At 37.3% G+C, this 72,089-nt stretch overlaps 2 protein-coding genes across 4 annotated transcripts; both read right to left on the minus strand.

The window, feature by feature from the left end:
* Positions 1-7,117: 7,117 nt before the first annotated feature.
* LOC140889169 (uncharacterized) lies at positions 7,118-14,594 on the minus strand. The gene is made up of 2 exons (XM_073296876.1): positions 13,604-14,594; positions 7,118-7,417 (listed from the first exon to the last, which is right to left on the minus strand). Exon 1 carries the CDS (start codon positions 14,592-14,594, stop codon positions 13,887-13,889), a length of 708 nt encoding a protein of 235 aa, XP_073152977.1. The 3' UTR covers positions 7,118-7,417; positions 13,604-13,886.
* Positions 14,595-22,397: 7,803 nt separating this feature from the next.
* LOC140891288 (ubiquitin C-terminal hydrolase 12-like) lies at positions 22,398-43,123 on the minus strand. Of its 3 annotated transcripts, none has more exons than XM_073299710.1 (32): positions 42,984-43,123; positions 42,499-42,583; positions 42,139-42,286; positions 41,812-41,969; positions 39,491-39,756; positions 39,163-39,381; positions 38,959-39,067; positions 38,765-38,880; positions 38,049-38,147; positions 37,025-37,134; positions 36,133-36,207; positions 30,931-31,009; positions 30,707-30,853; positions 30,535-30,615; positions 30,331-30,450; positions 28,833-28,955; positions 28,338-28,415; positions 28,136-28,224; positions 27,945-28,056; positions 27,745-27,813; positions 27,548-27,658; positions 26,128-26,183; positions 25,857-26,034; positions 25,631-25,732; positions 25,468-25,539; positions 25,102-25,167; positions 24,345-24,410; positions 23,902-23,988; positions 23,627-23,743; positions 23,421-23,495; positions 23,217-23,303; positions 22,398-22,968 (listed from the first exon to the last, which is right to left on the minus strand). In XM_073299710.1, the coding sequence occupies exons 1-32, from the start codon at positions 43,011-43,013 to the stop codon at positions 22,927-22,929; spliced, it is 3,372 nt and encodes a 1,123-aa protein (XP_073155811.1). In that variant the 5' UTR covers positions 43,014-43,123; the 3' UTR covers positions 22,398-22,926. The 3 variants fall into 3 exon arrangements, with proteins under 3 accessions (XP_073155811.1, XP_073155812.1, XP_073155810.1); XM_073299711.1 differs by having other exon boundaries at positions 30,707-30,844; positions 42,499-42,586; XM_073299709.1 differs by having other exon boundaries at positions 42,499-42,586.
* Between the last annotated feature and the right edge of the window lie 28,966 nt (positions 43,124-72,089).

Consider the following 72,089-nt stretch of genomic DNA (forward strand, 5'->3'; position numbering starts at 1 on the left):
AAAGTTCAAAGAAAAAATTTAATGACGGAGAAAGTAAGGTGAGGGGAGACCTTAAAAAAAAAGTGGATTGAAATTATAATCCAAATACAAGGATAAAGATGGAGAATGTATGGAGTAGAAGGAAGCCAAGATCAATATTTGGCAGTGCAAATAATAATATTTTTAGCTACTCATTCTACCCAATGTGATAAAATCCAATCCCTTTGCTTGAATCCTGAGTTTTTGATTGACATTGCTATATTATTAGATACATATATATACTTGAAAATCAAGAAGGATGAATAATCATCAATAATTTTCTGCAAACTTGCTTTCTAAGTTCTCGACCATTCGAACAGATTAATATAAAAAATTTCAAACTTCAAGCACTCCCATACTGAGATACCAAAATAAATTTGTGATCAAACAGTGCTAAACTTAAAACGTTCAAAGCTCTATCATCTTAAGTCTTATTTGTTGTTGTAACTCCATCAGAAAGGGTTCTGATTAGAAAAAGTTTCTTTAGGCTAAGTTTCTAAGATTTTTAATTTATAGTCGATTGAATCGGGTTTGTACAAGGAGTTGTATAAATCAAAGTTTTCTAGTGAAAATCTTTTTTGAAATAGAAAAGGGGGAGTGTTGGGGTGCAATAATTGTCTCTGATGGGTAGTGAGATCGAATCATGGCGCTTGGGTTGCTTTGCGGTTTATAAGATTTAAGTTGCATCATTATCATTAGTTATAGCTTTTGGTAAAGCGGTCAGCGCTCAGTCTTACAATTGGTATCAGAGCCAAGGTCATGGGTTCGATTCCCATTGATTGAAAGGATTTCAATTATTAGGAGAAAGATTTTGGGGTGTAATAATTGTCTCTGCTGGATAGAGCGATCGAACCATGGCGCTTGGGTTGCTGTGTGGTTTAAAATATTTAAGTTGTGCTATTACCACTAGTTGTAGTTTTTAGAAAGCGACAAGCTCTCGGCCTATGGAGAGGCGTAACCTTCAAACTTCCATAAAAATCTCAATGCTTTTTATTTTATTACATTTTCTGTCTTCTCATAAAAATCATCTCAAATTTTAATTGCATGAGTTCTCGTGTGTGTGTGTGTGTATGTGTGTGTGTGTGTGTGTGTGTGTTCTGCCAATCTCATCTAACCAGCCCAACACTCATATTGAATTATGCAACTAGTGATTTTCAAATATTCATTAATTTTGCACTCAATTTTCAAACCACAATCTACCACGTTCGAGTTCTACTCACACAGATTAAAAGGACTTTTTCGGTTATCAAAGGGTTCAAAATATACAAGAAATCAAGTCACCCAAGAATAAACCAATGCAATGAGACGTGTACGTGAAAATTGATCAGATTATAATAATTAATAGTGTTTCTCGAGTATCCATAAGCTTAAATCTCGTAACCCTTCCCCATTAGTATATTAGACAAATATGACCTGGTCAATAGGACTTCTAAGCTTATGACATAAGGTCTGGCTCATGCCTACAAGCGAAGGGTAAGGATTCAAGGAAGGGAGTAAGTCGGTGGTTGATTTTTTGCACACTCCCTTTTGATTTTCATCTCCTCTTCACCCAAATCATCATTTTCTATTTTCTCTTTTCTTTTTTTATATTTCCTTCTTATATATATATATATATATATATATATATATATATATATATATGTGTGTGTGTGTGTGTGTGTGTGTGTGTCTAGGGAGGATTTATACAATTTAACACTTGAATTCTTACTCCCTTAAAGGTAGAAAATAGTCTATAAGCCAAATATTAGGTGGTCGGTATGGGATTTCAAAAAAATATCGAATTGTTCAATCACACTTTATCAGGTGTTCCATTCATTTTTATTTAGATCAAAGGAGGTGACTAGAGATAAAATGATGTTATTTGGTGGCTCGGAAGACTCAAACGGATCAAAAATCGCCTACATCATTCCTAAGTCACATATTGTCCGTATTTTACCTCGAATGGTGGTAAATAAAGTTCTAGATTACTTCTCAATTCACAAGTAAATCCTACATACTAATCATGGTGCTCAATTATGTCTCATGCATATATAAAAAAAATTTGTAAGGTCTAGATTACTTCTCAATTCACAATTAAATTCTACATACTAATCACGGTGCTCAATTATGTCTCATGCATATATAAAAAAAAATTGTGAATGGATATCAATAAATTTCAAGAATATCCATTTTTTTGAAATAAGCTCAAAGGGCAGCAATTGATTATAATAATAAATGAAAATAAGCCCAAAAAATTTCAATAAATGCCTAAATTATATCCGTGCTCACAAAAATCTACCTCGGTATCAAGTGAAAATCACAAGAGTTTGAAATTTATTCATCTAATCCACATCACATGGTATACATAATTATTCTCTAGGTATCAGAGGTATCGATGTCTTTAACAGTGCATGCGTGAATTTTAGTGAGAACTCAAGATAAGACATGGCGACTATCAATTCTATTCTCAATGGAGATTCTAGTTCCAGGCAATCATTCTAAAAAATTATCATCACATGCCAACACTTTTACAACTACATGATAAATGCATATTGTTAATTTTTTATTATATTTTTTTTGTTTCAAATTACTTGACTAAAATGTAGGAGAAACAGAAGAGCTAACCGACTAAAACAAGCAGGGCATAAACAAACCCACCCCCCACCCACCCAAAAAAAGTATATGTTCATTGTCTCCAATGCACCGTAATAAAGAAATAAAAAAATCGGTACACGTACCTCGGGCATCGAGTTTCAGGACTTGGTGCCATCATCATCCGTCATTGCATCCTCTTCATTGTAGTAACCCACTATTTCTAGTAATTATAAGGACTAAGAATGTTTAGAATGGTTAAAACATGATTAAGAAAATCTCAGATAAGATTATTAAGTAGAAAATCGAATTCAGGACATTCGAAAATGGTCTGGAGGATTCCAAGTGTTCAAGGAGTTCGGAAGGTCCGAACTTGAGCTAGGAATAGTTTGGTGGTTCCGATATCGTTGGAAGCAAGATTTGAGTTCGGTAGCTCCGAGCAGTTCAGAAGCTCTAATCCTGAATTTGAAAGATCCGAACATTTCCCAGACGGATATGGGCTTTCTGATTGGTGACTTGACTTGATTTGACAAGGTTGAGTTCGGAAACTCTGAACCCCTAGTTTGTCAGGTCCGAACGTTGTCGGCAACCGCGTTATCCAATCAAAGGACACTCGTTCGGTTGAGGAAGTTTAGAAGGAAGATAGGAAGTTCTTAAGTGCATTCAGAAGGTCCTAACAGGAGATCGGATGTTCCGATTGTGGCCTATATATAGGGGCCGAGATCTCATTCTTCCTTGCTCATTTCCCTCTTCTCTCTCCGATTGCGCCTATGTTTTGAGACCATCGCCATCAAAGGTCTAACGAAGAATAAAGGTAGATTTCTAGACTCTTATTAGGTTCGAGTAGCTATTAGTCTAGTTAAAGCTTTTAGTAAGCAATAAGTGATATAGTGATTATCTGCTTATAGGCTTAGACTTGAGTACCAAGTGGCTAGGTTGCTTGAGTTTCTTGATTTAAGATACGGACATACTATCCGAGATACTCTGGTTGACTATGCATGTTCTATATTTGCATGACTATATAACATTGTTATATGTGCATTGAATTATTCCATGGATATTACTGCTACATGCATTATCACGTTGAGCTTATACCTTGATATTACCAGTAGAGAGTTCGCTCATCCCCCATGATATTTTGTGGATGTATTCCATGGTTTTGGGTCCTGTTATGTCCATGGTTTATGGTATGGGAGCCACCTCTTGATGCGATGACCCAGCGTACTACATATCATGGCGTCTTTAGACTGAGAGGTGATTCTAACAGTGATAGGTTTCTGGTACTCATTCATTTTCATTTGCATTCATAGAATGTGTGTACTCGCACCTTCGTGTTGAGTTTTGTATCGCTCAATTCCATGTATTTCTCCTTGGACACCCCATTCGAGGGGACAATTGCAGGTTTCCCAGGTTCCGGACCAGTGTCTAGTTGGCGACCATGGAGTTTTGGACTCAGTTGGTGCCAGCAGAGCTAGTTAGGATTGACCCTCTTGTGCTTTGGGTTTTTTATTGAGTTGTATATTATATCTGGTTCCAGTTGTTTTCCGGTTGTATTCTGCTGAGTTAGTTTTTTATTTAAGTTTCCGAAATTATCTTTGATTTTTTTTAAGTTTTAATTGCATGCTTAATTTTCTTTTAGTAGGTGGTAATTCCGGATTGGGTCACTACACTCACCCTCTTCCTCTTTATCTTCCTGTATCGGCTGATGTGACCAAGCTCGTGGTATGGGGAAAGGCATATCTTAGGAGCTGGAGCTAGGAAATCTCTAGACGAGCGCAGTCATGAAACCATGCATGTAAGTCATTTGCTCCCTAATCATTCTCCACTGGGTCATCATGCACCTCTTCAAGTCATCCAATCTCTCATGAGTTGTTTTACCCCTCCAAGCTCAGATATATGGCACCACTGGTTGTTGAGGCTACTGTTACCCACTTCTCGAGGCATTTCCACCTCTAATAGTACTCTGTCTTTGCTACTCTTCCATGGGTAATGGCAGGAGTAACTTAATTGGAGTCTTTGTGGGTATAATCTGTTCACTATCGTCGTTCCAAGTTACCCCGCATGATGGCATAAATCTGTAATCAATGAAGAATGGAGCATGCTTATGGTTGAACCTTTCCGTCAACCATTAAGATTGATTCTTGGATCACACGGCCTTCATCGATAATTTTCTTCATGATAATGCAATACACAAGGCCTCCCCTTGCCTTTGTCACATCCGATGTGTGTCCAACAGCAACATCCTCGAATCTAAAAACATGCTAGTTATTTGCCTGTCTTTTAAGAAACCTTGCCAAGAATGTCACTAGTGCCCCTCGATTATTGAGTTTTCATTGTGTCCCAGGCCGCAGAGGTATTGATAATGACATCATAGGGGTATGGCTCGCCCTTGAACGCATTGTACTCATCATGATCAAAATATGGCATGTCATATATTTCATTGATAGTATTGCTATCGAATGTGACCATCTGTCCCCTAACCATGATACATACCCTTCATGCTTAACCTTGAGGTTAGCATAGAATTCCCGGACTAAAGACACCATGACATCCGGAGGTGGTTTCACAAATATCCATCCCACCCCTCAACCCAAACCTCTATCGTTGGCATGGATCAATGTTAGCGCATCAGGGTCGGTCATGTCCATGACACGCTCCCTATGCATATTATTTTCAAGCAAGATGGTGTAATTTTCAGTGGCTTGGGAGTCCCAAAAACGCCTTCTATCAAAGTTTGAAGATGAAGACGCAACATCATACTTCATTTTATTTTTAAGATACACCCCTAACTCAACACAATAACAATGCCAACCAAGACTTCCAATACACAAAATCACCAACTCAACGCAAAAAAAATTATCAAACGCTTGATAGGCACCAATCTCAACACCACAATTTCCAACTCATATGCTAAGATCAAAGCTTTTCAAGCCAAACTTGTAACCTTGTAGTGTAACTACAAAGATATTCCCCAAATCTCAATCTAATCCATGGTTGTGACTCCTTCACTTCGAAGTCCCAAAGAGAAAACCCAATTCTTTTGTGATTTAGGGTTTGATTTCAAAGGGGAGATGTTAATGGGTTATGGGTGAAGATTTGAAAATTTTTTGGGGTGGTTTCCCTGGTAGAGAAGTATAGGGAGCGCAAATATATGGTGTGTTTCCAAAAAAATGAGAGGGAGCCATGGTGCTAGGGTCAAGAAGTGAATGTATTTGGGATTTTTTTTATACACGTAGACTTAGCACTGCGGTGCTGAAAATTGGCCTTGCAGCGCTAAGCCTTTGGCTCTTGATTTTTAATTTAGTGTTGTGGCTCTGGTTCTAGCGATATGGTGCTATGGCTTCGTGATTTATGTAGGTGCTGAGCCGCTAGTTTCTAGCACTGCAGCGCTACTTCATAGGCTTTTAGTATTTGGTAGCACTGAAGCGCTGGATTTTAGTGTTGCGGCGCTAAAACTTCAAAATTTTGTGATCAATTGAGCCCGAGCTAGCCTCTAATAAACACTTTATTGCCTTTTTCCTTAAGTTCTTATGCAACATATTTTCACCTATAAAATCATAACCATAATCAATGTCTAATCTCCACATGTCCAATTAAATAAATTTTAATCAAGAACTAAAATAATATAAATTTAATCAATTGAATCAATAAACCAATAAAGGATATTGTTTTGGGGTGCCTCTCAAAAAGTGTTTAGTTTAAAGGCATCAGCCTGACTAGCACCAATTCTTAGTTCGGCTTGCTTAGTGGAATGTTATCTACATTCCTTACTTCATTACCATAGTAGTGCTTGACTGGTTGCCCATTCAACTTGAATGTCTGTCCATCACTGCATTTCAGCTCTATTTCCCCATGAGGATACACTGTCTCTACTTTGAAAATGGTCTTGACCAACACGACTTCAACTTACACGGGAACAATTTTTAAACGATAATTGAATAATTAACTTGATGTCCCGATTCGAATTCCTTCGCAAGATTACTTTGTAATGCCACTTCTTTGTTAATTCCTTGTAGATCTTGGCATTATCATATGCATCGTTCCGAAATTCTTCCATCTCATTTAGCTGGAGCAATCTCTGTGTTCCAGCTTCCTTCATGTAAAAATTTAGCTTTTTGATAGCCCAAAAAGCTCGATGCTCTAGTTCAAGTGGCAAGTGACAAGCTTTCCCATAGAACAACCTATAGGGCGACATCCCTATAGGTGTCTTGAATGCAGTCAGGTACAATCACAATGCATCGTCTAGCTTGATCGCCCAATCCTTCTAGTTAGTTTTCACTGTCTTCTCAAGATTTGTTTGTTCTCCCAATTAGATATTTCAGCTTGTCCATTTGATTGTTAATGATAGGCTAGTGTCACTGAAATGACCCTAACTACTAGACTAAAAATAATTTAAATGAAAATTTACGGATTTTTAAAAAATTTTGCCATGAATTGTTTGCAAAGCAAACAAGCCATCTTAACCCAGTCAACAATTCAAATAAGGAAAGAAAAACTGACTTAAAAACTCAAGTGCGCTAATCATAAACATGCAATCCTAGTAACCACCTCCCGGTTACAGCATAAAGTAAACTAAGGCATTTAAAAGTTCGCAATAATCATAAACATGCATAGGTGTAGACATACTACAAATTCATCAACTGTAGCACAGGGAATGCACATCCTGGCTATAAATACTGAAAGTACTCAAATAACTCTTCATTATTACATAACAGAGTAATGTGCGGAAAAACGTAAACATAAAGAAGCAACGGTCACTGGGCCTTGCACCGCCGATGGCCTCATCCCAGTAGATCATGCCCCTCCATCTCAACAACAGTCTCCTCACCTGCAAACATTCAAGCATAGTGAGTCGAAAGACTCAACAAGTATAAACAGTGTAATAACAAGGGTTTAAAATACGTGATGCAATAGCTCAACTTTAACTGTAATATGCATGAAACTAGAAGGTATAGAAAGCATGCACTGATGAACTCACGCTATAAAAGGCTTTCAACTTTCTTAACATCAACCTCATACTTTACTTAACCTCATGCATGACTGACTGACATCAACGTAAGACGAGTCAACTGAAATAATGAAACTTTAACTTTTAAACTTTTCTTTTTCTTTTCTTTTTCCTCATAGAAATCAGTTCCTTGATTTGTGACCCTCTGTTTCGATCATGATCATGGCTGCAGTGCACTATGCCGGCAAGACGACGAGATTTCTTCCGACGAACTTAACCCCTCTGTGGCAAAGAGACCGAGATAACTCCCGATCCCTCATTGCCCCTCTGTGGCAAGGAGACCGAGATTACTCCCGATCCCACATTGCTCTCTGTGGCAAGGATAAACAAGATGTCTCTTGCTCCCTACCTAAACCTCTATAACCTCTTGGTGAGTAGACCGAGGCATCCCCCGGCCTAGCAACACCCCTCTTTGTCACAAACAAATCACTTCATTCAAAAACATTTACTTTCTTTTCCTTTTCATTCATTAAGACTCGACTCACACCTCTTTATAGCATGCAAAACAAGAAAACTTCCTTTCACTTTATGAAACTCAAGAACATGTCATATGCACACGAATCGGCAACCTTTAAGACATGAGACTCAACTCAAAAATGTGGGTGTAAGGTGGATAAGTGGCTGCCCCTAAGACAAAAGAAACACTTCACTCAACAATTTCCCTCAAACTTGACTTAGCCCGAGCAAGAGAACCGTAAGACCCTAAACTTTGTCATGCCTTAACCAAAACCCGTCCCGCTTGAACCGACACTTAACAAACACTTCAAATTACCCCTAGGAATAGGTGGTAACATCAAATGATCAAACGAGCTAATTGACAAGACAAGAAAATTGGACAGCCCCTTTTTACAAAGAAAAATCTGCACCTACACCTCCAACTTAAAAGACTCATAACTTGGTCCAAACTTATCCGAAATAAACCCATTTTATACCGACACGACCACAACATCATGAAATTTACTATGGTACAGCCCTAACACTGCCCATACCTCAGCCAAGACCTGCCCTGCCCCGTGAACAGTACTGCTTTGCACACTCAACAACACCCAACTTACCTCTAACTCAAAAATTCAACCCCATAACCCTCTTTCCTCAACTTTTCTCCATACCAAACATCAATACACCTCAAATAACATCACTTAGGACTTTTTCCAAGCACTTGGACAACACCCAACCACACTTTCACCTCACATTTCGAAAACTTCAAATTTTAAGCATCAAAAGCCTCAAAATATTGGGTAATCAATCAAGACTCATGCAAATCAATTAAATGTCTCAACATAATTTCAATTCCAGCCCTTACACATGCAAAACTTCAAAATTTAGGGCACCTCACTTCTGAATTTTCGAAATTATGCAAACCCAATCATAAAAATCCATGCCATAGCTTCTAAATTCATCATTTAATCACATAAACACAACTCAAATGCAATACTTAAAAAAAAACAGCCATACCTCCACTAAATCATGCAAAAACCAAACCCTACATACATATACATCATGCATTTTGAAATTTTGCAAAAGAAACTTAAGGGTGGGGATAGATATTGCTTGAATGAAAGCCCAAGAACAATTTATACTTGCCTCTACCAAATATCAACCAAAAACCGAAATAAAAGAGGGAAGGGGAGCTGAAACTTCAAGCTAAGCTCCTTGGGAAGCTTCTCCCGCGAGGTAGGCGGCGGTGGACGGTGGCGTCGGCGGCTAGAGGTGGAAGAGAGGGGCGGCCATGAGAGAAATCCAACAAGGGGAAGGGGGCGGCTCTTGTGTTTAAAATGGGGGCTAGGGTTTCTATTGTGTTGTGTACAAGATATATATATATATATATAAGAGTGTAGTGTTTTGTGTGTGTGTGTATGTATCTTGTACTATAAAGGTGCTAAAAGACTTGTAAAAGTACTTTTGTACTATCACAACTTTTTACCTCAAAACTTTTGCACCTTTAAAAACTTCTAAGTTGAAAACTTTAACTCTAAACATTTTAATTGAAATTACACTAGCCCGGATTTAATAAAATCCTATTCTATGAAAAGTTTAGGAAATAATCCAAGAAAATGATAAAATTGCTTTTTGACCCCTTAAAAGTTCAAAATTCACATTTTTGGCCAAAATCCCCTTTTTCCTCTAACTTAAAATCTTAAAAAAATGAAAGTCTTGAAAATATACCACCGAAGCCCACCAGCGTCACCTTCCGGGATAGAAACTCACTAACTAAATAATTCAAGGCATTTAATTCAAATAAGTCAAGCAATGCTATCTTTAACTGAAACTTAAACAATTAACTTCAAGAAATTAAAAATATAAATACTGAAAATAATTTTTAGGCATGATATTCAAATTTTAAAAGTTATTGGTGTTACAATTCCTCCCTCCCTAATAAGGAATTTTGTCCTCGAAATTAAAACTCACCAAAAAGCTCCGGATAGCGATCTCTGAAATCTGCTTCTGCTTCCCAAGTGGCCTCTTCATCCGAATGGTTCTGCCATCTTACCTTGATCATTGGAATTGACTTGTTACGGAGTCTTCTCTCCTGTCTATCCAAAATCCGGATGGGCGTCTCCTCATAGGACAGGTGAGGAGATAGTTGAAGCGGTTCCGAACTGAGCACATGGGATGGGTTCGAGATGTACTTCCTCAACATCGACACATGGAAGACACTATGGATCTTATCAAGGTTAGGCGGCAGGGCCACTCTATAAGCCAGTGCCCCTACCCTATCCAAAATCTCGAAGGGTCCTATAAACCTCGGTGCCAACTTTCCTTTCTTCCCAAACCTCAAAACTCCCTTCAGCGGCGCTACACGGATGAATACATGATCACCCACAGAAAACTCCAAATCTCTCCTCCTGTGATCTGCGTAGCTCTTCTGCCTACTCTGGGCAGTCCTCATCCTATCACGGATCTTAGCTACTACCTCGGTGGTCAACTGAACAATCTCCGGACCAAAGTCTGATCTCTCACCTATCTCATCCCACAACACTGGAGATCTACACTTCCTCCCATAAAGTGCCTCGTAGGGAGCCATGCCAATAGTGGACTGAAAACTGTTATTATACGCGAATTCCACTAGTGGTAGTCTCGACTCCCAACTACCTTGAAAATCAATAGCACATGCCCTCAAAAGATCCTCCAAAATCTGAATCACCCTCTCTAACTGGCCATCAGTCTGCGGGTGGAAGGCGGTGCTAAAAAGTAGCTTCGTACCCAATGCGGAATGAAGACTCTTCCAAAAAGACGAAGTAAACCGTGGATCTCTATCAGACACTATGGAGACTGGAATACCATGTAGTCTGACTATCTCCCGGATATACAACTCCGCAAACTGAGTCATCGTGAAAGTCATCTTCACCGGTAAAAAGTGCGCCGACTTAGTGAGACGGTCTACAATAACCCAAATAGCATTCGAACCTCTCACTGTCCTCGGCAATCCCACAACGAAGTCCATGGTGATATTCTTCCATTTCCACTCCGGAATAGGGAGAGGCTTAAGCAATCCGGCAGGTCTCTGATGCTCCGCCTTGACCTGCTGGCATGTCAGACACTCGGACACAAAATGAGCAATGTCACACTTCATGCCTGGCCACCAATAAAGCTGCTAAAGATCCCGATACATCTTTGTACTACCGGGGTGGATTGAGTACGACGATGTATGTGCCTCTGCCATGATAGTAACTCGCAGAGAATCACCTGCGGGAACCCAAAATCTACCTCTGTACCTCACAATCCCATCTACCACAACATACAAACCGCTGCCTTTCTCCTCATCTCTCTGTCTCCACTTCCTGATCTGCTCATCAACTGACTGCGCTGCATGGATACGATCAAAAAGTGTAGTCTGCACACTTAGTGAAGACAATCTGGGAGCTCTACCACTTGCATAAAACTCTAGACCATACCTCTGAATCTCAACCTGCAACGGTCTAGACACTGACAAGGAGGTAATCACTGCAGTCTTCCTGCTCAAAGCATCTGCAACCACATTAGCTTTACCAGGGTGGTAGCTAATATTGCAGTCATAGTCCTTCACCAACTCTAACCACCTACGCTGCCTCATATTCAACTCCTTCTGGGTGAAGAAGTACTTGAGGCTTTTGTGGTCTGTGAAGATCTGACTCTTCTCTCCGTAAAGATAGTGTCTCCAAATCTTAAGAGCAAACACTACCGCTGCCAACTCTAAGTCATGAGTAGGGTAGTTCTTCTCATGCTCCTTCAATTGCCTAGAAGCATAGGCAATAACTCTGTCTCGCTGCATCAGAACTGCTCCCAATCCCAACTTGGAAGCATCAGTATACACCACAAAATCACCTTGCCCGGATGGCATGGTCAACACTGGCGCTGTCGTAAGAGCTTCCTTCAAAGTATCAAAGCTCTTTTGAAACTCGGCACTCCAAACAAACTTGGCGTTCTTATTAGTCAACGCTGTCATAGGCACAGCAATGGAGGAAAAACCCTTGATAAATTTTCGGTAATATCCGGCTAATCCAAGAAAATTGCGAATCTCAGACACGCTCCTCGGTATAGACCACTCCTTCACTGCTTGAACCTTTGAAGGGTCTACTTCCACACCGCTCTTAGAAATAATATGACCCAAGAAAGCAACTTTCTCCAACCAGAATTCACACTTATCAAACTTGGCCAACAACTTGTGCTCTCGAAGCACCTCAAGAACGGTCCTCAAATGATGTTCATGCTCCACTCTATCCTTCGAATAAATGAGGATGTCATCGATGAAAACAATGACAAAGCGGTCCAAGTAAGGCTGAAACACGCGGTTCATAAGATCCATGAAAACCGCGGGCGCGTTCGTCATCCCAAACGGCATCACAAGGAACTCGTAATGATAGTAACGAGTCCTAAAAGCTGTCTTCGACACATCTGACTCCTTCACCTTCAACTGGTGATAACCTGAACGAAGATCAATCTTCGAAAAGACGGATGCACCTTGCAATTGATCGAAGAGGTCCTCGATCCTAGGTAATGGGTACTTGTTCTTCACAGTCACTCCATTCAAACCTCGGTAGTCTATGCACAATCTTAGACTACCGTCCTTCTTCTTAACGAAGAGAACTGGTGCGCCCCATGGGGAGAAACTAGGGCGTATGAATCCCTTGTCAAGCAACTCTTGAATCTGCTCTTTTAACTCCTTCATTTCGGTAGGAGCCAATCTGTACGGTGCCTTGGAGATAGGCACAGTACCGGGAATCAAATCTATAGAGAACTCCACTTCTCTATCGGGCGGAATTCCCACAACATCGCTAGGGAACACATCCTCAAACTCCCTGACGACAGCCACATCAGAAATAACTGGTCGCTCTGGCAGCTCTGTCAAAGATAAACTGGCTAGAAATGACTCGCACCCACTAAGTACAAGCCTCTGAGCTTGCATGGTAGAAATGACTCGAGTCTTACTCAAGCTCTTAGCAGCCTCGAACCAAAACGGTTCCTCGCCCTCAGGCCTGACTAGCACTGATCTCTGCTGGAAGTCTATCATCACCGCATTCTTCGTCATCCAATCCATCCCAAGAATCAGGTCAAACTCTGGCAAAGGTAGCACTATGAGGTCTGCTACCACTGACTGACCCTGCAAAAGCAATACAAGATCTCTCACCAAGATCCTGGTGGATAGCTCTTCCCCTGAGGGGATAGTAACTGAGAATCCAACCTCCAATTCCTCGCTCTGAATGCCCCTCTCAAGGGCAAAAGACTCCGATATAAAGGAATGGGTAGCCCCTGAGTCTAATAAGGCTCTCGTGGCTACTCCTGCCACAACAATCCTACCTGCATAGCAGCAGTTACAACGACAAAAAGGTTGAAGTTAAAACCATGAGTTCTACTTAGGCTCATTCTAATTCAACAATTCCCAAACAAGATACTATTCATTCTAAACAGTCAAAGGTCCTAAGACATGCAACAAGTTACTAGAGTAAAACCTCAAACAAGCAAAGACTTAGAGTCGCATGCATCAACAAATCTTTAACTGCTCTAACCCAAAAGTTAAGATATTACCTGTGAGAAGAGTAGTGTTTGGGTCGGCCTGCTCGGCCTCCATCACGAACACTCTGCCCTGCACGGGCCTCCTCAGATTTGGACAATGGGTAGAAATATGGTCTGGCTTCTTGCACTTGAAGCAAACTCCAGCGTCCTTCAAACATCTCCCAAAGTGCGGGCGGTGGCAAACCTGGCAAATGGGCTTCTCCCCAGCCTTGGGAGGATCCTGCCTATGGGCCTGACGCCCCTGCTGTCCCTGCTGTCTCGGTGGTCCATGATACGGCTTCTTGCCGTGCTGCTGCTACTGAGAGTGGCCCTGATGACGGAAGGGTCTCTTGCCATGCGCCTCCGCGCTAATATCTCTCAGTGTCTGCTCGGACCTCAAGGCACGCCTCAGCGCTGAAGCATAATCAGCTGGCTCCGCCATAAGTACATCCCTACGGATGGCGGGTCGAAGCCCCACAAGAAAGTGCTCCAGCTTCTCCTTCTCGTCATCTCCAATCAAAGGCACAAAATGGCATCCCCTCTCGAACTTCACCACAAACTGTGCCACCGACAAATCTCCCTGTCTCAAGCTCATAAACTCCGTCTTCAAACGGGTTCTCACATCAGCAGTAAAATACTTTTCAAAGAACAGCTTCTTGAACTCAGTCCAAGGTAGAGTAGCTGGGTTCACAATCTTCTCCATTCCCTCCCACCAGAGGGCGGCATCATCCTGGAGGAGAAACACAGCACACCTCACTCTATCTGGATCTCCCAGCTGCATATAGCGAAAGATCACCTCCAGAGAATGGATCCAACCCTCCGCTATCAACGGATCAGTGGTGCCAGCGAAGTCCTTCGGATTCATCTTCCGGAACTGCTCGTAAATAGTCCCCACTCCAGCCCTAGGAGCATCCACATGACGCTCGAGGATGCGGGCCAATCCTGCTAGCACCTGTCCTCCTACATCCTCCTGAGGCGGCGGTGGTGGAGGAGTAACTGCACGCTGATCACGACGACGAGCCATCTAAACGCAACGAGAAAATCCAACATTCAAATTTCATGCCTTAGAAAAATATTTTTACTTCAAATCTAAATTTCTCAATAACTCAAGAAACTCATGCATCAAAACTTAAATAGATAGAGACATTAAACTTAAATCTTACAGACTTTGAGGCGAGATCCCCTGAGTTTCAGCAACCGGCAGTAGGCTCAGCCCAAACCAAGACCGTGCTCTGATACCAATTGAAACGACCCTAACTACTAGACTAAAAATAATTTAAATGAAAATTTGCGGATTTTTAAAAAATTTTGCCATGACTTGTTTGCAAAGCAAACAAGCCATCTTAACCCAGTCAACAATTCAAATAAGGAAAGAAAAACTGACTTAAAAACTCAAGTGCGCTAATCATAAACATGCAATCCTAGTAACCACCTCCCGGTTACAGCATAAAGTAAACTAAGGCATTTAAAAGTTCGCAATAATCATAAACATGCATAGGTGTAGACATACTACAAATTCATCAACTGTAGCACAGGGAATGCACATCCTGGCTATAAATACTGAAAGTACTCAAATAACTCTTCATTATTACATAACAAAGTAATGTGCGGAAAAACGTAAACATAAAGAAGCAACGGTCACTGGGCCTTGCACCGCCGATGGCCTCATCCCAGTAGATCATGCCCCTCCATCTCAACAACAGTCTCCTCACCTGCAAACATTCAAGCATAGTGAGTCGAAAGACTCAACAAGTATAAACAGTGTAATAACAAGGGTTTAAAATACGTGATGCAATAGCTCAACTTTAACTGTAATATGCATGAAACTAGAAGGTATAGAAAACATGCACTGATGAACTCACGCTATAAAAGGCTTTCAACTTTCTTAACATCAACCTCATACTTTACTTAACCTCATGCATGACTGACTGACATCAACGTAAGACGAGTCAACTGAAATAATGAAACTTTAACTTTTAAACTTTTCTTTTCCTTTTCTTTTTCCTCATAGAAATCAGTTCCTTGATTTGTGACCCTCTGTTTCGATCATGATCATGGCTGCAGTGCACTATGCCGGCAAGACGACGAGATTTCTCCCGACGAACTTAACCCCTCTGTGGCAAGGAGACCGGATAACTCCCGATCCCACATTGCCCCTCTGTGGCAAGGAGACCGAGATTACTCCCGATCCCACATTGCCCTCTGTGGCAAGGATAAACAAGATGTCTCTTGCTCCCTACCTAAACCTCTATAACCTCTTGGTGAGTAGACCGAGGCATCCCCCGGCCTAGCAACACCACTCTTTGTCACAAACAAATCACTTCATTCAAAAACATTTACTTTCTTTTCCTTTTCATTCATTAAGACTCGACTCACACCTCTTTATAGCATGCAAAACAAGAAAACTTCCTTTCACTTTATGAAACTCAAGAACATGTCATATGCACACGAATCGGCAACCTTTAAGACATGAGACTCAACTCAAAAATGTGGGTGTAAGGTGGATAAGTGGCTGCCCCTAAGACAAAAGAAACACTTCACTCAACAATTTCCCTCAAACTTGACTTAGCCAGAGCAAGAGAACCGTAAGACCCTAAACTTTGTCATGCCTTAACCAAAACCCGTCCCGCTTGAACTGACACTTAACAAACACTTCAAATTACCCCTAGGAATAGGTGGTAACATCAAATGATCAAACGAGCTAATTGACAAGACAAGAAAATTGGACAGCCCCTTTTTACAAAGAAAAATCTGCACCTACACCTCAAACTTAAAAGACTCATAACTTGGTCCAAACTTATCCGAAATAAGCCCATTTTATACCGACACGACCACAACATCATGAACTTTACTATGGTACAGCCCTAACACTGCCCATACCTCAGCCAAGACCTGCCCTGCCCCGTGAACAGTACTGCCCTGCACACTCAACAACACCCAACTTACCTCTAACTCAAAAATTCAACCCCATAACCCTCTTTCCTCAACTTTTCTCCATACCAAACATCAATACACCTCAAATAACATCACTTAGGACTTTTCCCAAGCACTTGGACAACACCCAACCACACTTTCACCTCACATTTCGAAAACTTTAAATTTTAAGCATCAAAAGCCTTAAAATATTGGGTAATCAATCAAGACTCATGCAAATCAATTAAATGCCTCAACATCATTTCAATTCCAGCCCTTACACATGCAAAACTTCAAAATTTAGGGCACCTCACTTCTGAATTTTCGAAATTATGCAAACCCAATCATAAAAATCCATGCCATAGCTTCTAAATTCATCATTTAATCACATAAACACAACTCAAATGCAATACTTAAAAAAAAACAGCCCTACCTCCACTAAATCATGCAAAAACCGAACCCTACATACATATACATCATGCATTTCGAAATTTTGCAAAAGAAACTTAAGGGTGGGGATAGATATTGCTTGAATGAAAGCCCAAGAACAATTTATACTTGCCTCTACCAAATATCAACCAAAAACCGAAATAAAAGAGGGAAGGGGAGCTGAAACTTCAAGCTAAGCTCCTTGGGAAGCTTCTCCCGCGAGGTAGGCGGCGGTGGACGGCGGCGTCGGCGGCTAGAAGTGGAAGAGAGGGGCGGCCATGAGAGAAATCCAACAAGGGGAAGGGGGCGGCTCTTGTGTTTAAAATGGGGGCTAGGGTTTCTATTGTGTTGTGTACAAGATATATATATATATAAGAGTGTAGTGTTTTGTGTGTGTGTGTATGTATCTTGTACTATAAAGGTGCTAAAGGACTTGTAAAAGTGCTTTTGTACTATCACAACTTTTTACCTCAAAACTTTTGCACCTTTAAAAACTTCTAAGTTGAAAACTTTAACTCTAAACATTTTAATTGAAATTACACTAGCCCGGATTTAATAAAATCCTATTCTATGAAAAGTTTAGGAAATAATCCAAGAAAATGATAAAATTGCTTTTTGACCCCTTAAAAGTTCAAAATTCACATTTTTGCCAAAATCCCCTTTTTCCTCTAACTTAAAATCTTAAAAAAATGAAAGTCTTGAAAATATACCACCGAAGCCCACCATCGTCACCTGCCGGGAGAGAAACTCACTAACTAAACAATTCAAGGCATTTAATTCAAATAAGTCAAGCAATGCTATCTTTAACTGAAACTTAAACAATTAACTTCAAGAAATTAAAAATATAAATACTGAAAATAATTTTTAGGCATGATATTCAAATTTTAAAAGTTCTTGGTGTTACAGTCACCTTATGCTTCACACTGCCAAATGTGAATGGAAGATTTTATTGAAAAAATGCGTACCTTCGTCACTTAAAATGGCCCTTGGTGTTCCAAACCTTGTGAAAATATTTTTATGCAGAAATTTGGCTACAACACGAGCATCATTAGTACTGATGGCAATTGCTTTCACCTATTTTGAAACATAATCCACAGCCAATAAGATATATGCTTGACCAAAATACATTGGGAAGGTTCCCATAAAATCAATCCCCCAAACATAAAAAAGCTTCACCTCTAAAATATTTGAAGTAGTAGTTCATGATGTCGAGAAACATTTTCAACTCTTTGGCATCTATCACATGATTTTACCAGGGCATGACTATCCTTGATCAAATTTGGCCAATAAAATCAAGATTGTAATACCTTGACAGTTGTTTGGGATTGTCCAAAATGCCCTCCATATGGTGTGGAATGACATTTTTCTAGTATTTCTTGTGCCTTTTCACCAACCACACATCGTATAATTTCCTGGTCAGCACATTCTTGAACACATATGGATCATCCCACAAAAAGAACTTTATGTCGTGAAAGAACTTCTTCTTTTGACGGTGGTTCAATTTATAGGTAAAACACCACAAGAAAGAAAATTAGTGATGTCAGTAGACCATGGGAGTTTAGAACTTACCTCGAAGATTTTTTCAAATGGAAAAACTTCTTTTATTGCTTCCTTTCTTTTTTTTATCCTCTATTCAAGCCAGGACAAGTGATCAGCCACTTGATTTTCATTCTCTCTTGATGATAAGTATTCGGAACAAGGTTACCTCGATATCCTTCATAGCCTCTATTGTTGATACATTGGGCCTCATCAGAAGTGTGTGATTCTTCAATGGTTATAGTCACACCTTCAGAATTTAACGTACTCACTTTATTCAATGCAGCTATTTGTGTAGTCAATGCGAAGACGAGTGGAGAGAGATGTGATAGAATCCAAAACATATAATCCAGTCGATTTCCTTTACTCCAGATCTTTCACTTGGCCATTGAAAACTATTTATCGTCATTTGTTTCAAATTTCATAAGCATGAGCAGGATACTTTTCAAATATAGTGCCTCCAGCATCGGAGTACACATACATCCTCGTGGGTGCATTCAATCTATTATAAAACAATTCGATTTGCACCAAGTTTTCGTAATTTGGTTCGGTCACTTTCTAAGAAAGTCCTTGTGAGGTTCCTAAGCCTCATATAACTATTCAGACTCATGTTTCCTGAACGTAGTAATCTCAATCTTCAATTGGGTAGACATAGCAAGCAAAACATATTTTTCCAGAACTTCACTATCATGTCCTACCAAGTAGTTATGCTCCTACCCAAGGGTAACGATTAAAGCTAACACCTTTCCTGATCACTGAGAGAAAACAGAAAAAACTTTATCTTATAATATCTTCAAAAACACCATTGATTTTTATTGTATCTGTAATCTCCAAAAACATCTTCAGATGCGGATGAAGATATGCAGTAGTTGCTCCCCCGAACTGGTTCTGTTGTACCATGTTTATCAATGATGGCTTTAGCTCAAAATTGTTGGCATTGATAGTTCCACGAGCTATGCTAGAGTAGTGGGTGTTGATCACTAGTCTAAAGTGATTTCTGATAAGCACCATGGGGGCGGTGGATCTGTGTCCTCTTTATCACAGCCATTGCTTTCATTTCCTCTCTTCTTGCTTTTCTTAAGGTTCTTGCGGTTCTTTTGATCTCAGGATCAAAAAGAAATTAATCAAAGCTATTAATTTTTCGCATAAACTGCAAAATAGAAGAAAAACAAGACTTAATGAATAAGAAAAATTAAAAGAACATCTAAATTAAAATCAAGACTAATTGGTAATAATATTGATGCAAATTGAAATAAAACACTCCCCGGCAACAGCGCCAAAAACTTGTTGCATAAATTCTTACTCGCAAGCGCACGATGTTAAGTTTTACATAAGATGAGTAATGTATCGTTCCACAAGGAGTGTGTAGTAAAAAATCTATATCAATGCTTGCAATTAAAAAATAGCCGAGACTTTATTTAGAAATTCAAGAATGTTGTTCTTTATATTACGAATAATTAACTAAAATACTTATTAAGCAAATGCACATAATTGAGATATATCAATGAGAATATTATCTAGAGGTTTGATTTCATCTAATTTCCACGATAACTATTCCCTATCGAATTTACAGTCATAAATTCCACCTATTTAATAGCTAAGAACGCTTAATTTTTTTCTGTTTCATTTCCCAAGTGACAAGTAGAGTATATCATCAAGTTCTGATTTTTATATTCCTATTAAAAATCTAGTCTTGAATGTCATGTGAAAACGATTGTTCTTACTTATACTTCGTTGAAGTTCTACGCCTTCCGAATGATAAAAATTTTCAACGATGTATTTTTTGTGATCTTAATTCAAATTCCCTCTCCCGAATGACAGAATTATGATTATATCATTCAATTTATGGCCATTAAAATGAAAGAATTAAAATCTAAAAAACACAATTAAACTCAAAGGAATTCAATCATGTAAACCAACAAGTCCAACTAGGTTATGTCATCCCTCTAGAAGTTGAGAATTAGTTCATAATGTAAAATAAACAAAAACAGTGCACGTTTAGGAATCTAGACATTAAACCACAAAATTCCTAAGAGAAAGAGAATAAATAACGAATCCAAGATCCTATCTCTGTCCCTAGATTCCGCGTTCTTCGTCTTCAATCCTTTGCTCCAAAACTCTCGTTGTGTGTGTGCGTGTTTGTGTTTTTCTCTCGCCCGTCGTGTTCCCTAGGTATTTATTTTTCTTTTCTTTTTATACTCCCTTAAAGCCCAATGAATGAAGCTCGCATAATATCGTTTTCAGTTGATAGGACTAATATTCTTTTTTCGCGCAGGTCTAGTGTTGCGACTTTGAAATTGGTGCTGCAGCGCTGCCTTTTTTTTTTTAGAATGCGAAGGACATGCGTTGGAGCGGTGAGGCGCTTTTTTTTTGTTAGGTGCAGGATTCTAGCGCTGCAGCGCTGATGCTTTGGAATTTTTCCTCATTTAGGCGCTGAGGACCCTCGTTTTGGTGCTGCGGATCTTCATCTCATACTCAAAGACTTCATATCTTCTTGAACTCTTCCTCAATTGCCCTTTTGTGTTTAAAATCTCTTCTTTTCATTCATATTCAACAAAAATCTTTCACCTCCTGCTTAACACAAAAACAACACCCAACTACGCATAATACTGCTCGATAGAGAATGGAAGTCAAGTTAAATCAACTAAAATACAAGTGAGAAAATTGCACTTATCAGTAATCTATCCAGACCAAATCAACTTAATCAACAAGATCAACTTACTCGAGGGCAAAGCGGAATGGTTTTTATAATTTAAAAAGTGTTCCAAGTAGATGGATATAAGAGAAAGCTTGAAAATACCATTGGATTCTATATTTGGCTACCATTCAAAAGAGCCCGTGCAACCGTACTATTTTCGAAAGAAGACAAAGACACGTGGCAAGCTCCGCTTCATTGTCAGTTATTTTTGGAACAAAGCAGCACCGACTTTTGTTTTTTTTGAGACGTTGGAATTCTTTGTCTATATATACTTGAAAATCAATATGGAAGAATAATCGTCAAGAACTTTCTGCAAACTTTCTTCCTAACCTCAAACATTTGATAGAATTCACATAAAAATTTTCAGGCTACAAGCACTCCCATACTGAGATACCAGATCAATTTGTGATCAAACATTGATAAATTTACAGCGTTCAAAGCTCTATCAACTTACGTGTTATTTGTTGTTGCAACTCTATCATAAATTGTTCTGAGTAGAAAAAGTGTGTTTAGACTAAGTTGCTAGGAGTTCTAATCGATAGTCAATTGAATCGGATTTGTACAAAGGGTTGTATAAATCAAAATCTTCTAGAAAAAAATCCTTTTGAAAATAGAAGAATGGGAGTGTTGGGGTGCAATAATTATCCCTGTTGGGTAGAACGATCGAACCTTGGCACTTGGGTTGCTTTGCGGTTTAAAATATTTGACTTTCACAATTACCACTAGCTATAACTTTTAGTAAAGCTACAAACGTTCAGTCTTACAGAGAAATGAAGAAACTTAACGTTCGAATTTCCATAAAAAATCTCTATACTCTTTATTTTATTACATTTTCTATCTGGTCATTGCAATTAGTTCAACTTTGCATTGCAAGATATATTCTGCACCGCTCGATTATTGCATCAACTTGTTTGTTAAGCAAAATTAAATAATTGAGCTGAAAACTCTTAATTATCACAAAGTTCAAAATAGTTTAAAGTGTGCATTAATCAACCTCTCTTCTACACACATTTTTTACCCTAACAATATCTCAAATCTATGTATTTCAAATGAATCTTTGTTATTTAGAGAAAGAAGTAAAACCATAAAATTCAAATTATCACTCAAATTCATGTTAAATAAAATGAATTTCAAGTTTACCAAAAACAATGTCATCCTAAATCGGTTCTATTTGGTATTTATTAATGAGTAAATACGTACGACATGGATTTAAAATTTGATTTTATTATTTTATCTTTTAAAAAATAAAACTATAATCGAAATCTATAAATTTCAAGCCAATCTTCCCGGAACATCCTTACAAAAGTATCAAAAATATATTCATCTCCAATTTCACATAGAAAATATTTCTCAACGAGAAATTTAGCGAGCACAATGGCAAAAGAGTAGGGTAGAAGACAATATGGAAGGGTAACTATAACCACTTTACAACCCCGTCAATCGAAAACCTCATATTATGTATCTCATATAAAATTACAAGAGAATAAAAAATGTAAAAAATTTCAAACTACTTAAAGCAGGAAACTATGGGAGACTGAGAGGCACTATATCTACCCACCACAAAAAGAAAATTACATCTAAGAGTGTAGGCCATCCCATCCCATCCCATCCCATCCCATTAGAGCCAAAAAAAACATAAGCAATAGCCAAAAAAAACCACCAAAGCATCATGCGCTTCACCTTTCGTCCATGTTTTCTACTTAGAATATCCACTAAGATCTTTGCCTCTTCTAGCTTTGGCACCAATGTGGGCGGGCGTTTTCAGACGAGAAATTCCAAGTTAATTGTATATTTTCACTGGTTTCTCAAACGTGTGGCGGTTCTGCAACATGATCAGAAAGGAGCCAAGTTTACGATCATGATGAAGGTGACTGTTAACAGTCTTTCCAGAATGAGGCTAAGTGTAACGGACAAAAAAACAGGAAATATGTGACACTGAGTCAAATATATCATAGATACCTTGGTAATAATCGTTTTAAGGATTCTCAATGTGCACATAGCATTGGATCATTATCAAACATTTTATTTGGCAATATTGATTCATGAAATATAGCAATTTGGAGATATTACCTGGTTCGCAGCATAAGCTCTTTTGGGAGTTGTGTCTGAATGCTCTAGCCCCAGGTATTGCTCCCAAGCACCATAAACCTCTCTCCTCTGGAAAAGAGAAGTAGAAGTCTCCCTCAGTCGTTGATAATCCAGGGAAAACTAATAATTTAATAATTAATAATTATGATAGATATATATGAAGCGACTCAGAAAGAAAACTGTGACCTGGAAACGACTAGAGATAATGTCAGAATCCTCAAGATACTCCGGACGTCCCAATGATAGAAACGCAAACTTCCACTGAATTTTTAAGCAGATTGCCCAAAGATAAGAATATAATATAAGAAATCAAACAAATCAGTGGAAATGCCCGTAGCAGTATAATAGTTTAACAAGAATATCTACAGCTCTAACTAAAGAATGGAACATACCTTGGAAAATTCCTCATCCGGAACTTGCAATCTTCTTTGAATGCGCAATTTAACATCTTCTAATCTTTCACCTTCGTGGATCCCCAGAAAAAAGGGATCCCCAAAATTTTGAACTTGCTGTTTAAGAAATAAATGGTACGATTAAATACCTGATTACAGCAAAGAACACTGCATGTATATCTTTCAAGCTCTTCATCGTCAAGAAACAGTAACTTTGCCAACAACCAAAGAGTATCAAATGGAATTTATCATTTTATCAAGCATGCGATACGTACCACTTGATTCTGGGCGCTCTCCTTTGTGAAATGGTAAACATGGATCAAACTATCGTTAGGCCCAATGTTCTTTTCTTCTTCTGGAATCTATAAGAGAACAAATCTTGGATATAACTTGCAGGGATAAACTGATATATTAACTCGTGCTTCTCTCAATGAATGAAAATTTTACATGGCAGACGAAAATGAAAAAAGAAAATTATAAATTTAAACACCATGAAAGGTTTTCCTAAAACAGCCAAGGTTGTTTCTTGTTAACTTTGTCATTCTGAAGGCCAAGGATGTTTTTTGTTAACTTTGTCAGTCACTGTTCAGAATTCATGCCGTAAATCATATTATTCAGTTTTGAGAGTAGTACAACAAGGTTCAATGATATGGACAACTAAAAACATAAAAATTAATACCCAAGAGCATAAGAAAAGACTTTTAACAAAAGAATTCACCTCCTCAGCTCGTAAAGTCCAGTACTGATCATTTATATTCTCAATCTTCTCGTTAATTGGAAAAATCTGAAAAATTAAGAGAGGGGAATTTGGCTTGAATATATGCAAGAGATAAATTCGTAGCAAATAAAATATTACAAATAAATCCTTAAAAGTAATGAATGAATAATCAATTATATGCTCTCCAAGTCGAGGGTAATTCCCCCGATACTATTTCCGAAGCGAAACAAAGATTTGACAGGTCAGAAATATTATTATTGACATCTGAAAAAAATAGATATATGATAAAGGAAAATATGCGAAATCAGGAGTCTTGGGAATTAGACTCAGTTTGAACAAGTACTTATAAGATAAAGTGTTTTTTTAAAAAAAAATTTATAAAATGTTTTAAAAGTTGTTTTAAGAATAAATGTGTTTGAACAACTATTCTATAAAAACATTTTTACAATTAAAAAAAAGTAAGTTGTTTTTATTTTTATCATTACCTTCAACTCTAAAAAGGTAAAAAATCACATCTCATTTGTTCTTCAAAAATTATACTTGAAGAACACTTTTTTTAAAATATTTTTCAAAAACATTTTACAAAAATTGTCCAAACACATATTTTAAGTTTTCTTCACTTATAAAACACTAAAAACATTTTTAAAGTACTTATCCAAACCAAACCATAATGATTCTAGGAAGAAAGAAAATCATATGACCACCTAAACTTTTATGAAAATCTAAAGAACAAAACAATGTCAGTAGAATATGTTACCTTGTAAATCTTGTGATAGAAAACTTCAAGCAATCTAAGTTCAGCACTTGGATGAGACAATTCCACCTATCAATTTATGCCAAAGATATGAGACATCAAAAATTTTATGATGCTAATTTCCAATTATTTATCTGAGAAGAAACCATCACTGAGTAAAAATTGTATAAAAGGTTAATAAGAAAAAAAAAACCCTCGGCAGGAGAGGAGTTACAGGATAATGGGGGAAGGAATCAGTTAAAAGCACATGTCAAGTTACGTTTTCCACAAACAATTTCGGCCAGACAACTACTACTGAAATAAGCAGTTTACATTTTTAAACTCGACAACTTACAACACAAATAGCTCACAGAACAGGACTGAGCTAACCTTTGTTTTAATCTCATTAAGAACATCTCCTACAGTGCTTTGTTTTGGCAACCTAATATTGAGAATTAGGGCCTGCAATGGAAAATGTACAAAATAGAACAATAATTTTACACAACTCAAGTTAACAAAAAAAGTTCACGGAGGAGCGTAAGAATGGCGTCACCTCATCCTTTGTGGCATGATGGAAGGCAACTTTCAGCGTTTTCAGACATTGCAGTTCTGGAAGAGGAATGTCCAGTACTTCATAGTACAATATATCTGATATCTACAACAAGATAACAAATTAAGATTATTACTTCAGTAATGTCGGCACTCCACTCCTCTTACACCGGTCTCTACAACCCATCAATAAAAAGAGAAAATGCCATAAACCTGTCTGTCAAAGCTACCTGATTGTAGTGGACTAGCATGTCTAATAAATGGTCAACTGCTCTATATTTGATAGGATTGGGTTTCGGTTGCTGGGAATAGCAATTGTGAGGCGTAAGCCGAATTTTTGATGGATCATCCAAGCCAAGACGTTGCGCAACTCTTTCCACAACGTCATCATAAGTGTGATTCTTTGACCTATAGATGTATTATCAACTTGATTACAAACAAGTTTTTCTTAGCAACTTTTGACAGAGAAGTTGTAACAAGTTGCATACAATAAATACTCACAACTCCAGGAAAAATTCATCTTCCTTGGGCCTTTCCAGTGCTCGAAAATGCACGACCTGCAAGGAGTAAATATATACTGAAGTCTGAAAAGCTAGGAAAAATATTGAACAAGAATAAAATCCCATCAAAAGGGGCACATAGAAGGGGGAGAAAGGAGAAGCTTTTCAGTTAGACCAACATAGGGATTTTACAAAGAAAGAAAAGATAGAAGCCACACAAATGTATAAAACAATTAAACAGAAAGAAGATGAGCAAAGTGTACATCGACAAAATTATACACAAGTTCAAGTTGCTGAAAAGATGTTTCTAAATGTAAACAAAGGCATTAAATATAATTTGAAAGGGGAGCGTTATTTACACTACAAATTTTGTTAATCACACTTCAACCTACTTTTTGAATTCATTAAGAGACCAATATACCCCTTACTACTCTTATTAATTTTTGTAGCATATGCATTCAATAAAACCTCTATTAAATGTTCTTGTATTTTATTCATAAAATTTCATAACATGATTTTTATTTCTTTCATTTCTTTTTTCCCCAATTTACTATAATTAAAAATATTTTCTACAACATGTTATTTTCATATAATGCGTATAATTATTAAATGCTAATACATTCAATATTTATTCTAGTAAAATATTTTAAAAAATGAAGGAATGTTATTTATATTCTAATTTTAATCTTTTTTATTTTTTTATTAGTTTTTGTGCCATACTTTCTATAGATTTTAATATAAATAGAATAATACCTTTAAAATTATAAAAGTTAAATTCAATTCATGAATAATAAAAATTTCAAATAAATCTAAAATTCATTAAGATGCAGCTTTTTCAGAATAATTATATATAAATTAATAGAATTTCAATTCAATATTTTTTCTTTTAAATTAAAAAATTTTGGAATCAATAAAAAATTAATTTAATTAATTGAAAACGCTTTTGAAAATATTATTTGGTTTCCATTAAAATTTCGAAAAGTTATAACACATGACTTTATTCTCTTGTAACTCAAGATTTAAGTTTTTAATATTAGTGTTATTTTCAAAAACAAAAACAAACAAATTAAGAGTTAAATAAATTCTGGGACACAAATGACATTATTTTATATTAAAAACTAAAGTAAATATTGAATATGTTATCATGTAACATAATAATTACTTATTTGCAAATCCAAAATTTTGAAAAACTTTTAGTAAATTGAGAAAAAAAAGGAACTCAAATAGAAACGAAAATTCATATTATGGAAATGTAATTGATAAAATGGATATTATTTACTACCATTTCTTATTGGCTTTATTTATGTCAAAAACTTGATTAGAGAGAGAAAAAGGTAGTGAATTAAAATGGCAAGTTGGAGGGAGATTAACAAAATTTGGAGTGTAAATAACACTCCCTAATTTGAAATAACAAGATTGACCTGGCGATTCTTCACATATTCCAGAAACAATGGAACATCAGGAAATCTAAATCTCTCTTCACTTTCAGGCTGAGGCCGTTTCTGGAAGCAAATAATGTCCCCATCTTCAATCTAGCAGAAAGAGAGGAAATAAGATTTTAAAAAAAACAAACAAACGTAAAGACATTCTGCCGATAAATTTATAACACAATACATACCTGACTAAAACGAAATGAAGCTCTTTTATCAAGGCGTTCACACATAACAGATGGCTCATATTTAATTTCCTAAAGAAATGGCAAACAAGAGAATTGAAAAAGAATATTAGCTACGCTCGAGATAGAAGATATCATGCATATGGTTTTGTTACAAGACCATTTCATCAAACTGCAAATTGTAGCTTGAAGATCGGACAGACCTCAAAGAGTTCAATATCTTCATCAGGAGCATATCCACCAGCCAGTTCATTTAGCTTTGTTAAAATCTCAATAGGCTTGCCAGAGCTTTTCACAAAAAGCCTCCCAACATATCTGTAATTGACAATTATCACAAGTAAAATAGCGTGCACTTTGAGAAAGTGGAAAAAGGCACGCTACAGAAGAGAATTACCGAAGCTCTTCTTTCTCAGGATCATAGAGTTTAAAAAACAGCAAAATATCTTCCTTTATTTTTTCTGGTAGAAGGATAGGATGTAAATCCTATACATTAATTGCAACATAAACAATTAGAATAGGAGCACCAAAAATTCCTCAATGTGTTCACCTTTAAAATTATCAAAGTCAGAATTATCTCAAATGTGGTTAAAACATACTGGCCCATATTCTACTTCCAAAAACAACTTCAATTCTGCGTTATGCGCTTTGTTGGAAACTTCCCTCAATGCTCCAACCTGCAAAACATTATGTTAAAAGCTAATTAAAATTTCAAATAATTAGCAAAGAAAAGTTGAATGAAGTAGATGACAACACATAGCTTCCCAGAAATAGACATTATACAGTAACCAAAGCAGAAGGAAATTAGGCAAGGCGAAATCAACTAAGTCAATCATCGAAATATGAAACAAGAGTGGTGACACCCAGATGCATGCGAGAGATAGTTGAACAATTAGCAAACAAAAAACAGAATATAAGAAGCTGACATGTGTCCTTAATACTAACATATATCCAACATTCAACCAAATAAATTATTTCTCTCAACAAAATAGAACAGAAACAGGAAACTACATATTTGCATGCTTTGGTAAAAAGATTTATATTAACGGCTGTCTATAAATAGAAAATTAAAGGCACAAGTTAAAAATATTTACAGTTTGTGCTTCCTCTTGTGGAGTCAACGGCCTGTTTGGCCGATAAGTATGGTTCTGCCTCTTTGCCCAGATCCAAAAACGCTGAAATTGAACCGGTACACCAAGTTCTTTGGCAACTTCCTCCTGCAATCATAAATCACAAATTTAAGTAGCATAAAACAAGAATATGGAAAAAGGAATAGAAATGCCTTAGTTTGTTATGATAAATAAAGTAAATAAGGACACTACAGTAGTAAATCCAAAATACATGCGATAAAAGAAGGAAAAAATTTTAAAAACAAACTAATATTTTTTCAACCCACTGTGCAGTGTCACAAAATTTTGACGCACTATAAGATACATATGATAGCTATTTATGTAAAGTATGCAACATTAGAATTTAGAACAAAAGTGTGTGAAGGCTCGGAGAGAAATAATTGTCCCTGCTACACTATGTAGTTGCCTATATAACAGATCAATTAAAATTTTATAAAACTTAGAAGATGGGATTTGCGACATCACATGTGTAAGACAATTTTCTTATTCAGGTCACGATTCAGTGAGACGTGCACATGAAACGTCACTAGATATCAATCAAATCAAAAATAACAAAAGAACAAATAAAGATCCAATGAAATAGCAGATTATATTCAAACGGAAAACAATATATAGCAGATCCCTGAGAAAATATCACAAACGATTATCTAGACCACTGAAAACGTGATAATAAATATTACTATTTGGTTAGGTCTGCGGCATAGATGCGTGTGAAATCTCATTTTTCCAGCTAGATCTTTCTTGTACCCAGCATGTCGGTTGCTACTATATCATTAATCTATATTTACCAAGAAATTTATTTGATTTTATTCTAATAGCTTATTCTGGAAAGGATAATAAATATTGTCGTCCACATATTTATCACCACTGATGTTTAGGTCAGTTCTTCAAGAAATTACAAACTTAATCTTCTGGACTAGTTGGGATTCCAGATAGGCCAAAATTGCCTTAGCTAGTTGTGATTCTAGATCAGGTTTGCTGAAGAGCCCCAGCATAAAGATGTTGACTTGTGGTTTTCAATCATATTTTAACTCCACATCTGCCTAAAATGACGCTTTATCATTGGTCCACGAGCTGAATATCTGCATCCCAAAGCACTCTCTTCGAGGTGTTACTGCAATTTCAGCACTTGTGGCCCTGTTTCCCAAATACAGAAACCATCCTTCATACAGTCACAGAACTCCCTTGGCTTCCTTTTTCGATCCCAGCCTGTCAAAGTCCATATCCAAATCGAAACCGTGAAGGTAAAAATCCTAATAAATGACCTCAATTATGTGATGTTAACTTTTCCTTTCCCTCTAGGTACACCAAGAGTAAAATTTAAGTGACTTTCGCTAGCCAGTCAATCTAGCAAGCATTTATTGAACTGGCTAACCTTCCCCCAAAAAAAAATTTCAGTTATTGAAGAACCCATTTCACATTGATTCTTTAACCAAAATAAATAAATGGGAAAAGACAGTACCTTGAAAAGGTTAAAAGGCATCTGTTTCTGAATTCGAAAGTTACGAACTTTATCATGATCAACAAGATCAAAATATATATCCTTTCCAATCTGTTCCCTCAAGTCCTCATCTCGAGCAACCTGCAAACATTAATGTATACTCCTTTGGTGACCAATTTCAAGAAATATGGGGATTGATTTTGCACAAGGATGAGAAACAATAACCTTGATAATAGTATAAAGGTGAGCCTGAGCTTTATATCTTCTCTTGTCTTCTTTTTCTTCTTGTTCCTTTTTCAGTCTTATCTGAAATGAGCAGGTGCATGATATTTAATGTCAAAATTATGTAAAAAGCAAAATGCTTAGAGAGATTTGTAAGTACAACTGCAAACATTACCCGAAGATGTTCTGCAATGTCCTTTTCATCCACATTGCAAATTATCTTATCCTTGTCACTCACACGTATGTACACAAGCATGTATGCATTTGAATACTTGGTAAATTTAAACGGAGTGTTATTGTAGCCTGGATTCGTCTGTGGCAACTACAGGATAATGTGAAGGTAAGAAAACAAGCAAAATGAGGAAAGCAGGGATAAAAATCAAAAGGCAAGAACATCACCTCTTCCTCGCCACCATATTGCTCCTCTAATGCCCTTTTCACATCTTCTTTAGTGACCCTCTCATCATCAAATTTATACCTGTAAAGAAAATCACAAAAGACAAAATAACCCTCGATCAGGTTTGTCGAGATTCTAACTAAATACAAAAGCACAATCTCATGATACAGTATCTTGGAAAATATATGAAGAGAAAAAATACTCTTATTTCTGTGAACGAGTAAACAGGGGCTCTTATAGAAGAGCAAATACAATATAAAAGGTAACAAATTAGGGTTGAATATTTAACAGATTTCTACTACCCTATTTACAGTATTTACTGTCTAAAAATACAAGGAAAAAATCCTATAATATTTTCAGAATAGGAACTAGGTTGGAAAACCGTTGATTGATGAATTTCCAACACTCCCCCTCAAGCTGGTTTGAAGATATCTTCCAAAGACAGCTTGCTTGTCAGTTTATCAAATTGCTTCTTAGGTAGACCCTTTGTTAACACATCAGCCAGTTGTTCACCTGTTGGAAGATATGACTGACTTATTATTCCAGCATTGAGTTTCTCCTTCATGAAATGCTTATCCACTTCTATATGCTTTGTCCGATCATGTAGTACTGGATTGTGAGCTATAGAAATAGCAGCTTTATTGTCACAATAGACTTTCATAGGAGCTGAATGAGAAATCTTCAATTCTTCAAGAATTCTTTTTATCCACATTGCCTCGTAGATTCCATGTGCAACAGCTCTGAATTCAGCTTCAGCACTACTTCTAGCTACCACATTTTGTTTTTTACTCCGCCACGTGACAATGTTTCCACCAACAAATGAGCAGTAACCAGATGTAGATCTTCTGTCTATAACACTTCCTGCCCAATCTGCATCTGTGTAAGTTTCAACTTGAAGATGTCCATGTTTTTTTAAAAGCAGCCCTTTTCCCGGAGTCCCTTTCAAATATTTTAAAATCTTGTAGACAGCATCAAAGTGTTCTCTTCCTGGCGAGTGCATGAATTGACTCACCATACTAACAGCAAAGGTAATATCGGGACGTGTGTGAGTTAAATAAATTAACTTCCCCACAAGTCTTTAATATCTTTCCTTATTATTAAGGTTTTCGGCCTTGGCATCTTGTAACTTCAGATTAGGATCAATTGGGGTGTCAACCATCTTACAGCCTAGTAAACCTGTTTCTCCAAGAAGATCAAGAACATATTTTCTTTGATTAACAAATATACCTTCTTTGGATCTTGCAAACTCCATTCCAAGGAAATATTTAAGAACTCCCAGATCCTTTATTTGGAACTCGTTGGCAAGTCTCTTCTTGAGATCTACTAATTCTGTTTTATCATCACCGGTTAAGATTATGTCATCAACATAAACTATCAAGATTGCAACTTTACCGTGTCTTGAATGTTTATAAAATATAGTATGATCTGCTTGACTCGGCACAAAGCCATAGCTAATAACTGTCTTTCCAAAGCGTTCCATGCTCTCGGCGACTGTTTGAGTCCATACAAGGACTTATTTAATCTGCATACTTTATCGCTGCCAAGTCCTTCTTCAAATCCTTGTGGTAGGTTCATAAATACCTCCTCCTCAAGATCGCCATTGAGAAACGCATTTTTGACATCAAGTTGATGCAAAGGCCAGTCTAAATTCACTGCAAGGCTTAACAAAACTCTAATAGAATTTATTTTAGCAACAGGGGCAAATGTCTCCTGGTAGTCAATCCCATAAGTCTGAGTGAACCCTTTAGCCACCAGTCTAGCCTTGTACCTCTCAATACTCCCATCAGCCTTGCATTTTATCGTAAAGACCCATTTACATCCGACTACTTTCTTGCCTCTTGGTCGATCAACTATCTTCCAGGTACCACTTTTCCTTAGAGCATTCATCTCCTCCATGACTGCTAATCTCCAATTCGGATCATCCAGTGCTTCATGTACATTCCTCGGGACAAACAAGTGTGAAATTCTAGATGTAAACGCTTTATGGCTTTTTGAGAGTCTATGATATGAGAGAGAGTTAGAAATAGGGTGTTCGGTGCAACTTCGAACACCTTTTCTAACAGCTATAGGAACATCCAGATCAGAAATAATTGGTAAAGTAGAGGAAGTCAAATCTGGAATTTGAGTGGGAGTAGGATTACCTGAATTTTCAGTGCCAGAACTCGGATTTTGTGATTGGTGTTGTGCAGGATTGATAGTCAAGTCTTTATTTCTTGAATGAAATTTCTTTCTGGTATAAACCTGAAGCTCAGAATCAAGTTGAAGTACTTTTCCTCCCCTGCATGAGAGACCTCTTTACTGAGCACCACAGATTCTGGTTTTCCTAAAGGAACAGTACCAGAAACATTTGGTTCTTGTGTAAGACCAACAACATTGGGAAGTGGGTTCGAAACATCCCAAAAATTTTCGCCAACTTCATTCCTCTCCCCTGAAGGGAATTTTTGGTGAAGTAAGGTTCTGTTTCTACAAAAGAAACATCCATACCCACATGGAATACCCTTTTTTGAGGGTCAAAACATTTGTATCCCTTTTTATTCGAAGAATAACCCAAGAAAATACATTTCACAGCACGTGGATCTAGTTTTGAACGAAATTGACTTGGGATATGAACATAAATAGTACATCCAAAAACTTTGATAAGTAAGTCAAAATATAACCTTGTTTCTGGAAAGAAATCTTTCAAGCAATCAAGAGGTGATTTATACTGTAACACTTTAGTAGGCATCCTGTTTATCAAATAAGCAGCTGTGAGAACTGGCTGATGTGTTTAAACAAGAAAGGTGGTTTCTGTTTTAAGTAAGGCCGTTAAGAGGAGGATAGAGATATTCCCGTTTCAAGCCAATAAGGCAGCATGGTGGCCCAGCAAGGCAGAAGAGGCGTCATATTTTGTGGGGTTGAAGAAAGGCTATTTCGACAAAGGGGTGACGTTGTTCTTTGAAGGATGGAGAACGGAGGTCAATAGGGAAATAGAGATGTTTGCTTGTTGCAATAGCTGGGTGAGGATCTTCGGACTGCCTTGGGACTTATGGTTGAGTGAACTGTTCAGGAGCGTGGAGGAGCAGTGCGGGGGCTTACTGGATATTAGCCAAGACACTATCTTGCTTCGAGATTTGTCGGCCGCTAAAATTAAGGTGGTCGGGCCACAAGGAGGATTCATCAACGGTTTTGTGCAAATATCGACACCTCGAGGCCTTATGATGTTGCGACTTGAAGTGGTATCGGTCAACCCAGCAGCTTATGATTACTATGAAAAGCGCTCTTACGCTCAAGTAGTGACGAACGGATCTAAAGGGACACTAGGACGAGGAGCAGGGAAGGAAGCAGTGGAAAAAGGAAAGGACTTCTTTTCGGGATTTGGTGGTGAGAGAGGATCGAAAAAGATACCAGTGCTTCTGATGAGTTTAAACAAGAAGGGGCTTTAGGCTTTCTACCTGTTTGTGCCAAAGAAACACTAGGAATACCGGATGAGGAGTTGGATTTTATCAGTTGTAAAAGATGATCAATCTGCTCTCTGCTGAATAGACTTGAGTTGGCTTCATTGGCAGTAGGAGGTCCACGCTTATTCTGGTCTCCTTGCTTGCGACTTTTCCAATTGGCAGGTTTTCCATGGATTTTCCAACACGTCTCACGTGTGTGGTAGGGCTTGTTGCAAGCATCGCAATAAACTCGTGGCTTTTCGTCTGTCTGGCGTTGATAATTTTTAGCCTTGTAGGCTGCACCATATCACCAACAAATCCAGAAATTTCAACTGTTTCATCCGTGTTCTTTTTTCCAAGCATGACATTCCTTCGACTTTCTTCTCTTCTCACTTCTGAAAAAACTTCACTAATGGATGGGAGAGGAGATCTCCCAATAATTCTTCCTCGAACTTCATCAAACTCAACATTGAGGCCCGCAAGAAACTTGTAGACGCGGCTGTCCTCCACCAACTTTTTGTGGTGGTTGCAATCATCAATAGATTTCCACTCATATGTGTTGAAAAGGTCGAGATCTTGCCACAATCTCTTCAATGAATTGAAGTATTTTGTTACTGGATCAGTTCCCTGACGGATCTCACCCAATTTCTGGGTCAATTCAAAAACTTGAGATTGGTTGCCCAAATCAGAATACATCAGATTCAGATTGTCCCACAATTCTTTTGCGGTGGGATAACACATGTAATTGGAGCTTATATCTTCTTCCATTGAATTGACCAACCATGTCATAACCATAGAATTTTCAGCATCCCAAGTAGTATATAATGGATCATCATCAGCAGGAATCTTCTTGTCACCAGTGATATACCCGATTTTTCCTTGCCCGCGGAGATACATCCGGACAGATTGGGACCAACGGAGGAAGTTGTCGCCATTTAATCGGATGGTCGTGATTCTGACAGATTGTGGCTCAGAAATTTTAATTGGAATCGTAGCCGCAGGAGTGGACTTCGTATCAGAAGGAACTTCGGACATAGCTGCAGAAAAAAATTGGCCGTAAAGGACCAAAACTTGCGATGAAAGCGGTATGGAATGGAGGCTGGCCCAAATACCCAATGAATAGATTGGGCTGGTCAGAAAAGGGCCCAAACCACTCACTGCCCAGTAGACCAAATAACTCTGCGCAAGTGCAAAGTTGAAAGGGATGCCGATGGATTTGTTGGAGAAAAAAACACGGCTGTGTTTAGCGCAGCAATGAAACTGCAGGCGGCAAAGTGAACGGAGGGTTGTTAGAGGATCAAACCCTCTCTGATACCATCTTGGAAAATATATGAAGAGAAAAAATACTCTTATTTCTGTGAACGAGTAAACAGGGGCTCTTATAGAAGAGCAAATACAATATAAAAGGTAACAAATTAGGGTTGAATATTTAACAGATTTCTACTACCCTATTTACAGTATTTACAGTCTAAAAATACAAGGAAAAGATCCTATAATATTTTCAGAATAGGAACTAGGTTGGAAAACCGTTGATTGATGAATTTCCAACACAGTATATAAAGGTTGGCAGTTATATAGAACAGTTAAAAGGTGATTGGTTGCTAAGGAAACAAACCAAGTGAACTGCTGGAGGAATTTCAGAAATAACATATCTATCACCTCTACAATGACTAAAATGGAAAATTCAACTAGATCAAGCCACACTCTGACAAGCAAAAGCATGCACAAGCCAGTGCTTCTGCGGGGGATTAGGGGGGAGAGAGATTCTCCAGAAGTATTGACACATACCACTGATCAGAGAGCGTCGGCCTGATAAAAGCATAATAATGTCCACCATGCACACCGCCACTATGAACCAAAACACTGTTGGGAAGGTAATATGTAAGAATGAAAGGCACGAAGGTTAAGTAAATTGTAAAAGAATCATGAAAGAGAATAATTCACAAACTAAAACTCCTGCAGAAAATACCAAGAAAAGGTATACAAATTTCCTAGTTTAAAAAGTCAATAAGCAGAAAACGTTCTGGCATATCTATCTTGCTACTGGGATAGTGATATTTTCACTCCAAACAATCTATCATGATATACCAGGATCACAACTCAATTCTCATTGCAACTCGTACCATAACGTTAATCATCAACATCAAGAAAACAACTGACCAGGTACTCCTTGATAAATAAATCACAAGCCGGAAAAAAATGGTTTTAAGCATAAATAAATATTTTCACGAACCAAAATGGCTTATTAGTTGATGATGATATAATCAAGAAGTTCCTCAATTGTCTTAGACTCCACAGTTATTTAAGATAAAAAACATGTCAGGCCACTTAAAGAAGGAATAGGCTTTTGTCAAAAAGAAAAAAAGAAAGAAAGTATAATATAAATTATCGTGTTTTCATGACCAGTAGGAAACTGAGCATTGTACAACTACAAACAAAGAGACTGCGGACTTTGATAAGGTGTCAAAGCTCATTCTGATTGATGATATGTGAGAATCCTGAGACATACTTTCTTATTCATGCAACTCTCACTGATAACTTTTTAAGTCGATAATCTTTTACCGTAATGCTAAAAGTAATAAAATCCCACTATATGTGTGAGAGAGAGAGAGAGAGAGAGAGAGAGAGAGAGAGAGAGAGAGAGAGAGATGTATGGGCATGGGCCAGGAGGTAAAATAACCTGTGAAGCATGTAAAGGTTTCGCACTCTCTTGTCTGCTTCTGGCGACAAATACTTGCCATTGTCTCTATCAAGATCAAGTTCCAACGGGAATTCATATCGGTCATTAATCTGCAACCATGACCATTTTGTCAAATGATGCACCAATGTTAGACAACAAAATTTTTTATATCTAATCAAGCTCCCAAGCTTCACAAGATCGACAATAAAACCACGAAAAAAAAATAAACATATCACATCAGTACCGACAATATATATGGAATTCTAAGAAGCTTTTTCTTGAGGAAATCCGATTCAAAAGAAGGTACAAAATGAAAATAACATGAGCACAGGCTAAATCAACTTTCAAGTGATAATTGGAGAAACATGAAATTGGCCAGAACAAGAATTTAGACAGAATCATCAACATCCGATGTCAAAATGTTGGAAAAACATATTGTTACTATAAATTACTTTTGAGGAGCTACAGTAAATATGAGCAACCAGCACAATAAAAAAACCGAAGGTAGAATGGAAATCAATTGCTCTATTCAAATACAGTGAGCACATATTCAGGGTTGATCCTCCTGATATGACCACTACACTAATTGCCGAAGCAGAATGCGGGAATTTAATGAAATACTACTAGATCAAAAGTCCCTCCAACAAAATCGCATAAGCAAAACCTAAACATACCTAGAAAGTTATCTGCAAGTGTAACAGAAAAAATTAGAATAAGTGAAACTTGAAGAACTAAAATCTGATGTGTTCTGGAGTTCAATGATAGTGATGAGCAAATTAACAAGTGAAAAAATTGCTACAAAACAGAAATTGACTTAAGATTGTCTGCAGCACTACTGATGTTGCTGCAAATATCAAAAAGAGGCAAAGAGAATGGTAATTTAAGAAGAAAAAAGATACCAGTATATGTTACCACTACAAACAACAAAAAAGGAAATCTAACATCAACCAAAATCAAGTAATAGCTACTAACTACGAAAAAATCGACCGGGAGAGGTGAATAAAATGCATGCTAGTCATCTAACCTTAACCATCGTATCTCTCATAAAGTCATACTCAAACCGCTTTAACTGCAGCTGGAGAACTGGAGGAAAGTCAATGAACAAGACACCCTTCTTGGCATCCTAAGATTCACATAGTAATTTTTAGCAAAATGTCCAACAAAAGAAAAGATCATTCAGCATTGAGACAACATAAAATGTAAATCTAATCATTAATCAAGACAAGAGTAAGTATGAAACCCAAAAAAAAAAAACAAGAAAAAGATCGATATAATTTCATAAGTAACCAACTATCACCTTCCCCCACTTCCCAAATAATTAACCATGTCGCACCTGGAAAACCATGAAACTAGAAACAGAGTTTCAACAGCATAACAAAAACCTTTTCTCTAACGAACATATTATGGTGTCACTCTGATTAATCAAATTATCAATAGTGTTTTTCAAAAGGCGACAGTCATCTTCAGGTTGTTAAAAAACTATGCATGGATCCCATCACTGGGAATCTACTCCTAAAATATAAACAAAGTTTGATATATTTTATTAGTGTATAATGTATAATTAATTCACAAGCCAGTTTGTTTCTGTTGCTTTAGGCTTTAGGGTTTCAGTTCTCAAATACTAACTTTGGACTTTCAGTTTCCCGCATTTTAATCATCATTAATCTACAGAGTACAGAAAACATAAGCATCTGGAAACACTGGTGAATTACACAGTAATCAATACAAGGAGCAATATACCTGCAAACCATGGTCTTCAGCATGGTATTTGTTGTCTCCTTCAAGACGTTCAACTTCCACGTACTTGTCAAAGGAAGCATAAACATCCTTACAGCCTTTCACATCAAGCTGAAGATCTGCCAAATGGACACTTGTAAAAGATAAATTTGTCTTCCAGTGCAGAGAATTTACCTAGACTGTGAAACAGAAAATACCGTAAAATGATTCTTTTCGTGTTGATTTAAAATCTACATTGATGCATTCAATGTAATTCATATGGTGCCCCTCAAACAGCTGTTGTATAGTCCCTTCAACAACAGTTCCCTGACCAATAACACAGCTGTCACTATGTTTGCAATAATTTGCATAACTACATCAGAAAACAAGAACATCAAAAGAAGGCAAGTCAGCCATCTTACCTTCATCTTGTCTTCTAGCTTTTCACATAAAACTCTGTTAAGTTCTTGCACATCGTGTTGCATGAAGGAATCATATGTGTCCCATCCAAATGATTTCGTCAATTCTTTTGTAGCTACGCTGGTGTCATTATATTGGAGCTTATAAAATAAACTTTGTAGAGCTAAAGGTATGCTCCCTGTCGGGTTATCGTTCTCAGTTGTTGGCATATGATATACAGCCTGATTAAAAAATTTTCAAGTGAAGCTTCTTAGTTCCCCCTTCTACAATAGCATATATTAAAGAAACTTGACAATTGGTGCAACTTATATCATGAAAACCTACTGCTACCTTTCTGAAGTAAGGAATATGATACAAAGTTTGAAGAAGAGAATTCATGTAACAAGTTGCTCCCTGGTTCTTAAGTCCAACATAGCCTGTCTCCTTCTTTGAGTCATAAGCCCAATAATCAACAACCTTACGTACAGCAACATCAGCTTCCACGATACAAGTATCGTTCACAAGGTATCCCTTGTTGGGGTCATAAAGCTCACTAAGAGGCATGAACGATGTGAAACCCCAATCACTCTCCCTTTGATTGAACTGGTGCTGCGTATCTGTGAAACCCACAAACAGGATTAACATCATGACAACCATGCTATACATCGCAAAGTCATGCAACTGATGGTTCATTCAAAAGGAGAAACAAAATAAATTTGCTTTCCAGTAACTAACTACCTAGTTTATGGTACAAAGTGAAAATTCAACCAACTTGTTAGTCCAAGTTTCAACTTGAGAAAATTACTCTACATCCATCACAATCATTGTTCTAAAAAGCGGCGCCTAGAACCGTCTAGGTGGCGCCTAGGCGCTATGCGGTTGCACACGGCCCCGATTTTTAGACAGTTGATGTCTTTGGGTGTTATTACATTAATAAGCATCCTAGGCCGCCTAATTGCCGCTAAGGTGACACCATAGTTATTTAGGGCGCAAGGCGCACAAAAGCGCTAGCGTGCTCTGGAGCCTGAGGCGCAAGGCGCAAGGCGAAGCGCACGCTTTATCGAAGTAAAGCGTATTAGCCATAAATTTTATAATTCCTCATATATAAAGTGATGTATGCTATAATTTTACATAAATTAGATATAATTCGCAAAAATATCAAACAATAGAAATAAAACATTAAGTAATATATAACCTGGCTTAAATCATAAGTGCATGACTAAAGAAAAACTTGAATAGTACAAACTTCAATCATCTAAAACGCAATAGTAAGTCATAAGTGCATAGCATAAATATAATAAGGTTGCATAATTCCATGCCGGATCTTTTCGAATGTTTGCTGTTTCAAAATTCGGCATTTTTCGGCAAGAATAAGCTTTAGAAGAGATAAAAGGTGAAGGAGAAGGAGAATGTTAATGACATGATATGAATTGAAAAACTGGAAGCAGTAACCAAGAGGAATAGGAAAAACGAAAAAGAGAAAGGCTGCTGGCTGCCTTCTAAGGTTACCTGATTTTAATCAATAGAAATCAGAAAACAAAAGTTGTTTTGGGCAGTCTTCTTTCCTTTCTAATATTCAAAAAATTGTGAAACTATAATTGAAAGCAGAAAGATTGAGGGAGATGTAGAGACTATTGCGCCGTTAACATGCATGGAGGCTTTTTTATTATTAAATAAAAGTGGGCTTTAGTTATTGGGCTTAAAACTTGGTTGGACTAGGGTTTTTTTCTAATTAAAAATCTAAATTGCGTGCAGCAGGAGTGAAGCGCTCGCTTGTGCGCTTCTCTCCTGCTGTGCGACTCTGCACAGGCGCGCGCCTAAGGCGCGCCTGTTGCAATACATGCGCCTGGGTCAGTACCCAGGCGCAATGGGTGCGCCTGGCTGCGCCTGTCGCCTAGGCGCAGCCAGGCGAGCGCTTTTAATAACTATGGGTGACACAAAATCTGCCTAAGTGGCCATTTAGATTGATATATAATATTTTTTTATTTTTAATTTTAAATTTTTAAAAAAGATTATTTGACGTATTTGTCCATCAATTTGTATCGAATGAAGATGATGAATATACCATTAGTTTTGAGTTTGAATTCGATAAGAAAAAATTATTGGAGAAATATTAAGATGGACAAGAAGACTCAGATATTTAAGCTAAAATGAAAAAAACCTCTTGACGAAGATATTTAATTTAAACTGAAAAACATCTAGGCCAATTAGATATTTAGGGTAAAGAAAAAACCGTCTAGTACCCACCTAGACGGCCGAGTAAGCGTCTAGGCGGTAGCTGTCCGCCCACCTACCGCCTGACGCTTTTTAGAACATTGATCACAATGAGAGGAAGTCCAACCTGGATAAAGGAGTCAAACTGGTTTTTTTGAAAAACCAAATGAATGAATCTAATAAAACGATAGACATTCAGCAGAAAGAAACCTTTGGGAAGTTCAATTTGTTTTGCATTTTCATTTTTCCTTTTAGGAGGGGATTTCACATAGTCAAACAGAACATCCAAGTACATCACTAAAGAGTAAGCCTCGTTGAATCAGTTAATAATCACAAACCATCAACAACCTTTCCACAAACAGGTACAGACACATTTAAAGGCACCTGTCTGTGCGTGTAATCATAAACAGGGGCATACATGAGAGAAAACACACACACAGGTTAGCACTAAGAGATACCTTTTTTAACTGTATACTTGTTATGCACATGATTAACTATAGCCAGGCTAAACTGTGCATATCTATTCCACCCATATTGCAAGTTTGCTGAATCAGCGACATCTAAATACATCGACAAATAATCCACATTATTTCCCTTAGGGAAAATAAGTACCCGCCTGCAAAGATCAATAAAAGCCAATTGGGAGTCAGGTCGAATTTTAAGCACATGGTGTAATAAAAATTAATCTAATTTTCTGATTAAATTCATTTAACAGGATAATTTCCTCCAAACGAAACACCAATCTAAATGAAAGGCATAAAGACACAGTTAGAACTCTCAATTACCATTTATAGCCCCCGACAACGAAGATGTCAGAATAAATCTTCTTCATATTCAATCGGGAAAAGTTCTCTATTGCCCATGTGAAGCGTGATGCCTGAGGCTCGTCACTCACCTGGTTTTCCAAAGTTCCCGCATTGTCTGCTGTTGCCACTAGGAAATTGAAACCACCAAAGAAACTCAATAAGGAAAGACTTCATAAAATCAGTTATTTTCATCAAAACTATATTGCGCCAAATCGGAAAAACCTAAATATCGAATGCCAAATGTAATGAATTGACATGAAGAGCTATAGTAGTTACAAAACACTATCTTCCAAGGGGAAAAAATAACAAAAACTCAAGCAATAGTGTACACAGGAAAACCTTCCATTGTCTGAGGTCCTTCAACCAAAGGTTGAGGACCTTCTACTACATCCGAGTGCGGCACCAGCATCTCTTCATCTTCTTGCTGCTACAATTTCATGAGCCAAAAAAAAAAAGACATTCCAATTAAAAAACTGATCTTGATCCAATAACCATACCCAATCTCAAACCCCAAACTTCAACAAGCACATTAAACATGCACAATTGCACTTAATAAAATGGAATTCAGCTACTTAAACCTCCCCCGCACTCGCTCAAAAACCCTAGTCGATCGCAGACCGATCAGCTCAAACACACAGATACACAACCCACCAAGACACAAATCATTCCCAGAATGAATTACAGAAACCAGCGAAATTTACGGCATATCTCAGATTGAAATTCGCAAAGTATAGACACGGATACACACGGCACAATAGTGAAAAGGTGACAATGGGAGCAAAAGGAGGGAAAGTGGTGAAGAGGAACAGAGAGAGAGGAGTTACATCCAACGGCTGAGGAGTCATCATCGTCATCGGTGGAGATATTACTACCGTCCGATCAATAAATCAGAGAAGAATTTATGGTATTTGAGAGAGAGGGAGGGGAGGAGAACAGAGGGAGGGGAGTGAAGTAGAGAGAGGAATCCGGGCTTTTCAGTAGGATTCATTGGGAAATTAAAATGGCTTTAGGGGTAAAATCGGGATTCAATAAATAGAAAGAAAGTGTACAACTAATTAACTAACTAGGTGCTTACACGTATTCTTAAATCGCTAAGTAGCTGTACAAAATCATTATATTTAAATATTTTCAGACGAGATTGATAAATGAAATCATTATATTAATAACTTAATTTTTATTTTTTTAAAAATAATACAATTTTTTGGAAAAATAAAAAATTCGATATCACTTTCTAATATATATTGTTTTAAGTTTTATCATTACAAGTCACGAAGCATACGCTATATAAAAAATTTTATTTTTTTTAATTTAAAATATATATTATTTTTAAAATCTTAATGATAAAAAAATTTTAGGCAATCATGCAATTTTTTTACATAAAATAATATTTTGAAAATGAGATAGATAATTTCAAGATGTTGAAGAAACAAAAACTATTAATTATAAAAAAAAAATAGAAAAGCATGGGTTTGTGGTATGAACGTGTGTGTTTGATATTAAAAAAATGGACATGTATATTTTTAGGACTAATTTGGATATGTGTATCAAATTTTTTTACTTTTTTTTTATTTAGCAATGTATGTAATTATAATTTTGGAAGAAGAATGTTAGGATCGATAAATGTGCGTAGAAAGAAGGTGAATACATGCTCAAAAATATTTTTCAAAAACTTGTTTTTCAACTGAGCTAAGCTACCAGCTCGATTGCCAAATTTTGCTTCACAAAAATTTGCTTGTGAGAACTGATATGGTCAGGCGGAAAAAAAAAAAAAGCTATCGCACTAAATTGAACTAGTAGCTTAGGTAGACAGAAAATAAGTATAGTAAGGAGAACAAGATATTTTTTATGGAAGTTCAAAGTCAAAGCTTCTACATATATTTTGTTTCCACAAATATTTTCATTAGAAAATTTTGATTTATACAACAATTTGCACAATCTCAATCCAAATCGACTCTTGAATGGAACTCCTAGCAACACTATCTCAAATCAAAACAATTTCAGATAGAGATACAAACAAACAATAATGCTCAAGTATGATCTTCGAAGCTTGAGTGAGTATCACAAATTGATCACTGATTTTGATATGATAGGACAATAAGTGTGTCATTGCAGCTCAAATTGTTTGATTTGGCTTGCTTGAATAAAAAATATGAAAGCTTTGAGAATTCTTGTGCGCTTGATAGATGATTCAAAAATTCAAGAGCAAGAGCATATTATTTCAAGTATTTATAGGAGAAAAAGCCCAATGTTATAAAATTTAGCCGATGTAAATATGTTCCAAAAATAGTCGACAACTAAGCAAAAAGTGTCATGTGTCTTTGTCTTCTTTTCAAATATAATACTACATGTACGGGGCATTGGAATGTAGCTACATGGAATAACGACTTTTATTCTCTTTGTCCTTTCTCCAACAACCTAGATTGATCTTAAATTAATAGTGAAAGTTGTTCGGATGACAACCTTGATCTGGTCTAGATGTTTGAACTGGTCTGACATTTGAACTGGTTTTGTAATGAAGATTGATCCGAGAAGGCCATACTAGTTTCTCTTTTAGCCAAACTTGGTCGATCCAATAAAAATACTAATATGATAAGGGATCTTTATCATATTAGTTTTATTTAGATCAAATATTTAAGACCGATTATGAAATATGTTGAATACGTCCTCGATTTTTGTTTATCGTTCTTAACTGATCTGCTTAAAGAATATTGATCGCATTCGAGTAAATTGCTTTATATAATTGTCATCACCAAAATTAATATATTACTTTTTCAAAATGCAATTTCGTCTGAACAGTTAAATTACCAAAACATATTTTCTAAAGAGTGGAATCATTATAATATAGTAAAGATTATTAAATTCAATTTTATTTATAAGATTGTCTTATTGATTATAATTGTAAAATAAATTAAGATTAATAAATAAATAAATATTATATTTTTGTATAAAAATATTAGAATTATTAACTAAAAATTATATATTGAATAATAATATATATTTATAAATATTTTTAAAGAAAAGTATTTTTCAATCTATATTATATATTATAATCATATATCAATAAATTAAACTCAATAAGTAAATCATATACGCAATTACATATGTTTGAAAATTTTACGTTCAATCTCTGTCAGAAAATAAATATGTTTGTACTCTCTGGTCCATAATAAAATGTTTTTGCACTCCTTTAACCCACACGTTTTTTCTCAGATGAAAGTCGATACAATACATTAAAAATACAGTACTGATACATTATATTTAAGAATTTTTTTTTTATATTTGGTATTAATATATAATTTTCGAGTACTCACATATGTATGTAAGTATTTATATTAATTACATATTTGTCTTTTTTTGAATAAACAATGATATATAAAACATTGAAAATATAGTACTAATATATGATATTGAAGTACCAATTATTTTAGATCTCAAACTAATATATTATTATTGAGTATCCAAACATGTGTTGCAAGTCTTGATATAAATAAATTTTCTCAAATTTTGTGCTCAATGTTTTCTAAAGCAGTTAGTTCTCAAATATCATATATTTGTAGCATATTTTTAATATTTTGTACCGATTTTCACCCGTAAAAAAACATATGGGTCCAAGGAGTGCAGAAACATTTCTGTGTAGATCAGGGAGTGCAATTACATTTTCTTCCTGATTGGGACGGAATACAAATTTGAGTTTAGGTATTTAAAAGAAATTTGCCCATATCTAAATCCAAAGAAATTTTCGACAGTTGGAATCACAAAAATCGAGATAATAAACGATATTCATGTGTTCCAGTTTTATGTTAAAAAATTTTCATCTCATCTTCAAATCGTTTTTTCGAGAAATTTTTTTCCCATTATTTATAAAATTTATGTTAGGATATCAAATATCTGAGTTTTAGTGTTTGACAAAAAGTATTTCAGACATCAACTTGATATATAAACAATTAGAAGCAGATTAAGTAGAGCAGAAGCACAAGTAAAAGAACATATCAGAAGAAGTAAGAAGGACAATAGAAGTAGAAAAAGAAGAGCAGATCAGCAAATGCTCTCCACAAACCAGTTAAAGCTATTAACCAAAGGTCTCCAGTACACTGATTAAACTCAGATCTACGCAGCAAAAGTATACTTTCTTACAGTGAACTAAAAGACAAGAAAATGACTAGTTACCAACGGATGCATTTGAATCAAATATGACCGTTATCTTGCACTTATAAATAGATGTCACAGTCAACAGAAGAACCATCCGACTCCCAAGAACTCACAAACACTTATAACTTATCAAAGAACTACTAAACACTTTTAGTTGTCCATATCCACACAAGAAGAGTTCAAACGCTTACATAGAAGATCATACAGAAGCCGAAGAATACCAACACATGCATCAAGTCTATCATATCTTTTAGGATCATATTGTGCTAAGTTTTGAGTTGTACAAATGTTGTATTTGTAACAGTTGAGGTACTGCAAACCTCTGTAACCTGATTTTAGCAAAGGACTGAAACCATTAGAGTAACTAGAAGTCTCAACAATAGGCAATGGGGTAATTCCTGACTGAGGTGGGCCGTTGTGTCAAAGTCTTCTAGTGATACCTTCTGAAAACAGAAAAAGAGGTGACGTAGGAGCAGTTGAGTCTCCGACTATCCAGAAACAAATTTTTGTGCTGTTACTTTCTGTTGAACACACACTCACAACTAGTAGAGCCATCTTATGTAAGTTCAATCTCTAAGTTGACCTTTTCGCACAGCCGTATATCTGTTTATTGACTCTCGGAGATCTAAGAGAAAAAGGAGTTCAACGGCTAACACTATTGAACTAACTAGTAGCAGTCAGCTACTGCTTCATACAACAAGTTCTAGAATAGTAGCAACTCACTACTTGTTCTTAGGGATGACAATGGGTCGGGTCTAAACCCAATCCCGCATCAAATCCGACCCGACGGGACGGGTCCACAAATGGGTTCGGGGCGGGTCTCGGGTTTGGCCAAACCCGCCCCGGACCCGCCCCGCCCCGCCATAATATATATGTATATAAATTTAAATTATACATTTATATATATAAATATAAAATATATATAAGTAATATTAATAATATGTAATTATATTTTTATACTAAGTAATTACTATTTTATCCATAATTTGAGTGTATAGTATTATTTGATTGAAATGAATTTATTTTATTATGATATATTTAGTATAAAAATATATAATTATAACATCTTTTGGCTAATAATTATTAATTAATTACAAGTTGATAAATTTTAACTTGTGGGAATAATTTTTTGTTTTAAATATTATCAATATATATTTAAAATTAAATTTAATGATTTTTGTTAATTTTTAAACTTTTTAATTTAATAAATTTAAAAATATTAAATTTGTGTCTGGTCCAACGGGTCTAACCCAGATTGAACCCGCAAATTTTGCGGGGCGAGGTGGGTCCAAAGTGAGGCAGGGCGGGTCTCAGGTTTAGCCAAACCCGCCACAGACCCGCCCCGTTGTCATCCCTACTTGTTCTACCCCAACAGCAGTAGCTTTTCGATCCTGACAATTTATGTTTGATATTTTTTTGATTCTTAATAGATCAATTTTGATTTTTGTTTACAGATGGTCAATACCAAATTTTGAAAAGTTGAAACAGTGATTATGTTTTTTTTTTTTTTCTGATAAAGATACCGGATTCCAATGACACATATTAATTTTCTATATTTAAAGAGTATATTATTGAGTTTTGATTATTTATTTTTTTACTATATATTATAAATATGTATAAAATATACTTATCATAATATTATTTTTAAAAATTTATCAAAAAAAAAATTGAAAACAAAAATATGTACCTAATCGAATTTAACAATAATAATCAAACTTAAAAATCAATTTAGAGTTATGAATAAAACTTGAATTTTTAATTAGATCATTTACCAATTGAGTTGTTTACAATAGTTCATGTATCAATTTTTAAGTTTATCAATAATTCAAAAATTCCTTTTATTCATTATATAAATTGATTAAATAAATATTAAATTTGCACGTTTATTTTATTTGATAAATTGCGATGCTATTTTTTTTTTGAGCTTTTTGTTTAATTTAATTCTACTAATTGATTAAAAAAAATATTCATTTTGATAAAGAAGATGTTATTTTATAAAGTTAATTATTTCCTATAAAATTTTAATTATGTCGCTAAAATATTTAAACAGTCAAATCAAATTTTAACATATATAATAGTATTTATATAATAATAATATTACTATAATGAAAGGGGGTTACATAGTAACACTTTTGTCATTTTAATTATTGCACAAAAATACATTTGTTTTTATTTTTATTCACTAAAAACTAACAATACACGAGAGGAAAAACTAATATTTTGATATCATTATTATACATTTCTACTTACTCAACTATTTTCTCATGTTTTTTCGGCTTCTCGTCACCGTTCTTGCAATAGTGGAAACTGGAAAGTATAATGTTAATGTTAATCAAAATGCATATATAATATATGTGTCTACTGTAGTGACCCTAACTCGGATCACCTACTAATTAGAGACTTAGACATGCAATTAAACAGTAAATAATCATAATTAGAGTAAATGCGAAAACTTAAAAAAAAATACCAGTAAGGTAAATCCTAATGGCTAACCCCTGCAATCCAGTCTAGGTCACCAACTAATCTCCAAATCTCCAAAAGAACTACCTGCAACTGCTGCATCGAATGAGGTGTCCAGACAAACAAAAAATGACTGGGGCATAAAACGCTCAGTACGCTAACACGGGTAAACATACAAATATGATGTATGCAATGAATGGGTATCATATCTGGGTAACGAATCGAAGAATCCACTCAGATTGGCGCCTAGAATATGAGCTGTAATCTCAGGGAATCAAACAACTGGATGCAACCACTCACTCCTAACTGGACGTGGACCAAATGTCCCAGATCACTAGAGTCTGACAGACCCGTCGGTCATAGTAACTCTCAGTGTCAAAACTTTCTAACAAGGGCTGAGCACCTTATAACACTGGCTTATCTCGAAGAAGATCAACGCTCAATATGAAATGTACATACAACATAATATCTCAAAACAGTAACATGCATCATGTCAAATAATATGCAACACATAAGCATGCAACCCACTGGTAATCTCAGTCAGTATTTACGTACCTTTTTAAGGCAGTTTCTAGAAGCACTCATCTAGGTTCCAAGCCTACCATGCAGCACTACAATTCATAATAACCAACATCATCTAACATGCTCTACATTAATTAAACTATAGCATATATACTCTCTATTTTCTATAAGGAGCTAGAGCTATACCTTCTTCCGTTGTCAGTCCGTTGATGTCGAATGCTCCAAAGCTTGGGCACAGCCCTGTTACGACCTCTGAACACCTCGCCAAAGCTTCGTTGCTTGGCTACTATTACGAACACTGTCCGTTATATAAAAATATATTATTACCTACTCCAACTCTTTATAAAAGAGTCCCAAAGCCCTTAAAATCGAGCCATTATGGGAGAGAAGATGATTTTGAACGATTTTCAAATGAGCCCTCATACTCCTATTTATAGAGCACGATCGGAAGCTCCGATATCCTGATTGGAAGCTTCGACCTTGAATGCATGTCACGTTTTGAACGGCCAAGATCGGAAGCTCTGATCTACACTTTGGACGTTCCGATCTCCTGCATGCAGCTACGTGTTCAAGCTTCAATGCCACGTACGGGATGCCATAGATCGGAAGCTTCGATCCCTCTTCAGAAGCTTCGATCATCCCGTAGCATCCGATCTTGCTTCAATGCTTGTTCTGATCTGTTCAAACCTTCCTAACCTAGTTCGGATCTTCCGAACTTGTCCAGACCCAATTAAGTCCAATAACCATTTTTCGGGCATTTTGGACTCGATTTCTTGGTCCGTTTGATCATATAAAAAAATCCCTTAATCATGATTTATTAAATCTAAACATAATTAGCAAATTAATCTTGTAAAATGAGACCGAGTTACTATATTCTCCCCCACTTAAGAGATTTCGTCCTCAAAATTAGATCTTAAGTATTGAATGAATTGAATAAGAACAATAGGTTCTTATTTATCTTATATCATTTTACAAGATACAACACTTTTTCTTATGATTTCGCAAACACCATGGTCTTTCCACATATGTCATGTAGTAACCCAGATTCCATTTTAAGATAATAATATGTTAAACATGATTAAGAATTGGTGATTAACCAATTCCGGGGTTTAATCGGACTTCAGAATCAAGAATTGGATTTTCATTTTTTTTGAGCCAGTTCGGATGGTCCAAAGAGAACTTCGGACGGCCCGAACTCAGCAACTCGGGGGCTCCGAAGATGGCTTGTTGACTTCGGAGTTAAGGCAAGTTCGGACGATCCGAACTAAGGATCGAACGGTTCGAACTCCCTCATGCCATGCAAGCAGGATTACTCAGCCATGGACTTTGACAAGTGTCGGACGAAGAGAAGTTCGGACGATCCGAACCTGAGTTCGGAGGCTCCGAACCCGACGTGGCTTGCATGCATTCATTGAGCTGGAACAAACGATCCGAACCCCAGTTTGGAGGGCCCGAACTCGACCAGAAATTTTCCTATAAATAGGACTTATTCGATTTCAATTTGAATTACAAATTTCCGAGTTTCTTTCTCCAGTTTTATAGTGTGAGTTATACACTTGAGGGCCCTATCGGTTATAATCGAGGTTCTGGAATAACCAAGGTGTGGTTATAGTCATCCGGGACCAGCGACTCCAAAGGGCTATCTACGGACGAAGGTATGATCCGAGAATCTATTTAAGTTTTGGGAGTACTTATTAGCTTAGTTAAGGCTTATAGAACTTGTGTAGTGATACGGTGAACTTTTGAATATAGGCTAGGAACCTAGGATCTACTATACTTGAACTAGCCTAGAGGTACGTACACATTGACTGAGATTGCCAGCGAGTATACATGTTTATATATTGCATTTATTTGGCATTATTATATGGTATGATATATGATTTACCGTTTTCCATATTCATATGTCATGTGCATATACACGTTGAGCCAATACCTTGTTATAACTGATTATAGAGCCGCTCAGCTCTATACTCGATAGTCTTTCACTGAGAGTACCGCGACGGCGGGGACATGTATGTCTGACTACTCTAGTGTACTAGACGAGTGTGGTTGCACCCAGAGGTTGATCCGTGCGGTGGCAGCACTCATGTGGCGCCGGTACTGAGCATGAATTTTCAGATGACCTTTTACCAGTCATCTTGTGGCATCCATTATATACATATGTTTACTCATGTTTATGTACTGGAGTTAGCGCTCACGTCCTAGTTGTTATCTTGGACACCCTATTCCACGGGGTAGGTCGCAGGATGGACGGAGCTGGTAGTTCAAGGCAGGACTAGGGAGCAGGAGCCTTGAGGAGTTAATTATACAACATGATTCGATATAGCTGTATAATGTTTACTTTTAAGTTTTGTTTGATATGGTTGTATCACTACAGTAATAAGCCTGGATATATTTTACTAAGCTGATATGTAATTGATGGTTATGTTTCCGCACGTTTTACTCTGTTAAATATTTTGCTGTATTAAGTTTAATGCATAATATTAGTTTCCAGTTAGTAGGTGATTCTATGCAGGATCACTACATGTCAAATCTGTATTCCAGCTGTACCTCAGACGGTTGCAAGATGTAAGACTCAGCTGCCACATGTCATCACAAAAATGATACATAAAACACATAATGGATACTAGACCAATATAGCAGCAATGCTAGTCTGTACTATATCTCATTTATTGTCCAACATCCCAATTGGACCAATAAACCTTGGAGATATATTTTTTTGTAAATCAATTATATCAGCATTATGTTACACTAACTCTTGTCCTTTAACCTGTTACTTGGGGTGGGCGTCGGGTCGGGTTCCTCGGGTTCGGGTAGTTTGGTTCGGGTATCCGAACTTTTCGTGTAGTGATTATTACTACCCAAACCCAAAATTTATTCTACACTACCCGACAATTCGGTTACCCGCAAAATTAGGGTAGTGTTGGGTACCCGACCTACAGGTACCCGCCATTAATAGACTTAAAAACCGAAAAATCCATTTTCTCATAAAATCAATGTACATGGAATTATATAAACCTAAACGTGAGCTTCAAAACCTTCAATGAATCAATCGGCCAAGCTCCAATTCAAACCTTCAAAGTTCATTCGGTCGGCAGAAAGAGTAAGAAAGGGCAGCTATCACGTATCGAGATTGAAGGGCTGCGAATACTGAAGGGCTGCGGAGACTGAAGAAGAAAAACTACATGATTGACAGATTGAGGCATGAACTTTGGGAATCGAGATTGAAGGGCTGCGAAGTGCGAAGAGCCGGAGAAGAAGAAGAAGAAGAAGGGTGAAGTTTTAAGGCCCGGGATTATTTAATTTTAATCCGAGAATATTTAATTTGGGAACATTTAGAGTTTAGAATTAAATTATAATATTCTTAAATGAATAAGGATTGAAATTGAATTAAATCGTTTTTTTGGGGACTGAATTGCAAATAGCCAAAAGTTTAGGGACTAAACTACAAATAGGCTTATATATATCTTATTTTCAACATCACTTATCAAATTTCACGTGAAAATGAAGGGAAGGAGAATAGAAACATCACAACACGCCATTTTCATCTGGTTCAAGCTCCGATACTTGTGATCCGGCCGTCAGAAATTCAAAATAAATATATATCTGCGATCACCGCTCCGAGATCTTCGTTTTGGTACAACTTTTATTGAGTTCTCTCATATTTTATTTCTATGTTGAAGATGGAATTTTATTATTCTTGGATATATGCGTCTATGAGCTAGTACCGAATATATATTCGAAGACGGATCGAAGAAAGAACATCGATTGTATTTGTTATGATTTTCTAGAGCAAAATTCGAACCCTTCATTTCTGATTTTTATGGGATGTGTATATCTTGAATTGATATCTTGAATATTATGAGTTGTAGTTATTGGTATATGGATTTTGATATTGATTCGGTATCTGATTTTTAGCCGTTATGCCGCCGGTTCGAGAATTGTCAAAATTCTTGTATATTTTATTGAATCATGGTTTGAATGGTAGTTGAACATTGTTATTGAATTCAGATTATCATCCATTTCAGATTTGATCAAAAGGCTATCGACTCGGGAATTCCCGAATTGCATTGGTACAGACTTTAGCAAGGTTGTCGAAGTTGTTAGCTAGCACAATTGATAAGTGTTTGGACAGAGTTTTGATATATGGTCATTGTTGAAATATTTTCAGATTTGAAGTATTTCCAGACTTTTCAGACCTGACTTTGAAAGGTATAAATGACAGCATATCTAGATGATATAGAACACTCGAGATAGATATGATTCTCGAGTATTCCCTAGTCAATCACATACTTGTTCGAGTATGTGCATTATGTGATTAGATGAATTTGTTGCTTTTCTTGCTTATTTGATTAGATGTTCAAGATGTTTTATAGTCTTTAATGCATACAGATTATGTTGCATTCATCTTGAACTCTAGCCTGAAAAGTACAGAGGGCTGAAAGGCCTAGAGTGCAGATGACGTTTGGAGGGCTATAGTTGAGTGGCACGGAATGTAGATTTACTTCCAGAGCTAGATGACTCACTATAGTTGCACCAAAGTCAGGGGAAATGAGATACTTGACGTCACCTCGATTGGTGAGTTGGTGATTGGTTAAGATTTTATTCCCCGGGATCCCAAGAACTGAAATTCTATTATTGTCAAATTTTATAGCCTACCTTTGAAACATGCATTGCATTCATGTTACTATCTCGCATGTTATGTTATTTATAATAGGAATTGTATTTATCACCGGAATTATCCGGCTATTGCTTTGTTTTGTATGTGTGCATGACAATATGTGGGGTAGGAGCTGGTCAGAAGCGACAAGGATAGCTCGAGATAGAGTATTAGCATGTGGTGATTCGGGTTTAGCAATTGATGTATTAGATATTTTATCAAACATGTTAGAAAACAAGATATTTTGTATATATTTTTTATATTCGTCACTCTTTAGATTGGTACATATTGTGTATTCTAGAAACGATGTTAATGTATGAATACATATGTTTGAATTAGAATCTTGATAAGATTATATGAGAAAATCATGATTGATATTTCATGATATAGTAAAAATGAAATGGAAAGCATCAGAGGTAATTTCCGCATTTTTCTGGCTGGGCAGACCTCGCTCGAGCGAGAGTTTTCCTCGCCCGAGCGAGATACATCCAGGGATCGTTGGTTATTTGCCTCGCGCGTGGGCGAGAGCTTGTCTTGCGCGAGCGCGGGCAACCAGCGATGTTGCTGGAATGCTGCCTCGCACGCGCGCGCGCGAAATGCTCATCGCGCGAATGCGAGACATGTATAAAAAAATTCTTGTATTAATTAATTGATTTACATTGAAATATTATTTACGTATGATGTTTAATCATAAATTGCCCCAAGATTATATTAGCAACCCGGGTCCTCACAAGAGTTGGTATCAGAGCATAAGTAGAGTCGACATGGCACTGCAGAAGCGACTTGGGAGACTGAATTAGATATGAGACAGAGATTTCCAGATTTGTTTCATTTATGTGAGTTCTTATTCTGTTTTCCATTATTTCATTATCTTATGTGTATACAGATTACTTATATAGATTGCATATGATTTCAAGGACGAACTCATGCCTTAGAGGGGGAGAAATGTAAGGCCCGAGATTATTTAATTTTAATTCAAGAATATTTAATTTGGGAATATTTAGAGAAGCCGCAGCCAAAATACCGCATATGATCGGTAAAGAATTTTAGGGATTTAGAAGTTTTCTCCCCTTTTTAAGTTTTAATAATATATATAATATATGTAAATTATAAAATAATATAAGTAGGCAATTAACCCGAACAAAATTAAACGGGTTCAGGTAATATTTTCTTGAAATTACCCGACCCGTTCTGGTCGGGTCAGGTAACCTGTAGTAGCCCGTACCCAGATTTAGTGAGTAACTATTAATTAATCCAATTAACATGATTAAGGGGATTTCAATTGGATTAGCGGAGCCCGGAAATGGACCCAAAATGATCAGATATGGTCTGGAGGGTCAGGCAGAACGGATGCAACGTTCTAGGAACGGACGCAACGTTTGTGCCAGCTAGAATGCGTCACTGCTTACATACTTGATGTTGACGTTCGGACGCAACAATCGTCGGATGAACGGACACAACGTTGAGGAACGGACGTTCCGTTCCGTGTCTATAAATAGAGATGTCGAGCCTTAGTTTTAGATGCACCAATAACCTCTTCTCTCTCGTTTCTTCAGACTTCTAGCTTAGATCTAGGGAATTCTAGGCATCCCATGGGGAATCCGGAAGTGGCATAGCGATCCAGGCGTCGTAGCGGAACTGTGGCCTAGTTTTGAGGTAAGCAACAACAGCAGGCTGACGACGGACGCAGGTATGCTTTTGCTTCCTAAAAATATTTAGTAATATGCAATAGCTTAGTTAAGGCTTTTAGAGCACTATAATGATATTAATATCAATTGTCAGTGTAGTGCGGATTATAGGCGTGGACCTAGAGCTGGTAGAGCTTGCCTAGTAATTAAGGTACGAAAGTACTGTTTGAGATATCCTGACTGAGTATGCATGTATTATGTGACTGCATGATTTATATGACATGATTATATGCTGCATACATTTGCATCTTGAGCTATCTCTTTTGAGATGTCTGTTAGTAGGGTTTTACCCTATCCTGTTAGTGGATAGACTTCCATCGATTTGGGTCCGGAGTATCCACTGGTTTTCGGTATGTGAGCCACCTCCTGAAGCGACGGCATAACGTGCTACATACCAGGACCCGGTCTGTCTTTGTTATTCGATTCTTGGCCTCTAGTCAGTAGGAGGTACACTTGCATGCATGTATACTCATACTCTCGTGCTGAGCATTTTATGCTCACGTCTCGTACTTTGTGTATATGGACACCCTATTCCATGGGGCAGGTTTGCGATTGGATGAGGCGGGCGGATCCAAGAGAAGCTAAGCAGTGGATGGCCAGCTGGAGCTTCACCTAGGATTTTATTGTATTGGTTGATACAGTAATTCAATTTGGTTGTATAATTATTTGGGGTATTTGCAAATTCCTTTCCTTGGGATTGTAGTATATTTATGGCTTCCGCAGTTTAATTTTGGTTTACTGTTTAATTAAGTTAATTGCATGCCTAAGTTCTATTTAGTAGGTGGTCTCGGTAAGGGTCACTACATTTATGGTATCAAAGCATGCATAGTATTCTTGGGATTTAGATTCTGCATAAGGTAACCGTTAGGTTAATTTTGTAGATGGCGAACCGTGATGATCAGAGTAGCCATGGCAGTATAGGTGGACGTTGGGGCGATGACAATCGGGAGCATCGTCGATAACTCCATCATCGTCGCCATGATGATCAGCGTTTCAGTGTGCGCCGATTCTTATCTATGGGTCCTAAACCCTTGGTTGGAGGCGAGTCTCCGGAGGATGCGGAGAACTGGCTAGATCGTATGGAGATGAATTTTCAAACGTTTCAATGTACTGAGGAGCAGAAGATGGAGACACTTGGTTATCTTCTGGATGGGCGAGCCCAGTAGTGGTGGAGATTCACTTCTTCACCCTTTGTTGTGGCAAGAGGAGTTGCCACTTGGGCTGAGTTCTGCACAGCTTTTCAGAAGCTGTATTTTCCTCCTGCACTCCGTCAGATGAAGGCGGGTGAGTTACTGAGTCTGCGTCAGGGAGCCATGTCTATTGAGGAGTATCAGCAGAAGTTCTTCGATTTGTTATCCTATTGCCCCGAGGTTGCTGACAGCTCTGAGATGAAGTACAATCTGTTCCTTCAGGGCCTTAACCCAGAGATTTATGACCGTGTGGCGGTCGGTGATGATATGACCTACGAGGGTTTGGTGAGCCGTTGTCACAAAGTGGAGGATAGCATTCGGCGGAATAGGTCTTTCTCTCAGTCTAGGCCTACGAGTTCTTTGGGTCCCCGTGCTCAGTATTTCAAGAAGTCCGGATCTACTTCTTCTTCCTCTGGTTCCGGTGGTATTGTTCGTTTTGGGAAGAAGGAGAAATGCAACTATTGTGGAAGAACCATCCGTCAGACAAATGTCGTAGAGCTTCTGGGGCATGTTTCCGTTGTGGAGATGTTGGTTGTAACGCCCCGAATTTATTTTAATTGACTTTATTTGAGATAATCAGAGATTATAGAAGTCGAGGGCCGAATTAATTTTGATTAAGGACTATTTTGCAATTTTTGGAAATTTCAGGGACTAAAATGCAAAAATGGAAATTGTTAGATATTTATAGGGGAAGTTGACTTCTTCACTCCATTTTCTTCTTCCTTCCTCCCTCTCTCACGCCTCCAACCTCCATTAACGCCTCCCAAGCTTCCAGAATTCTTCCCGAGCTCGATCCGTCCGTTAGAATTTATTTCTGAAGGCAGATTAGCGATCACGGCTGCGAGAGCTTCGTTCTATCGTAAGTTTTTCTTCGATCAGCTAAAATTGGATTTTCGGAGGTTGTTAGAATCGATTGAGTTTTGGTTATGTTGTTCTTTACAGAGTTCTGATCGTTTATTCTCAGTCGGTTTTGAAATAGAACGTCGTTCGGATTTGTTATGATTTTTGGAAGCAAATTTCGAAAATGAGGATTTTGTTATTTGTTGGAATTGGATTTTTATTGTTGTATTAACATTGATTTGAGTTGATATCCATATTATACTGCTGTCTACATTTCCGATTTGATCAGTTTATAGCCGTTATGCCGCCAGTTTGAGTTTTGGAATATCAATCGTTTTTATTGATGAGATTTTGGATTTAGGAGTTGGAATTGAGTTTGAAGGGTTTGAATTGGATGGATTGACATTGGAATTATTTTTCTATCTCCTTTCATATTCAGTTACAGATCGTGGACGGACTTGATAAAATTCGAATCGTTGAAGAATTGATCAAGGTTTGGTATCGAGGTTACTTTATTCTTTGACTTGAAACGAATGATGTTTGATTTAGCCTTTTGTGCTTGTAGCTTGTCCGGATTGCAGCTACGTCAATCAAAGAAGAGGTATAAGATGACTTAGACTAGAATGGAACGAGTAACTCGAATTCGACTTGATTCGAGTGTTCCGAAAAAATCACATACTTGCATGATAATTGAATTACTTGAATTTATTGAATGAGTTATGATTTTCATTGCATTCATATTGAGCCAAATGATTTATTTCATTTTGATTTAGACGTTCTGAGATTTATAGCAGGGGGCATTGGCAGGCGATTTACTACAATGACCGACTTAACTCTCTATAGTTGCTGCAGAGTCTAGAGGATTGAAATATGCACTATCCACCTATAGGGGAGAGTCGGTGTGATTTGTGTGATATTTTATCCTCGGGATCCCAATAAGAGGAAGAGAATAACCGGAATACCTTTTGATTATCCAGACTTGATAATCTCGGATTTTTAAAGTCATGCATATCATTTTAATTCCGCATTTGAATGGCTTTCTTATGTATATCTTGAGTTGATATATTATGTGGAAGTTGATGCATATCATGTTGTGATATGTTTTTGTGAGATTGCATGTTAGTCTCTTTTACTGGGAATATTATTTTCACCGGATTTATCCGACTGTTGCCTTTGTTTGTATGTGTACTTGGCAACAGGTGGGGCAGGACCGAGTCAGAGATCGCATGTCTAGGTGGTCGAGTTGATAGAGTGAGGCCTTGTTGTTGTAAAAGTCGATTATGCAATCAAACTTAGATTGTATTCGAACTCTTTACGTTTTGTATTGAATAAGCTAGACGGAAGCATGTTCTAATAGTTTGAAATTGTTTAACTCTAGAATTATATCGTTTTGGATTATGCTTGTTGATTGGAGTGGGTTATGCATGTTTTAAGCGAGCACGGAAGAAATTTATTGGCCTTGTATTTTTTTTCAGTCCTTTTGAGCGCACTCGCGCTCTGGGAGCAAAAAGTTACTGCCAAGTTGGGCGCACCCGCACTCTGGGCGTGGAAATATTTCTGCCCAGTTGGGCACACCCGCGCTGTTCCCCGGGTGCACCCGTGCTGCACTATTCAAAAAAAAAAAAAATCTTGGTTTCTGATTCTAGATTAATGATTTATTCCGAGATTAGATGTTTAGAATCGAGGTCTCACATTAAGTGGTATCAGAGCAATAAGATCTTGGACTGAATTTAGAAGCGAGCGGGGTAGATTGAGTCCGCATGAATTAAATTCTCGCATGTGATTGAGTTATTTAAATATCATGCAAGCATTCTTTATTAATTGAGAATTATTTGAATTACATGATTTTGTGATTTAAATTTATAAAGCATGATTTATTTGAGATATGAACTGTATTTCATTCGGATCCGAATTCCAATTACTTGAGCAAGCAGAACAGAGGTTGTTTGAGGTGCGAATGAGAATCAGATTGAGATCCATAAAAATTCAACACCTTTGGAGTAGAATGAGCTTATCAATCAGAGATTTTGGGCACCGAATTTTTTGTAATTGAGATATTTGTGTACCTAGCATCTAGAATTATCAGAATGGTCTCATTGAAGAGTTTGAGCAGGCGACAACCAACAGTAACTCCTTCGACTGATTTAGATTGTACTACTATTGAGAATGTTGTTGGATGCAGAAGTTGAATAGAAGAATTGATCAGTGGTTGAATCTCTTGACTACTCAGATTACCGTCGAACCCGGTTAGTAGCTCATCAACTCCAGGTATTGCAAAGTTGGAGGAATTTGAAGAAGCTGTCAGGTCTGTTATCAGCCCAGACACTAATGACCGTTTGATTTTAGAGATGTGCGGAGGAATTCTCTTTGTTTGCAGTTGATGTTCTAATCTAGCCCGAATTGGTTGATAAACCAGTGGTTAAAGAGTTTGCTGATATATTCCAGATGAGATTTCTGGATTGCCTCTGAGTCATGAGGTTAGTTTCAACAACGACTTGAGATCAAACATCAGCAGCGAGTGAGTTTGAAAGAAATAGGTATTGAAGATTGGACTGGGAACGAGGTATGGCCGTTTTGAATTCTGTTGTCGTACCATTTGAATTGAAAACTCGTCTACAATGTTTATAGATCTTTTGATATGAACCTATCAGAAGTATTAAGAGGAATTGTGATTATTCTTATCGATGATTTTCTTGTCCCTCCGGAGCAAGAGTTGTAATGATCATGCAGAGTATTGGAGATTTGTGTGCCGAGCCGTTGCATGCTAGCCTAATGAAGTCTGAATTTTTATTGTATCGAGATGTTCTTCCTCGAGTATATTATTCTTAGAGCTGGAATTCTGTGATCATTTCAAGACCAAAGCTGTTACTAATGGAGCCAGACCGACATTCATACCTGAGACTTGAATATTATGAGTTCTACAACAGATTCTTCGAGAGATTATTATCGTAGTGGAGCCGATTTCTCAGTTATCTCCAGAGAATGCACTTTTGTCTGAACCGAATCTTTTGAGATCAGTTTGTTCAATCGAAAGAAGAGATCGACCAGCGCTGAAGTATTCTTATTTCTTCTGTACTAATAATCTTCAGTGCATTGCATCTTATTGTCGAGATTTGGAGGTCTTCTATTCAAAGGAAGTAGGTGACAGCTTAGTTATCTTAGCAGTTGAAGCCGTACAAAACTCAACATCCGATTCATGATTTTGAAATTGGCAGAAATCTTATTTCTTGGAAGATCGGGAATCACTATCTTTCCAATGAGATTTCGAAATCTTTGCTGAGCCTAGAAGTTGGAGCAATTTTTTTGCCATCCGAACGGATTGTGAGACAAAGGCAATGAGTAGATATGATGAAGACTCTGACTGCAAATTATTGTATGATTTGAAGGAATTGAATGCATCAACTTATGTTTTGAGCCGGAAGATTTATTCTTATTTTATCTACTACATTTACTCTCTTTGACCAGTGATTTCTTCACTTCTGGTTGGAGTGTAGATCTGTTCTTATTTTATCTACTATCGGTATTTCTCTTTGATTGATGATTGATGCAGTTTTGATTTCGAGTTTGAAGCATATATGTGGTCTATCAGAGTTCTTTTATTTGAGCCGAACCAGAGTTTATTGAGAAGATAGAGAGACGATCTCGGCATATTCACTGGTTCCTTTGAGATTCTAGAGGAGATAGACGATCTTGCCTTAGATGTGCGTTTCTTCCTTATCTTTTTGGGATTCGAGACGTGCTTTACGTCTCTTGTTACTGAATTCATAGATTTTCTTTTGATGAGGAGACATAGTTTGATGAGTCGAAGGTTTGTTGAGACGATCGATTCAGAGTTTTGACCAAACAGAATAGCAGCTCCATACCCAAACCGATTCAATTGTGTTTGTACAGTTGAGCCGATACGGATTTGAAGAAGCAGTTAGAAGAACAGAGTTTGTTTGGAGCAGCAAATTCAGAGTTAGTCCGGACAGAAGAATCTTTATTGCAGTTTTGACTCTATCTCGTTCTTATGAGATTGAACCGTTTTGATTTCGAGGACGAAATCTATTCTTAGAGGGGGAGAATTGTAACGCCCCGAATTTATCTTAATTGACTTTATTTGAGATAATCAAAGATTATAGAAGTCGAGGGCCGAATTAATTTTGATTAGGGATTATTTTGCAATTTTCGGAAATTTCAGGGACTAAAATGCAAAAATGGATATTGTTAGATATTTATAGGGGAGTTGACTTCTTCACTCCATTTTCTTCCTCCCTCTCTCACACCTCCAACCTCCATTAACGCCTCCCAAGCTTCCAGAATTCTTCTCGAGCAGGATCCGTCCATTAGAATTTATTTTTGAAGACAGATTAGCAATCAAGGGCTGCGAGAGCTTCGTTCTATCGTAAGTTTTTATTCGATCAGCTAAACTTGGATTTTTGGAGGTTTTTAGAATCGATTGAGTTTTGGTTATGTTGTTCTTTACAGAGTTCTGATCGTTTATTCTCAGTCGGTTTTGAAATAGAGCGTCGTTCGGATCTGTTATGATTTTTGGAAGCAAATTTCGAAAATGAGGATTTTGTGATTTGTTGGAATTGGATTGTTATTTTTGTATTAGCATTGATTTGAGTTGATATCCATGTTATACTGTTGTCTGTGTTTCCGGTTTGATCAGTTTATAGTCGTTATGCCGCTAGTTTGAGTTTTGGAATATCAATAGTTTTTATTGATGATATTTTGGATTTAGGAGTTGGAATTGAGTTTGAAGGGTTTGAATTGGATGGATTGACATTGGAATTCTTTTTATATCTCCTTTCAGATTCAGTTACAGATCGTGGAGGACTTGATAGAATTCGAATCGTTGAATAATTGATCAAGGTTTGGTATCGAGGTTACTTTATTCTTTGGCTTAAAACGAATGATGTTTGATTTAGCCTTTTGTGCTTGTAGATTGTCCGGATTGCAGCTACGCCAATCAAAGAAGAGGTATAAGACGACTTAGACTGGAATGGAACGAGTAACTCGAATTCGACTTGATTCGAGTGTTTCGAAAAAATCACATACTTTCATGCTAATTGAATTACTTGAATTTATTGAATGAGTTATGATTTGCATTGCATTCATATTGAGCCAAATGATTTATTTCATTTTGATTTAGGCGTTCTGAGAATTATAGCAGGGGTTATTGGCAGGCGATTTACTGCAATGACCGACTTAACTCTCTATAGTTGCTGCAGAGTCTAGAGGATTGAAATATGCACTATCCACCTCGAGGGGAGAGTCGATGTGATTTGTGTGATATTTTATCCTCGGGATCCCAATAAGAGGAAGAGAATAACCGGAGTACCTTTTGATTATCCAGACTTGATAATCCCGGATTTTTAAAGTCATGCATATCATTTAATTCCGCATTTGAATGGCTTTCTTATGTATATCTTGAGTTGATATATTATGTGGAAGTTGATGCATATCATGTTGTGATAATTTTTTGTGAGATTGCATGTTAGTCTCTTTTACTAGGAATATTATTCTCAGCGGATTTATCCGGCTATTGTCTTTGTTTGTATGTGTACTTGGCAACAGGTGGGGCAGAACCGAGTCAAAGATCGCATGTCTAGGTGATCGAGTTGATAGAGTGAGGTCTTGTTGTTGTAAAAGTCGATTATGTAATCGAACTTAGATTGTATTTGAACTCTTTACCTTTTGTATTGAATAAGCTAGACGGAAGCATGTTCTACTAGTTTGAAATTGTTTAACTCTAGAATTATATCGTTTTGGATTATGCTTGTTGATTGGAGTGGGTTATGCATGTCGTAAGCGAGCACGGAAGAAATTTATTGGCCTTGTATTTTTTTCTCCCCTTTTGAGAGCACCCGCGCTCTGGGAGCAAAAAGTTACTGCCAAGTTGGGCGCACCCGCGCTGTCCGGGTGCACCCGCGCTCTGGGCGTGGAAATGTTTCTGCCCAGTTGGGCGCACCCGCGCTGTTCCCCGGGTGCACCCGCGCTGCACTATTCAAAAAAAAAAATCTTGGTTTCTGATTCTAGATTAATAATTTATTCCGAGATTAGATGTTTAGAATCGAGGTCTCACATTGGTCATCTCCGGAGGGATTTTCCACTAGATGGGGGAGGCGGTTCTAGTTCTGGTTCAGGATCGGGTTCTCAGGCTACCATTCATCAGAGGTCGCAGGGACAGTCTGCTGGGAGTTCTCACTTGAAGCCGAGGGCTTCTGGCCAGGTGTTTGCCTTGAGGCACGATTAGGTAGTGGAGGAGAATGAGAAGGTCATCGTAGGTACATTTATGTTATATGGTATACCTGCTCTTGTACTTATTGATACTGGTGCATCTCATTTCTTCATTTCTGCACGTTTTTTTAAGAGGCATAAGTTACCATGCATTGCACTGGATGTAGTAGTTTCTGTTTCTACTCCGATGGGCCAATCTGCTTTGGCTAAGTGTCTAGTAATGGGTTGTCCTTTAGAGTTCGAAGGGAACATTCTGATAACGAATCTCATGGTTCTTGCGATGGATGACTTCTATTGTATTCTAGGGATTGACATGTTGACTACATATCGGGCTTCAGTAGACTGCTATCAGAGATTAGTATGCTTTCATCCGGATGGGAGTGATAGCTGGTTTTTCTATGGTGAGAGAGCATGACCCCTGATGCCGTTAGTATCAGCTTTGAGAGCCTGTCGAGCTCTAGAGTCTGGCGGGGAAGGTTACCTCATCTATGCAGTTGATCTGTCCGCTGAGAGCGTTGGGATATAGAGTATTCTGATTGTGAATGAATTCCCAGATGTATTTCTTGATGAGATTCCGGGTTTTCCTCCTGCTAGGGAAGTCGAGTTTGGCATAGAGTTGATGCCGGGTACTTCGCCTATTTCTCGAGCACCATATCGTCTGGCTCCGACAGAGATGCGAGAGTTGAAGAATCAGTTACAAGACCTTTTGGACAAGGGGTACATTCGTCCTAGTGTATCTCCTTGGGGAGCTCCTGTTCTCTTTATGAAGAAGAAGGATGGGTCTATGCGGCTATGCATTGACTATCGGCAGCTGAACCGAGTTACTGTGAAGAACAAGTATCCTTTGCCTCGTATTGATGACTTGTTTGATCAGCTGCAGGGTACTTTGGTTTACTCCAAGATTGACTTGAGATCTGGGTATCATCAGATGAGAGTTCGAGATCAGGACATAGCCAAGACTACATTTCATACTCGCTATGGGCATCACGAATTTCTAGTGATGCCTTTTGGTTTGACTAATGCGCCGGCTATATTTATGGATCTGATGAACCGCGTTTTCAGAGAGTTTTTGGATAAGTTTGCCGTGGTTTTCATTGATGACATTCGGGTGTATTTGCGTGATGGGAACAAGCATGTTTCTCACTTGCGGTTGGTACTGCAGACTTTTCGGGATGAGAAGTTGTACGCCAAACTGAGTAAGTGTGAGTTTTGGATGGATCGAGTGGTCTTTCTTGGCCACATCATCTCCAGAGAGGGGATTTCTATTGATCCGAGCAAGATTGAGGCTGTGCTTAATTGGTCGCACCCGACGACGGTTGCTGAGATCCGTAGTTTTCTGGGTCTAGCAGGATATTATCGTCGCTTCATTCTGAACTTCTCGCAGCTAGCTCAACCTTTGACGCAGCTTACCCGCAAGGGTGTTGATTTCGAGTGGTCCTCTGAGTGCAAGGAGAATTTTTGTGAGCTTCGACGGCGGTTGTAAGACCCGAGATTATTTAATTTAATCCAGGATTATTTAATGTAATTCGAGATAATTTAATTTTAATCCGAGTATATTTAATTTGAGAATATTTAGAGTTTTGATTTAAATTCAAATATTCTTAAATTAATTAGGATTGAAATTGAATTAAAATAAGGGCCGAGGACCAAATTGCAAATATTGAAGAATTGAGGGGCTAAATTGCAATATTGGTTGAAGTTATCTGATTTTAGTGTAATATTCAGCATGTCACGTGTATCTTGGATATTTAATTCAGAAAGTTGAACAGAGAGCCGAAGTTCTTCAATTTTCTTTGATTTCATGATTTTCGATTTGCCATATCTTTTGATCCGGTTATCCGATTTCGATTCCGTAAATTGTTCTGGAATCCTTGCGACGAGGGCTTCGATCTCGTGTAAGTATTGTGATGTTTTAGTTGTATTTCGAAATCAGTATTTGACAGAGATCAGATTCTGATATTATGAACTTGTTCTTGGCATTCTACGTTCGTATATTCGAAACCGGATTGAATAGTTTATGTTATTTGTCTTCAGTCATGAGTCCAGCATGTATATCTATTATTATGGCTGCTGATAAGATGATTTGGATGATGTTTTATGGATTTGAGTATACATATGAAGAATTGGAATAATTAAAATGATTTTGGTATTTCGTCGGTTATCGAGTTTCTATCGCTAAGCCGTCGATTAGAGTTTTGAGACTGTTTTGATAGCCTATGTCTGAGCTGAGATGTTTGTTTAGATGTTGACGATGTTATAGCATTTTTATTGTTCAGTTTCAGTTGATTTTGAAGGCTAACAAACCAAGACGCCGAGTTGAATCAAATAAGAAGAAGTCGAGGTTTGAAATGATATTGATTGATGATCTGATGATGATTTTGATTCGATTCTGAATTGGTAAGATTGAATGAAGTCTGATATATATGTTTTGATGTTATATTTCAGATTTGAAGTAGTCAGAACCAAGATATACGAAGGTATAAGACGACATCGCGAGTCAGGAATTTTGATACTCAAGAATGATGTTTCTTGAGTTATTCCGCAAAAATCACATACTTGTTATTGTTTGTTTTATTTTGATGTTGTCGATCCATCACAGGTAGTGGATCTTTGATTTCGATATGATTATGATACGAGATGTTATGGAATTGATTCTATGCCGAGGTCGGAGGGTGACCTTATTTTTGAATCCGGAATGATTTCGATAGATGGATATCCATGTCAAGATCGGTTACGAATCTTGATGGCAACAATGTTATATGAATCAATTCTTAGTCGATGTATGCGTTATTTACTCTATTGTTGATTCGATTATGAATAGAGTTGATATGGTTTATTTAACACTTTATATATGTCGATTATACTGGGAATGATTTCTCACCGGAGTTTATCCGGCTGTTGCTTTGTTTTGTATGTGTGCATGGAAACAGAGGGGGCAGGAGCTGGTCAGCGAAGACATTGACAGCTCAAGAGTGAGTTTAGCACGTGAGGACTTGGGTTTAAGTTGAAGTTGTATTGTTTATAAACATCAAACATGATAGCATTTTGTAGTTTGAAGAACACTTTTGAGTATTGCTATAGTTGTGTTGTTTATCGCTTTTGGAACGACTAGTTGATGTAATAAATGAATGGATTGATGCTTGAGACTTCTTATATGTAAATATGCATGTCTGGGAATTATTCAATCATGTTTTATATTGATTTGAGACGATTTGGATTGATTGACCATGCCTTGACAACAAAAATATTTCTGCAGAATTTTCTGGGATTGAAGCCCGCTCGAGCGCATGTACTCGTCCGATCGAGCGCGGCTGGTATTTTCTAAAACAGAGAATTGGGTATTTGGAGCTCGCTCGAGCGCGTGAGTTCGTGCGATTGAGCGTAACTTGAGATTGAAAAACAGAGAATTTCATATTTTGTGTGCGCTCGATCGCATGAGTTGGTCCGATCGAGCGCAGGGCTTATTCTTTTTTTAAAAAAATTTTAGCTCTTGGTTTGATTATGTTTTTACTTGACTCAATTAATTGTTTATTAATCGTTATTTGTCCTAAGATGAGATTAGCAACCCGAGGTCCCCACAACAGGTGGTATCAGAGCTTTAAGTTTCTCGGACTGAGAATAGATGAGCGGGGTAGATCGAGTCTTTTATTCTGATTTATTCTTGAAGCAGGTTTATTATCTGAATTGATTTACGGCTTTAAGATTTGCATGTTATATGTTATCTGATATCAGTGGAAGCATGTTAGATTTCAATTAAATCAGAACTCGATCTCTTGAGAAGGCATTGTGTGCTTATTAGAGGAGGGACTGAAACAAAATTGTGTTATGATGTGATGATGAATTGTACACTAATCTGTTTGATTATCAGATATGCCTCCCCGACCAGCACCGAATACTAGACAGACTTTGGCAATGAATCAGCTAGAGCAGACTAATGCTGCAGATACCAGTGACAGCACCTGAACATGGACAGAGTAGTACTTCTGCTGATGTGTTTGGTGATGCTAATCCGATGGAAAAACTTCTGAAACGATTCCAGTCATTTAAACCACCAACTTTGCAAGGAACTGAAAATTTTGTTGACTGTGAGAATTGGCTGGAGGATATCGAACAGTTATTTGAATCTGTTAGAACCTAAGGGGGGGGGGGATTTAGGTTCTATTGGAAACTTTAGAAATTTAAAGCAATTATGCAAATATGCAAGCGGAAGACTTAAAACAATTAATAATAAGTGCGGTAAATAAATGTGTAATGTAAATAAAGCAGTAAAAAGGATAAGGGATGTTTATGAAAGTTCGACGATAAATCGTCTACGTCTCCCCTTCTTGGTTAAGATCGATTAACCAAGGATCCACTAGCACTTCAACTTCTTGGCCTTGAAGACTCCAAGGATAGCTGTACAACTCAACACGATCACCACGCCTATACAACTCGAATACTTGGCCTTAAGGGCTCCAAGGATAGCCTCAACACAACACACTTGGCTTCACACTCAAGTGCTTACAACGATAGCACAACACACTTGGCTTCACACTCAAGTGTTTACAACAATAGCACAACCAACTCACAAACTATTTTTACAAACACTCTCAAATATATCACATAAACACTTTGATAGTGAGAAATTGCTTGCAAAGGAGAGAAGAGATGAGTTGGGATGATCCAAATGACCTTGGATGGCCTCTATTTATAGTTGGAAAAGATTTGAATCTGATTTGAGTACATGGAGCATGTGTTGAGAAGTCAAGGAGTGATAAAAAGTGTTCGGCGCCGCTGCCTACTTTTTCCCAGCACTGAGCGGATTTTGTGTAAAAATCATATCTTCCAATCTAACCGTTGGATTGATCTAAAATTTGAACTGAAGCTTTCAAACATCTGGATCTTCATTCTGAACGGTGAAGATTTGATTTTAACGAGTCAAACATTTTCAATAATTTTCGGAAGTCACTTCTGAAAGAGTGGGTGCCCAGTGAGCCAACTTGTGGCTATGGGCTTTGATGGCTCTTTGTACAAACGATCTTTTGTTTAATGTAATTTACACTTTTATTAATGGCAATGACTTTATCTTTCTTCATATTGTTATATTATGATATACTATTGTTGTTTTGATAAAGACCTTGAATATACTATAATGTATGTAAGATGTGGTAGAACATGGGGATGTCTATCATGAAATACATCTTATAGTCACTGTATATTCTAAACTGTTCCTAGTCGATTGAGCCGTCCGATAATAAGGATAAGGATCGCTCGAGTTTGAGACTAGCTTTGCGATGCGGAGTACCACGTTTCATTGGTAGGGAACATGGAGATGTTCGAAGCATGCAAATGGATATTCATAGGATGAATAATCGAACTACCCTATCCGGACTTTCCAAGTGGTTATCACTTATCGAGTGGATAAAGTCCGCGATTTTGGTTGTACACCATTAGTCCTTACTACTTGAAACATCATGGAGACTCTATATGCTAGTACTGTGCTTTGACTCGTTTACCGACTCTATGGGGGTCATCAGGTGTCGGGATTGGGTACAGTTACAACACATATAGGAGTCGATGCATTGTTGTCAAGGATTCACCACATACTTGCGAGTGTGGATATCCTATGCGATCTGAGGAGATATTAGTGTGACGAATCTCTGGCCAGAGTACTTGATGTGATTTAAGAAATGGTTTCTTAGTAGCACATGCGATGTCACTAATTTGATCTTCAAGATGTATTGCATAGTTATCGAATCTTGAGCGACTCTCGATATACCAATGGTTGTTGATTCGATCGGGATATATGGATGAAGGGACCGTACTGTACGCTAACCAAAATCTACTGGTTCTTGTAGGCACTATCAGTGATACCTAGGGAATCATGGGGCGATGTTGCTAGGCGCTTTACCATGATTCGTTGGGCAAGTCGGAAATCGTTGTTCCGAGTCACAAGGAGTTGTGAGCCCACGGCTAGCTGTATCCCTGAACCATTGAGGGTCACACAGTGTAATGGAGTTTTAATCCCCGTTGAAATAGTTAAATTTAAAGAGTTAAATTTAATGAATAAAGAAGTTGGACTTCTTAAATAAGAGTAAGGGAGTAGGATTTCCTAAAATGACATAGGGATGTACATTTTTGGAAACCACTGAATTCGGATTCCGGAAAATTTATCTTGACTTTAAAATGTGCAGAAATGGTTTCTGTGCACATTGGTAAAATCGGTTTATCAATCGGAGTCACGATGAATTTTATATTAATTTCTGAACATGCGGGCTTTGCTTGTCGGGCCTCAACTTATGACTAATGGGCCCTAAGGTGTTAGTGGCCTGCATTATAAATAAGTTATTGCAGTACAGAAATTACACACAGTAGGTCATAATTTTGAGAGAAAAATTTCGAAACCCTAGCCTCTCTCTCAAATATTTCGGCCGAACACCCTCCCTCTCTCTGTCTGAGAAATTCCGGTCTGTGATTTTGAATTGCAGTCTGGAATAGCGAATCAAATTCGTTTATTCTCTTCGCAGAAAACTTCTGATAGATTTTCTAGTGCAATCTATCAGAGGGATTAAACCTCCATTCGTGGACCTGATTGAAGGAGTTCATCAGTTCCTGGGAGAGACAACAAGAGCAGAGAAATCTGTTGGAGTCCAATAATCTCGCTTCGAGATTGAAGGTAAAATTTAATAATTGTTATTTAATTTTACACACACTTATAATTTAATCGTTAAACGGTTGATACCCACACTATGGAATTGTTCCATAATAAAATTTTTAAACTTCCGCTGCACCGGGTATCAATCGTGATTGATCTGAACGCCAGTTACCCAACAGTGGTATCAGAGCCAGGTTGCTCAGATCAAACGATTAAATTAATCGATTGTACAAAAATTTTTGAGTCTTGGTTTTTTAAAACAAAATAAATATTTTAAATAAAAAAAAAAAAAATTTTTTCGGGCAAAACCCGGGCAGCGATTGGATCGCTGCCCGGTGGGGCAGCGACGGTCGCTGCCCCAGGCGGCGCACGGCGCCGCCCAAAGGGGGCGCACAGCGCCGCCCACGGCGGCGCACGTCGCCGCCCCTGGCGCCGCCAGGGCAGCGATTGTCGCTGCCCTAAAGGGGCAGCCGGGCTGCCCCGGCCCGCGCCCACGGGTGCGGGCCGGCCCGGGAGTGTCCCGGGCGGCCCGCGGGAAAAAATTATTATTTTTTATTTAAATTAATTTTAATGTGTTAAAATTTTATTTTTGGTCCGGTCAAAAATTGTTTTTGATTGGTTCACGAGGCATCGGATCGAATTGTTCGAGTCCGAAAATTTTAAAATTGATTTTTGGATAAATTTGAATTTTTGGAAAACTTTAATATTTTATCCTTAAATTGAATTTTGAAATCAATTATTTTTGGTACAATTGATGATAAGATTTGATCTTATGTATATATTAAGTAAAATATGATTTTATCTATAAAATTAGATTCTGTAGATAAAATATGATTTTATTTAATAAAAGGTAAAATATGATTTTATATGTAAAATATGATTTTATATATAAAATATGATTTTATCCTGTTTAAATTTAAATTGCCATATGCATGATATCCAATAAATTAATTTTGAATTAAATGTTATTGGATAAGGATGATCGATTGCCATGACCAATTTTGTAGGTGTATGTTAGGAATTTACATTTGTTTTATTGTTGTTGGTTTTATTAATGGGCCTGGTTTATGGCCCAATATGAATGTCATATGTAATAAAAGTGGGCTTGGTTTATGGCCCGTTCCCACCCCTAAAATGTATCCCCTACTTGTCATTGCTATTTATTGTAAATACATTAGATTTAGTGGGAGATCAAGATTTGAAGATGGTGGGCCCAGCAGACAATAAAGACGAAGAAATGTAAATTGGAAGCTAATGTAATAGGATTGCATTGCATACTGCATATTACCTAGGATTGGACTAAGACTCGTGATTGGCAACCACGAGTCAATTAGAAATGGAATCGATCATCCTATATATAATATATGATATTATGATTGTATGCATGTTTTAGACATAATTGTATGAATCCGGCAAGCATACAATAAATTGAAAAATGATGAGACAAATTTTCATAATTAAAAATCCCTCATTTTAAATATGATTTAAAATTGATATCAAGATAAATAAAGGAAATTTAAATTTGTTTAAATGTTCCTACCTTCCATCAACGGTCAATGTAT

The sequence above is a fragment of the Henckelia pumila genome, chromosome 3 (genome assembly GCF_033568475.1).
Source record: "Henckelia pumila isolate YLH828 chromosome 3, ASM3356847v2, whole genome shotgun sequence".
Taxonomy (NCBI): Eukaryota; Viridiplantae; Streptophyta; class Magnoliopsida; order Lamiales; family Gesneriaceae; genus Henckelia; species Henckelia pumila.

Bases quoted from the DNA above. Each gene is read 5' to 3' on its own strand.
- LOC140891288 (XM_073299709.1), bottom strand. From the start codon at position 43,013: ATGACGATGATGACTCCTCAGCCGTTGGAT. The intron at 42,587-42,983 runs GTAACTCCTCTC...ATGAAATTGTAG, and splicing joins TGACTCCTCAGCCGTTGGAT to CAGCAAGAAGATGAAGAGAT. The intron at 30,616-30,706 runs GTAATGTTTGCA...TGCTCATTTCAG, and splicing joins ACATTGCAGAACATCTTCGG to ATAAGACTGAAAAAGGAACA.
- LOC140889169 (XM_073296876.1), bottom strand. From the start codon at position 14,594: ATGGCTCGTCGTCGTGATCAGCGTGCAGTTACTCCTCCACCACCGCCG.